Below are 72,089 nucleotides of genomic sequence, written 5' to 3' on the forward strand. Positions count from 1 at the left end.
TTTCCAAAGGGGCCAACAAAGGCTGACTTATAAGTGTGCTTTGTTAAACTAAAAGTATGTTTTATTTGCCTTATATGAAAACATTCATCGTCGTTCTGCAGTTATCCTTATGATGTAGACATTACCTGGATAAATCAACAATCATCTATCAGGATTCACAATCTCAAAAGCCTACATGGTCAGGCATGAATTATGAATAAGTTAAATAATTCAGGTATAATAAAATAGGGTACAGTGGAGAATGTGACAAACGGGATAGTGAACTTCCCATCCCTTTAAAGCCATACCTCCACATAGCACCAGCTGATTCATTCAAGGCCGAATTTGCCAGATCTTCCGATGTACATAAGGAACTCATAACCCAGATTTCTAGTAAGATAACTCAATTTTAAATGTTAGTGTCACCTTCATAAATTTAGAATTGGTATAGGCCAGAAAACATCACTTCTAAGTGAAGGTGGCCAACTGGTTGGCAATGAGAAATTTCTGCTCTAGACAATTCAATTGATTAACAATAGCAAATGTTTTATTGTTGGCTGTAAATACATGTTAAAAGCCTGACATATCATAAGTGCTCTTAAAATATAAGCTAATTTAATTTGATGTTTCAGAGAATAAATTCTTCTTCTTCAAGATCTTCCTCTTTTATTAAACCTCTTTCCTCTTTTAGGTCTTTATACCTAAAGGACCTTCTTATGACATTTTTATACATCTAATTACTTTTAGTATAATAACACAATCCTTATATCTTATTTTGTAGATAAAACCAGAGCTATCTTTTGGATAAGAAAGACTAATTTGTTCCAAGTGGGTATAGGATATTCTATAATCTGCATATTATATAATAAATGGGTTATAAAAGTTCCTTTTTTTCTATGTACCATGTCTGCTCAGACAGGGCTTCAATCTCCACAGTCATAATCAGCCCCTGGAAAGTGAGGAAAAGTTTTTTATTTTTTCATGTTCAAAGACAAAACGTGGTGTATCCAGGAGAAACTTGTACTCTACATGTTTTACATAGCCTTTGTTCTGCATTTATAGCTCCTGTCATATCTAATTAATCATTTAACTTCAAACTCTATTTATATATAATTGACCACTGGATTTCATGAGTGCAATAGACAGGATTTTGCCCATTCACAAATACTTTAGAGTACTGATAAACTTTGCTATGTTATTATTCTATGAAGCAAATACACATCAGACTTTAATCTGGCGGCTCTCTTGTGCTGAACTTGCGAGGGAAATCCATGCAGTCGTCGAACTCCTACATTTCAGGCTACAGTTGAGCCTTGAACCAAGTGGGGCAGGGATTAATCACATATAATTTATAGTCAGCCTTCCATCCATGTTTCCTACCTATCTGTGATTCAACCAACCACTGACCCACTAACCAGTATTAGTACTGTAGTATTTACTACTGAAGAAACCTGTGTATAAGTGGACCTGCACAGTTCACACCTGCTTTGTCCAAGGATCAACTGTATATTATTCTGTATTATCTGTCTTAAGTTCTCAAACTGCACATGCAGCTGCACTGGGGCACTGCAGTAAACTCACAAGGATGCCACAGGATATTTAAAATTGAAAAACTTTAAAAGTTTGAAAGAAGCACAGTGATCCTTGACACCTGTTGGAATTCTGTGAACTACAAGCCCAAGATAGTTCACAGTTTCTGCATTAGATGGTGCTAGTAGGTATGATGTCATCATATCTTAACGAAGCTGAGTTTTCAGTGGTTCCCACAATAAAAAGAAAGAACCATGTATAAATCAATGCAAAACAGGAAATGAGGGGGGTGGTGTCCAATCTGATTCCCACGTTTGAGAACTTGTGCAATGCTGGGCAGCTGCATGCATGCATCTCATTACTAAGTAGTTGTGGTTATTCAAGAATGAACTAACATATTATTTTTTCTTTAAATTTTTGTGTATTATTTATATGTACTAAGTTTTTAGAACAAAAGTACTCATTCCTTTGTTTGGACTTCACTACTTACTAAATGGAATGTTAGGTATCTTTGTCTAGGAGCACCGTGAGGAAACTTCTTTAGAAAAGAAGAGGTCCATGAACAGAGAAAATCTGGAAATTTCTGTGATGGTGATTTCCACTAATCTGTAAGCTCCAGATGGTTAGGGACCAAGCCCACCTTGTTTACTGTTCCATTCCCAGCACCTACTGTAGTGTCTGGCATATCACTACCACTCAAATATACAAGTTGAGTTCTTTTATTCAGTAATCAAATGACGTAAATGGTCTTGATGAGTAAGCCGACTGCTACTGCAGGCATGGAAAGTAAGAGAAACTAAGTGTTCCAAGAAAAGATATGTTTCTTAGTAAAAATTGAAGGTTTGGATAAATTTTGAGTAGAAAGTCAATTTTGTCCAAGGCTTGCATCTATTAGGAGAATGATTCCACATTTTGATTTTTTTTCAGAAACAAGAGAAAGCAAGTTTTGAAATCATATTTGTGAGTATTTCTGCCAGTGCTAAAATGCTCATCAAATGAGAAGTGAAACTATTTGAAAATCAAAAAGGCATGGGTAAGTTCTTGCTTATGCATGTGGGTGCATAAGCTCCCACTTAAAATTACTCTTAAAATACTTAAAAATTACTTAAATTTAAAATTTAAAAATTAAAATTTACTTAAATAAAAAATACTTAAAATTTAAAAAAATTATTATTATTATTATTTATTATTATTTATTATTATTTTATTTAAGTAAAATTTATTTACTTAAATAAAAAATACTTAAAATTTAAAAATTACTTAAATAAAAAATACTTAAAAAATACTTAAAAAATTACTCTTAAAATACTCTTAAAATTATGATTCAAGCAAAATTCACCCCTCTGTACTTAACCTTTTCATGAAGTAACAGGTGGCAAATGTTTGAGTCAAGGCAACAAACCCATTTTTCCAGTGAATAAATATTCCAGTTATCTATTGCTGTACCATAAAGCACCCCAAAATTCAGTGGCTTAAAATAACAATTTACTCTTGTCACAATTCTGTGGGTTGACTGGACTCAGCTGGTCAATTCTTTCAGTTTTTCAGGAGATTGCAGTTAAGTGTTGGTTCAGTCAGGTAGCTAGATGACTAGGATGTCTTCTTTTTTATATCTGGTACTTAGGTTAGCTGGAAGAGTTAGGGATTGGCTGGGGATTTGGCTCTCTACAAGTCTTGTATTTATTATCCATTGTAGCATAACAAATTACCAAAGACCTGCAGCTAAAAACAACACAATTTATTATCTCACAGTTTCCACAGGTCAGGAGTTTGGCACACCTTAGTGGCATCCTCTGGCATCTCACAAACCTGCAATCAAGGTACTGGCCAGGGATAGGTTCTCACCTGGGGCTTCACTAGGGAAGGGATCCATTTCCATGGTCACTTAGGTTGTTGGCAGAGCTCATTTTCTTATGATTGTAAGACTGAGGCATTCAGCTTCTTGCTGGCTGTCAGCTGGATGCTGCCCACAGTTCTTTGCTATGTGGGCTTCCTCAAAATAGCTGCTTACCTCATCAAGCCAGTAAGAAGCATCTCCTAGCCTGTCTGCTACCAAAATAGACATCTTAGGTAATGTAACAAAATCATAGGAGTGGCAATCTATGATCTTTTCCATATTTTGTTGGTTAAAAGCAAGTCACAGGTCCTACCCACACCCAAGCAAGGAGGATTACACAACGGTATAGACGAGGAGGTGGGGATCATGGGGTAAGGGTGCCACAATTTTTAAGTTCCACCTGTACTGGATTACCAAAGGTTCTGTACTGTTTTATATGTTATGTTTGTGTATACTCTTTATTTGGATTATCATTTCTATCCCTATTGCTAGGCAAAATCTCATTTATCCTGCAAAATAAAGCTTTCTTACTTTTTTGGGTAGATCTTGCTGAAAATTCCCCTGAAAAAAAAAGACATATAACAATCCTTCTCTTCCCTTTTGTACCTTTTATCTTTTTCTTATTATTTATAATGTATTATAAAAATTTGCTCAATTGTCTGCCTCTCTTACCTTTATGATATTCTAAAAAGATTGGAATCATATCCTAATTATATTTGCATTTTCAATATTTCACACAGAGTTTAACACTTAATAACACTTGATTATATCATGGTCTCAACAACATATATTCTCCAATTGTTCAAAAAAAAGACAAAATTTATGACAAGGAACAATAATATCCATAATGGTTCGAACTTATTTTCTTCAAGATTAATATTTTATTGTCAATCAAGAGAAACCATAATAAAAGTGCATGCTACTAGGAGATACAAAGTATTTGTTTTAATAGTTTCATTATTATTTTTCTATTGTAATGATTACAATTATATGTAATCTAATTATTACATTATTATGGAGGATATTAGGATTTTCTTTGGGATTTTTTTCTGTGCTTTGCTTTTATAAGATCTAGAAGAAATGTGTAGAGTATTAACTCAGCTAGACACAGCAAAGATTTGGGGTTGATATTTATGTTAGATAGGAAAAAAGATCATAGGTGAATTTTATTTTCTTTTTTATGTTTAATTTTAATTTAGTGACATTGATTTATTTGAGAGTAGTTCTCATTGGGTGATGGGTTATTTTCTATAGCATGTACCTCTGTAATATTGAATTTGTATGACTTTATAATTTCTTTATATTTAGAAAAAATTATTTTAAGAAGAAACAACAAAAATAAAATATGATTTTTGAAAGACTAATTATAAACAATAAGATAAAATTCATGTTATTCAAAATATAATTTAAATACTGGAACTGCTAACTTTAATAAAGATTAGAGAAAGTCAGGAGAAACTAAGAAGTAAGTTTTTATTAACAAAATATATTTTTATATTACTCTTTTCATAACATAAACATCATAAACATCTTTCTATGTTAATAAATATACTTTTATAACATCAGTTGTAATGGGTTCACGGTAAAGAAATAATACAATTTATTTTACCAGTTGCTTTTTAAAATATTTCTAATTTTTTATTTGTAAAAATACCATTATGATGAATTGTTTTGTTCATAAATCCGTTTTCTGGTGGGACAAATTTCTAAATAAACAATCCTTAAATTAAAAAATTGTATTGTTTTTTCTTTAAGCTTTTAGCAAATATTTTGCTAATTTGCCCTCTAGAATAGTTGTGTCCAGTCACACTCCTATTTTCATATGTATGAGAGTTCCCACTTCTGTGTGTATATATCAGCTTCTATATGAGAATATGTGTTTGCTGATTTCATATAAAAAGTTTCTTACTTTCAAAATAAATGGTTGATTAATACATGAGTTAAATATTTTTTGTATGTTTGTTAATTTTTTGTTAGTTGTATCATCATATTATTACCCACTTTTTCTGAGAGTTTTGACTTTTTCTATTTTAACAGTAAGGGCTCTTTATATATTTTTGGGAGCAACCCCTTGTCTGTCAATCTTGCCATAAATAATTTTCACAGTTTATATTTGCTTTTTAAATCTATACATGGTATATTTGGAAATGCAGATGTTTAAAAATTATATAATAACATCTATTTATATATTATTAATTTTATGTTTACATGGCTTTGCTATATAATTATTAAGAATTTTACATTTTATTTTAGGCCTTTTGTGATTATTGCCTCAATCTTTCTTTTTGTGTTTAAATTTTTAAACTTTTTATTTTGAAATGATTAGATTCTCAGAGAAAGTTGAAAGCATAGTACAGAGGTCCTCATAAACCTTTCAACAAATTTCCGTCAATGGTAACATTTTATATAATACAATATCAAAACCAGAAAATTGACATTGACACAATATTGCTAACTAGACTATAGACTTTCAGATTTCAGCAGTTTTTATATGCACTCATGTGTGTGCATGTGAGTGTAGCTCTACAATATTCTATTGCATGTACAGATTCATGTAACCACCACCACAATCAAGGCACAGGACTGTTCCATTACCACAAAGGGACCCTCCTATGTTACGTCAATCCCCATCTCTCCATTCCTGGCGCCTGCCAACCACTACTCTCTTATCCATCTATAATTTTGTCATTTAGAGGATTTTTTTATCAAGGGAACCATGCAAAATATAACATTTTTTTGATTGGATTTTTTCACTCTGCCTAATACCTGGGTTTATTAAATGCATATATTTCTTTTTTTGGTTTTGTTTTGATACCTCCACTTCTCCATTTATTTTGTTTGATTTTATTATTTTGTTTGATTTTATTTTTTAACTTATTTTTTGATTTTGATTTGATTTGATTATTTAACTTATTTTTTTAAATTAATTTACGGTGTTAACCATTGTGATTGAGTGGTGGGAGGTGGTATAGAAGTCTCCACCTCCCTCCCCATCCAGATGAGGCGTTGTTAGGACTACTTCATGCCGCCTTACAGCTATCTCCTGGCCTTTGGCTTCACTGGTGGATCATCAAGCTCTTCTAACCCTTACTCTTCAAGTAATCCTTTGTTTAGGACACACAAGAGACCTGTAACTTAACTGTCCCTAAGGCTAAAATCTCTGTGCAGTGCTATTGAAGACTCATGATCCTTATATAAGGCCTCTAAAACTCACAGTCTCTGATATTGATGACAATGATATAATACTAGCTGCAGTTTATTGAGTACTTGGTATATACATTGAATAGTTTTCAGTTGATGTCTAATTTAAGCCTTACAACCACTGTACTAAATAGGTATTATAGCTCCATTTTACCAATGAAGAAACTAAAGCAAGTTAATATCAAAAATTTTAACTACTAAGTCCACAGTGAGGATTCTAAGGAAAGTCTGTGGAACATTACAGCCTGTGTAATAAACCATTCTATTATTAATATCACCAAAATTTGAACAAACTGTAATAAAAAATCCAAATGATCAGGAGATAGTATCTAAGAGATATACTTGTGGAAAAGATCTCTATTTTCTGCCCTTAACTATAGTGATGAATTAGGTGATACTAAACTTTCTGATGGATTGATACAACCACGGGCTTCTTCCTAGGAAAATAGTGACTCATACCACTGCTTTAACATTGGCCTAATTTTAATATACTGATTTCCCAGTTGGTTTAGACTTCTACATGAAAATCAACAGAAGATCCTCTCAGTGAGCAGTCTATGTTGGTCCACTGACATTAGATAGTTAGGGATTAGTTGACTACAGTAAAAGCTGTTGAATAATGCTTTTTTGAAAAGAGTGTCAACTTATCCTGACATTGTCCTGACATCTGTTAATATTTTGTATTCTTTATTTGATGATCTAGGCTTACCTAGTTAATCAGAACATAACAAGAAAGAGAAAGCCATCTCAACTCCAGAAAATGACATTGATCCCATCTGGAAAAGTGCTCAGGTAATATAATTCATTTGATACTGGTCTTTGCTGATCTTTTTCTTGTCCCCTCCAAGAAACAGAAGAACATTACCTACAACTTCCTGACTGAAAAGTTGGGAGAGCTCTACTCAATGTTTGAATCCACTCTTCTTAGTGATAACCCTTGAGAAAACTATACCAATCATCCCTTATCTACTGTAAGCGGCCTGGCTCAGAAAACCCATGGACTTCTCTTTTTCTAAGAACTAGTTAGACATACTCTACCTTTGGGCAGTTGAGGTTAGTCTATAGGTTATAGGAGCAGTGCCTTATCATAAACCATATATAAACTATAGGTTGAAATTTTCTCTCTCTTTTTTCTTTTTCTAATGAGTTGAACAATTCTTTCAATGTACCTTTCAATCTCTAAGATTAATTTCTTGGACATTTCCCCAGTGAGCTCCTAAGTGATTCTGATAAGGGTCCACTTTTTGTGTAAGCTTAATATTGCACATTCAAAAGAGATTTAAATTTCCAAATCATTTAATGTATGCATAGGGTGTCAGGGGAAGAAAGGGTAATTACACCAGTTATGGTCAACTTTAGGGATTCTTAAGTACATATTTTCTCCTATATTATTTTCTACCCACTTTTCTCATTCCCCTATTAAAAAAATAGTTAAGTTGATCATTTATCATTTGGGGATCTCAATGCTGAGAGTATCAATGGCTCCAATGGTGTCCTCTTTGGAGAGCTGAGGAACGTGAGAATTATTTTCTTATGGGCCATTCTTCTAGTCTGAGTCAATATTAATTTAAATTCTATAACTTTATGTAAAGAATGGGAGTGTTGAAAGATGGTAAAATGTATGATTTTGAGCAAGCACACAAAACTGTACTTCTCTCTCATCTGTGTTCAGAAACAACTAAAAAATAATGCTAGTGGGTCTGCAGATTGGAGCATTAAAATGATTTTTTGATTATTGATAAAAGTTGAAATGAACACTGTGGCTTAGGACAAATACCAAAAGGCACTAACTATCTGTTTTCTCTGGGTCTAGAAGTTAAAAAATCTGCCATTTGAGCAGATGCCTACCCAAAAAAGAGAAGGAGTAAGAGATTAAATTCCTCAAGTCAGAATTTTTGATAGATTAAATCTATTCAACTGAGAAGTTGGAATCAATGGCTGGCTATCATTGACCAAAAAGATAACCAGGGAAGTTAAAAGGAAAAAGAAATTATCTTCAGGGAAAGAAGGAAGGGTAGAGAAACATTTCTCCTTCTAACAGTAGGAAAGCTCTGGAGAAAATTTATCCATATATCTTACCACATTGTTCATTGCTTACACTTTCTTTAGCTCCTCTCTGAGGTGCATTTATCATCTAGGTCTGCCTTGCTAGCCACAAGACATGGGAAAACTACTCAACCGCTCTAATTTAGGGATCAATTTTTTATATGCCAAATGGTCATTATAATAGGACCTACTTCATAGGTTTGTTGTAAGGATTAAATGATGTAACTCATGACCAATCCTCATCATAGTGTCTGACACATGACAAGCATCAATAAATAATAGAGCAAAGCAATGTCTGTACCATATGAAATCTGATCTCACAGGTACCAGAAACTGAGTAATGTTTGATCACTTCCATGCCAAATTTAGCTCTTGGCCTAACTATGTCTAAATTTACTTATATGTAAGGTTGGCCTAGGATGATAAAGGATTGAGAAGAATTAGGTTAACTGCATCGTTGACACTGGTATTTATGGCTTTTAGTTTCTAGCGGGGGAGGAAAAAAAATCTAATTCTTGGCCCAAGGGAAAATTACTGTAAGAATATGGAGTCACATAGAATTTCAAAGGAATGCTGAAGAAACAGACAACTGATGAAGTTTCAGAAGCAAGAACTGATCTTTAGTTGAAATGAAGGAGAAATGTAAGCCAATTTTAAAAATCTTGTATTCCTCAGCCTTGGAGAGAGAAAAACCATTTGCTTGTATTGAAGACATGTTCTTGCCTCTTGGCTGTACAGATGGTAACAGAAAGGCTCTAAAAGAAGTTTTCAAAAACCAGACTTCCCTAGAGAGAGGACTCAGCAACTTGATATAGCAACTTCCCAAAATGGCACAGAACAGAGAAAAGGTGATACCACATATGGAAACTGTGGGTGTTAGAAAGGGCACATTGGTTCCAGGTAGCCTAAAAGCAATATGTAGCTACTCTGGTGACCTTTTGCTGGTCAAAGACCATTTAAAATTTCAGATCAGATGATCAATGGAGAGATTCTCTTCTGAACTTCAACAACATATTGCTCTCAGGATAAGTAACACTTTCAATAAAAAGATTCAGTTTATTTTTTTCAAGATAAAATTTTCCACTGAACAATATATTGGATCCTTTATAGTTTATATTATTGGAATAAAAACTTCTATCCTGACAGCCTAGATTTAGTCAACTTCTAGGAACTTCAGTAGAAGGACTTAATTTCCATTTCTGGGACAATGTTGCAAAATTGATTTTTATGCCTATTTCTGCACTGCTATATAGTCCCTCCCTCCCTCTCTTCCTTCCTTCCTTCCTTCCTTCCTTCCTTCCTTCCTTCCTTCCTTCCTCCCTCCCTCCCTCCGTTCCTTCCTTCCTTTCTTTCTTTTTTTGTTAGCTAGTTTGTTAGGTATTGGAAATATTGTGCCCATCAGAGTAACAAGGGAGTTCTCACGGGCTTTGAGGACTGGATACAATTGAGAACTACCTTATTATTCTAAGTCCTACCTCTGTCTGGCTATGTTATTTCTTGGAATATATTTGACCTCAAGATAATTCTTTGCTTTGCTTTACTGGTCTTTGTTTTGTTTTTTAATTTTGTAAAGTGTTTTAAAACAGTAGTGTATTTTACACTTTCCTAAAGTATTCTTAATTAATTTGGCTAATACAACTAGAGTGATATTGAAGAAACAAGCTATACATTTTCTAATATTAAGTAGGTAACACATTTTAGTTTTTATTGCAGTGGCTTTTTATGTACAGTGCATTTGGAATATAGCAACATTATTTTCCAAAATGTTACTTTAGGGAGTCATTCTTATACTAAGAGAAAAAGAAATAATATATAAGAATAACATATATTTTTAGTTAGATTGCTACAGATATTTTATGTTCTAGAATTTATTCTAGTTTTACACTTACACTGCCAAAAGTTAATATTTTTACTCAGACAAACCTTTAGGGCACTTTAAAATCTCTTTATCACACTCAGCTCAATTAAAAACTATGTCCCAAATGTCAGAATCTTTATCAAATGCTAAATAGCATACAGGGAAGGAATTTCTAAGTATCTAAAAGCCAGTCAAGAATTAAATTGCTCCCAAGCATCAGTTAGTATGTGGAACAAAATACCTTTGTTATAATTCTATTTTCTTACCATTTCAGTTTTTAGAAGTTGGTTTACCTTTCCACTTACCGTGGATATTCTTGTTTAAATCTCCAATGAAATAAAAAACATTTATTGAAATAAATGTTTACCTTTAAAATTTTTTGTCTTTACATTAACTCAGGTTGAGACAAAATTGCTGTATTCTAAATGTCCACAAAAATGCTTAAAAATGAAATGGATTAAAATGTAAATATTTTCTTTGGTACTTGTGATGCAAAAATATGAGTCTTTGAATTGCCCCACTGTTCATGGCAAAGCAATGTCTGTACCACGTCCAATATGATCTCACATGTACTAGAAACTGGAGAGTTTAAAAGCCCTTCTATTCTTTCCCTTTCAGTAACTGCCTTCACCCTTTGGGGCCACTTTCATGTGCCAGACCCAGTGGAGCTGTGTTAACATTAACACAATCCCCCTGACAGAAAATCAGATCAATTGTAAGCCAGTTCTTTACTGAGGTAAACAGCTTTAAGGGCTGACTGGAAACCCACTTGACAAAATAAATATATATTTGTTACCCCAGCCTTGTTTATCTCTCATATCTGCTTTTTTTTATTACATAAAGGAAACCTAGTCTTAATATAATAGTGAATGTCATTTTTAATAAAGTTCTCTTTCACTTCACAGAATTAAGTCTACCTAGGATTGGTTCTCTTTAAAGAGAAGGGAAGTAACATTTGCTATGTGTGTGCTTCTCCTGTCATGTATTGGGCAACTGTGTGGTGACAATACTCTGTCATTCCCAGTTCATTGATTAGTCATTCCTGTAAGGATTACACAGATATGTATTCCTGTAAACAACACTCAGAAAACCACACTGTATCTGTTTTGACTTCTTTATTCTCCACAGCAACCCTGAGAATACAGTATTGGTCCATTTCACAGAGGGGGCAACTGAGTCATAGAGATGTTCAGGAATGTAGTTTGGGATAAGCAACTACTTAATTAACTTGGGCCCATTTAACTGCAAAGTTGGTACCTTTCTCTTTTTGTTTTTTTGTTGTTTTTTTTTTTTGGTTGGTTTGCTTTGCTTTGCTTTTTGGCCACGCCGCATGGCATATATGGGATCTTAGTTCCCTCACCAGGGATCAAACCCCGGCCCGCTGCAGTGGAAGCACAGAGTCCTAACCACTGGACCTCCAGGGAAGTCCCAGTACCTTTCCATTTCTCTGCCTCATGAATTGGATGTTTCTACTACAAGTGTGTGTGTGTGTGTGTGTGTGTGTGTGTGTGTGTGTGCGTGTGTGTTTGTGTGTTCTGACAAAAATCAATGATGTTTCCAGTACTAGTTAAGAAGAGCGCATTTCCCCAGTCTGAACAGTTTCTGATTTGAAAATGAAATCTAATTTCTCTCATCAGATGAACAAAAACATGTTTACAAGAACTTACTATACAGTTGAACAATAAATAACAATAACACCCTACATTTTATACAACTTTACAGCTTGCAAAGCAGTTTCATATCTAATCATCTCATTTTGTTTTTCAAACAACACTGGGTATAATTATTATATGAATTTTCAAATCAAATTTATGCCAATAAGACTGGGAAGCTTAAAGAGGTGGTACAGGGCCAAGGGTTGAAAAAAAAATCAAAATTGTGTTATATAGTCCAAAGCAAATGAGAAGCAGTATCACAGTAAACAAACAAAAAAGCACTGCATTTGCAGTTCCAAAACCTGGTTGCTATTTTCCAGCTGGACAAGAATGCAGCACAGGAAGAATTTAGTACTCACCTCTCAAAGCCCCAATTCCTTCATCTTTAAATTAAGGGATTAAATTAGAGATAAATACTGAGGCTCCTCATTCAATCTATTTTAACATAGATATCTCCTGGTCTAGATAAGGTTTCCCAAAGTCTAAATCTATCCCCCAAATTTCTGCAATGTCATCCCTGTTCCCAGCTTGTATTCCCCTGGGTACCAGGTACCCCTGGGCTCCTCTTTGTGTGTGCTGTCCCTGGTTTGCATTATGTCTACCCAGGTGTGAAATTCTGCCCCTTCCTTGGCTGCTAGGAACAAAACAAAAGGTAAACAATGAGCATACATAATTGTAGCAGATTCTACTAAAGTTATGGTCATAAGGTGGAATCCCATGGTTCATATGCACAAAAACCCTCTCAATTCCGCATAAGACGTTCCTTCTCATAAAGTCATGTTGGGTACCCTGCCAACAGCAATTTTTCTTTCATCCACCTATACCTAGCCTTCCTTCAATGTATTAGTCTGCTCAGGTTGCCATAAGATAGCATAGACTGGGTGGCTTAAATGACATAAATTTACTTTCTCAGTTCTGGAGATTAGGAGCCCAAGATCAAGGTGCCAGAAGGGTTGGTTTCTGATAGATTTCTCTAACTGGTTTGCAGACAGCTGCCTTCTTCTTGCTGTGTCCTTACCCTGTTTTTCCTCTGTGCAGAGAGAGAGAAGAGAAAAATAGAAAGAAAGAGAAAGCGAAACAGAAAGAGAAAGAGAGGAAAAGAGAGAAAGAGAAGGCAAAAAACAAAGAGAAAGAGAGAGAGAGAGAGGGAGAAAGAGAGCGCCAGCGAGCACTGCCTAGAGTCTCTTCCTCCTTTTACAAGGGCACCAGTCCTATTGGATTAGGGTCCCACCCTTATAATGTCATTTAACCTTAATCACATCCTTAAAGACCCTATCTCCAAAGAGAGTCACATTAGAGACTCAATGTATGAATATTTGGGGGAGGAGCCTAATTCAATCCAGAACATTCCATTATTCCAAGTTCTCTCTCTACTTCCTTTTTCTTTCTTGCTCTCACTCTCACTCTTCTAGTGCTCTGAAACATCCAAATTCTTCGCTTCTCAAACACCTTCTGGGTCTTAATTCTAAACTTGCATTCCAAGTGCTCAATTTGGAGGATGGGAAGAGGAAAGAAAGGGAAGGAAACAGAAGGAAAAGAAAGACAGTCTTCTATTGCTACATCTCTCCTTTAAACATTTGTAATATATAAATGGTATGTGTTGCACTGGCTCTTCAAAGTACAAGAAAGCAATATACCTAGATTTACCAATTTACATATAAAAATATGATTGCCAGAACCTCCTCATTTTATAAGGTTTTAATGACACAATGAGAAAAGTGTACAAAGCACTGTGAATTCTCAGGAAAGAACAGTGCTATAAATATACAAGCACAGAAATCCAGACTTCACCGATACAGTGACCAAATAGTCTGTTTTAAAACTTGGCAAAAATATTAATGCACATGTTTCAGTTAACCAGACAGAAATTTTGCGACTTGGAGGACATCATAATTTTGCAGTTATGATACCTATCCCAGTGCCCAGGACAGGGGTATAGGCACATAGATGGTATTTAACCAATATTTGTGAAATGAATGAGCTAGTTTTATCACTTAAAGCCTGCTTCTATGTCCTAAAGTTACTAGTTTTATTTTGGTAAATTGTATTTTAAAAAATTGAGGTTAAAAATGTATATACATAAACACATGGCAGCTGTAGCCTGTTGTCTTACCTTCAATCAGGCCTTGTGGTAAAGCACATGTTAATGCTTTGTTGACAGGCTGCAGTATAAATTAGAGGCATTATGGTTCAAAGGAGAGGAATTTACCTTCGCTTTCCTTTGTGGAAGTTCTGCACTGATGCATGGGTGTCCACATCCATTCGTGCCCACCTGGGCCTAACTTCAAATATGAGTTGATGCTTTTCTTTTCTTTCTGAATTGCATCCAGGCTGAGTAGATGGCAAATGCTCAGTTCTCTCTAAAGCAAGTTGGGATTTAGTAAAGCAGTTGGGTTACCCTCCTGGCACAAAGAGCAGCAACACAGCTGAGGAGGATTGATGATTTTTAACAGCAAGAGAATATTTGAGCCTTCCTTCCATGAGATGCCAGTGGAAGAAGCTAGAAAATAGTGAGTTCAGGTTTCTTTACTCTTGACATGATTTAAGTTTTCCGACTGTGCAAAAAACTTTAAAGACATATTTTAAAACTTTCAAGCAGCTATTGGAACATCAAAACGTTCTTGCTCAGAAGTGACTGGATGGGGCTTCCCTGGTGGCGCAGTGGTTGAGAGACTGCCTGCCGATGCAGGGGACACGGGTTCGTGCCCCGGTCCAGGAGGATCCCGCGTGCCGTGGAGCGGCTCGGCCCGTGAGCCATGGCCGCTGAGCCTGCGCGTCCAGAGCCTGTGCTTCGCAACGGGAGAGGCCACAGCAGTGATAGGCCCACGTACCGCAAAAAAAAAAAAAAAAAAAAAAGTAACTGGATGATTTAATTATAAATTGTTCTGAATATTTTGAAACATTTTCCTTCAAAGTAATATATTTCAATGAATATGAATGTAATTGGTACATTCACTGTACCTCCAAATGCAAAATGTGCCTATGTTTGCATATGTTTTCATCTAATTACACAACCTAATTTTAAGAGGCTATGCCTTCATAGGCTTGAAGACGAGGTACTGAGTTTTTGTTTTTTTTAATTAATTTCTATTGGAGTATAGTTGCTTTACAATGTTGTGTTAGTTTCTGCTGTACAGCAAAGTGAATCAGTTATACACATATCCCCTCTTTTTAAAATTTCCTTCCCATTTTGGTCACCACAGAGCATTTAGTAGAGTTCTCTGTGCTATATAGTAGGTTCTCATTAGTTATCTGTTTTATACATAGTAGTGTATATATGTCAATTCCAATCTCCCAATTCATCCCACCCCCCTTCCTCCCTTGGTGTCCATAAGTTTGCTCTCTACAGTTGTGCCTCTATTTCTGCTTGCAAATAAATTCAACTGTACCATTTTTCTAGATTCCACATATGAGCGATATTATATGATATTTGTTTTTCTCTGTCTGACTTACTTCACTTTGCATGGTACTGAGTTTTTACGATTAAGGATTCACTCTGTCTTTTCTCCTGTGAATGAGAAACAAAAAAGTTAAGTAGAAGCTTCAATATTCTGTCTGTCATTGATGAACAGCTTGAATCCAAATCTTGGCATCACTAGATATCTTTAGCCTTGTAACCAGAAACTCCCAAGGATTTTATCGGGACAACATCCTTCTTCATAGGAAAATGCCTTAATCCTGTAGTTTATTTGTTCAGCTTCTAGGAATATCTTGCGCTTGTCCAAATAGAGTTCTGTGAAGGTTGGGGGTTTAAGTGGAGGATGGAGGTTGTATCTGGAGGCATCAGCACCGACAGATGTCAGAGACCAGTCACAGACATTGATATTTCCAGTTGCAAATTGCAGCTGTGATACTGACTGACTGACTAGAGTAGCTGGCTAGAGACGTTCCTAGGCTGTCAGCATAGTTAGGGGCACAGGCCCTGGCATCCAACTCAGGCTCAAATCCTACTGGCTCTTCTACTCATTAGCTGGTCATCTTTGGATGAGTTATTTCACCTATTAAGCCTCAGTTTCCTCATTTATAAAATGGGGTAAAATGGGGCTAATAACACCTAATCCGTGGCAAGCTGCCATGATTACATAATTTAGGTAATTGGTGCCAAGTGCAGTGCCTGTACTGCGTGCTCTCTAAATGTGAGTAGGGTTATAATTAGAGGCATGGCCTGGATTTGGTGACATCTTAGAGCCATAGGTCACAGCCCTGCCTGCACATTAGAATCACCTGCAGAACTTTTAAGAAATGCCAATGCCCAGGCCCACCCTGGAGATTAATTCAATTTAAAGCTCCCCAGGTGATTCTAATGTGCACAAAGGTTGTGCACTGCCATAGACATGCCAGTTTTCAAATCTATAAGGGCTTTTAGCAATCAGTGAAACCGATGGCCTCCTTTTCCAGATGGGGATGAGAACCAGTATAGTTCAATGATTTGTCTATAGGACCATTTTTAGTAAGTGGCAGGGGATGCAACCTTCCTGATTTCTAGCCCAGAATACTTTCTCCTTTATAGAATATATTAAAACCTGACATACTTCCCCTGATAGTTTTAGGGATTTTGTCATTTATTAAGTTAACTGGTAATGAGATTTTGTACTATGGTGGCTGAACCTGGTTAATATACCATGCTCCTTTGATAGGATAGTATTCCTGAAGCTTTGTTGTGAAGGTGTAGCATATAAGGGAATATAAGTTTTCCTTAGAATAAGGAGTTGTACCTGTTGGCCATTTGTATGTCTTCTTTGGAAATATATCTATTCAGTTCCTCGGCCCATTTTTTTTTTTTTTTTTTTTTTTTTGGTACGCGGGCCTCTCACTGTCGTGCCCTCTCCCGTTGCGGAGCACAGGCTCCGGACGCGCAGGCTCAGCGGCCATGGCTCACGGGCCCAGCCGCTCCGCGGCATGTGGGATCTTCCCGGACCAGGGCACAAACGCGTGTCCCCTGCATCGGCAGGCGGACTCTCAACACTGAGCCACCAGGGAAGCCCTCAGCCCCTTTTTAACTGGATTTTTTGTTTTTTAATTGAGCTGTGTGAATTCTTTATATATTTTGGATATTAATCCCTTATCAGATATTTGGTTTGCAAATATTCTCTCTCATGTACGACAACATAGATGAAACTGGAGGGCATTATGCTAAGTGAAATAAGTCAGACAAAGACAAATATTGTATGATATCACTTATACGTGGAATCTAAAAAAGCCAAATGCATAGAAACTGAGAGTAGAATGGCGGTTATCAGGGGCTTTGAGGGTGAGGGAAATGGGGAGATGCTGGTCAAATAGACCACAGACTTCCAGTTAGAAGAAGAATATGTTCTGGGATTTAGTGCACAGCATGGTGACTGGAGTAACAGTAATATATTATATGCTTGGAAGTTGTTAAGAAAGTAAAGCTTATATGTCCTCACCATAAAAAAGAAATAGTAATTATGTGACCTATTGGAGGTGTTCACCAAGGCCATGTTGGTAATCATTTTGCGAAATAACCGCATATCAAATCAACACTTTGTACATCTTAAACTTACTTAATGTCATGTGTCAACTGTATCTCAATAACGCTGAAAAGAAAAAAAGGAGCTGTGTGCATGATCTCCAAAGTTGTATTCTTTTGGGTTTATCCTTAGGACAAAGAAGCAAAGCGTTTCTCCTTTGTGCCTGAGTGTCTCAGGTATGCAGTACAAGTACCTGACTGGCACAAACTGATCACAGTGCTGGAGGCTGGGGAGCAGCTTCAGTGACCCCTGCTTCCAGGACTGTTGCTTTTCTCCCCCTAGTTGCCCCAGTTACACAGCTGCTGGAGCGGCACCGTTAATTAGGTGATGTGTCTCGTTCCCCACCATCTGGATGACACTGCCCGCCCAGTCCCATCCCAAGTCTCCCTTCTGGCGCATTGTACACCATGCCCCTCCCCCTTAAGAAGCACTTGGGGACTCAGCCCCTCACTTGAGCTCCATGTGGGGTGTAGTGGTGTGTCGGGTACCACAAGGGAAAGTGCCAGGGACAGTTCAAGCAAGAGACCCTGCAGTGTAAAGTAACCAAGAAAAGAAGACTGAAGTTGAAGTAAACCTTGTGTGACTGAATTGGGATATCTTCTCAGGAAGCAGTAACAATTCAAGTGTTTTACCATATTCTCAAATCAAAATGTCTGAAGCTTGCAAACATACTTGTGCAATAGAGAATTTATACATTAGGAGATGCCTTACTGTATATATACATATATGTTACATATAAATTGTAAAATGCTTCACTCTACTTTCCTTACATTTTCTATGATAAAAAATGAGTTGCACTTGGTGTTGGGTAAAAAGAAAGACCCCAGTAAATACGTTAGAACATCATTTTCAAGCATTTCTGAATCTTTTCTTTTTACATCCAAATTTCTTGATGGAGAGTCTTCAATAAGATAAAACTATTCTAAGAATATTATATATGTGTGTGTGTGTGTGTTTGTATATACAATATGCAGTATTCTACAGTTGATTATTTCAAGAAAATTCGCGGTTATATAGGAGTGCCTGGTAGGAATTGAAACCACATTGAATTTTTGTAAGTGATACAAAATTAGGTTTGTTTAATAATTTGTACAAACCATTACTCTTAAAGAAATTGAACTGCACCCAGACTAAAATTCCCAGATTCATCCTCCTGCCAAATGTTATTAGCAGCAAGTTAAAAGTGCGCCTGCTGTCACTGTGACCTCAGCTGACCTCTTAATTTCTTGAGTTCAAGTCCAATTAACCTCTAGGAAGAGGCACAACTGTTCTAACCAGACAAGTCAATAGAATCCAATAGTAATCATTTCATTTTCTGCCTTGTCAAAGGGTGGCCCTCCCACCTAACCCATTTCACACAAAGGTGGTCATTTATCACCGCTTAGAGAACTGTACTGAGCCATGTCCAAGCCCTGCCTGAAGTACATTCATCAACTGCACAGACAGGGGCTGGGGTGTGCTGTGCTTTGGGAGGGCTTAGCAGAAGGTGCTGCTGGAAAACCTGCCTTGTCTCTGCAACCTGTTGGTGTGCTTTGCATAACAGCACCCAGCGTGTGGACCCAGACTGAAAGTGGTAAATGGGTAATGTATTTCCTTCAAGGAAAGCTATCCCCTTCCTGAAGAAAATATAAAGTCTTTCTTTCCAGGGCAGCCAGACATTGCTATAATCATTTTTAAAAGACTCACTTGGAAAGTAAATGGTGAAAAAAAATCATTAAAAAGAACTAGATATGTACAACCAAACCTCTTTCCTATCTAGGCTGCTCCTAGAAAATGAGGGAAGACCATTACCTGTGTAGTTCACGTAAAATAAAGTTTACTTTAAACCAATTTTCTAGATGACTATTCACAAATAATCTAAGATGTTCATGGTAACACATGCATTTCCAGAAGTAGTTCTCTGAAATAAGAATTTTTTCTGAAAATGACATTTTATTTACTCTAATATTAATATGACTTATGAACTGATTTATTAGAAACTGAATTCTAGAAAGGATCTAAAAATGAATTAAGGTAAAATATTTTCAGTGCTTCCAATTACATAAAATATCAGTATGGAAAGTTGATATTATTTTATTTATATTCCTATGACAGAGCTATGGATATTTACATATATATGCCCATTTTCTTATGCTTTGATTGTTATCATCTCAATAAATATGAAAAATTATAAATAAGAAACTGATTATTGAGAAAATATATAATGTGTCTGCTCTGGCAGCCACTTAAAACTAACAAACAAAACTTCTCAATATAGTATTTACTTTTATATTGGGTCTTTTGGGCTCTGTGGATTTAATATTTTTTTCTTAAAAAAACAAATTTCTGAACTAAGGGTCAATGTCCTTTGGCGTCACTAAGATTGTAACCTCATATCTTGCCTTTCATTTATGTTCCTCTATTTCTTTTTTATGTTCCATTTCTACTCTTTTCACCAAAGAACAATAACTATAAGGTACAGAAAAGGATACTAAATGGGCAGAATTAACAATGCCAGTTCCAGACTAAGTTCCTCTCCAAAAGTGAGGCCACTTTTGTAATGGACCCTAAGGTATAAGGAATTGGTCCCCCGCTTTCTAGAATAACACTGTCCAATAGAACTTTCTATGAAGATGGAAATGTTCTGTAACCTTGCGTTCCAACAGAGTAACCAATACAGCCACATGTGCCTATGGAGCCCTTGCAATAGGGCTACTGCTGCTGAGGGACTGATAGCGCAGTATCTAGAATTTTCTCAGTTTTCACTGGTTGGGACTTAGCAGGTAGACTCTGCCCTTGAAAATTAACAAACAACCTCATACTCTCAAAGGTACAATTGACCTTCACCTTTGTTTCTGCCTTTACATTCTCACTGAGTCTGTGGCTTTTAGCTGTGTGTCTAATAACACGTGCATGGGCAGGATATGCTGATCTTAATCTCACACAAACAGGCCCAGAGTCTCAGTATGGATAGTAACAGACCTATGTGGGAATTAGAGTTATTTTCAATAGGAATTAAAACATAAAACTTTATGACATCTCACAGACTTCTAGGAGGATAGTCTCAACATGATCTGAGTTTGGTATACATGGATTAATTGGTAAATGTGAAGGACTTAGGCTACTTTTGACAAAAGAAATGATTGCTCCTTATATCGTATGCATATATTCCTTAAAGTTACAGAATGTCTCTTGCAAATAGGTTGACATTGGATGTGAATATTTTAAGATCAATACAGAGATTGACATAAGGAAACATTTAGGCAGCTTTGGATTATTATTATAAAGATATAAAATATTGTTTCTGTGAATTAGCAAACTGTCCTCCAATGACTATTCACATGTATGAGACAAAAAACAGCAGTGAAAAAAAATTCTCTCTAATTTAGTTGTTCGGTTTCCTACTGTCTTGTATTAAAAGCTACCTAATAGAATTTATAGTTGGAGAAACCTTTTAGGCAGCACTCTTTGTATTTTTTATTAAGTCCAAACTCAGAGAATCTACTTAATGTCAATTCTGTACAATGGTTATACTGCAGAGCATATTTTATTTTAAATCTGCAGGACATGATGATAAATTGATAATTGACCCCAAGGCCATTATAAATAAAGAGGCCCTGTTTTTCATTAGTACAGTATTACCTAGTCATAAGGGAAAGAAGATCAATGCTAATTTTGCCCTGAGAAGTGAGCAATCAAGAACTCATGGTTTTAAAAACACACGTTTAAAGAAAGCAAATTTCTAGTTGTGAACAGTAGAAGAAAATGCAATTATAGGAACATATGATTAGAAACATGCCAAAAACAGTTTGTGTTGTGTGCTGATAAATAGAACATTCTTAACTGTGTTTACTTAAAAAAAAATCTAGCTGAGAAATAAACTAAAAAATATCAGGTAATATAATTCCTGTTGGCATTCTTGTTTAGGGTATCCAGGTATAATTGTCTCATGTTGACATTCCCACCCTGGGAGGGAGCAGTTTCCTTAAAAGTTTATTCACGTGAAGGTCATTTTAAACATGCTCCTCAAACCCACATACAGTTACACCATATGTAGACCACCTGTCTCAGCTCTATTGGCCCTTGTTTCTTTAATAAATGAACAAAATGTGTTTGGGGACTCTTGCTACAAGCAAAGGTATCATGGAACATACAAGTTCTAGAAAACACAGTCAGTGATCTTGAAGATCCAAATGGAGAGAGAATGGAGACTTCCTGAAGGTAATATTTTATAAATATAATAGCAGATATTAACCAACCACTATGCCCATGCAAAAAAATAAAGAGATATTATGAATTTAAGAGCACTAAAAAAGACTATCAAGAAATATACTGAGTTTAAAAATAGTCTTGAAGAATGAGCAGAATTTTAATTGATAAGCTACAGGGGAAGTTTGAGCTTCAAGCATACCACTAAGAACATGAAAAGACAACCTATGGAATGGGAGAAGATATGAACAATTCACATATCTAATAATGAACTAGGATCTCTAAAGAAGATATACAAATGGCCAACAAGCACACGAAAAGATGCTCACCGTCTTAGTCATTTGGGAAATGCAAATCAAAGCCACAATGAGACATCACTTCTTACCCACTAGGATGGCCAAATAAAGAAAGATAAACAATAAAAAGTGTTAGCGAGGATACACAGAAATTGCCAGTGGACTACAACATAGGGTAGCCACTTTGGCAAACAGCTTGTCAGCTCCTCAGAAAGCTAAAACTAGAGTTAACATGTAACCCAGCATTCTACTCCTAAGTATACATCCAAGAGGATTGAAAATATATGTTTACACAAAAACTTGTACATAATGTTTATATTAGCATTATTCACAAAAGCAAAAAAGTGGAAACAACCCAAATGTCCATTAAGTGATGAATGTATAAACAAAATGTGGTATATCCATACAACAGAATATTATTCAGCCATACCCAGGAATGAAATACTGATACATGCTACAACATGGATAAACTTCAAAAACACACTGAGTGAAATAAACCAGACACAAAGGCCATGTACTGTATGATTCCATTCATATGAAATGTCCAGATAGGCAAATCCATAGGAAAAGAAAGTAGATTTTTGGTTTCTAGGGAGGAGGGGGAGGAGGGTGTAGGGAGTGACTGGGAATGGGTACAGGGTTTCTTTTTGAGTTGATAAAAATATTCTGGAATTAGATAGCAGTATGATTGTGCAGCTTCATGAATATACTAAAAAACACTGAACTGTATATTTAAAAGGGTGAATTTTACAGTGTATGGTTCATATCTCGATTATTTAAAAACAAGGATGCAAGAGACTCTCTGGATAAAGTGAGTGCGTGGTATAAACAAAGAAGAGAAAAGGTGAGAAGGAACAAGAAATATCTGGAAGAGGATAAATGATCTTGTCAATAGTAGTTATAGGATGGAGACGAATATCCTTTGTAGTTATATATAGTAGGGAGGTGAAGTTGAAATGGTTGGATGAAGGAAAGATGAGGGACGGTTTCAAAGGGTAGGCTAAGGAGTTTGGCACTTATTTGTTGATATTAAGGAGTCGAATTAATTTGGCAGTAGTATTATTTTATCTAATTTGGAAGGAGAAAAAGCTGGAAGGGGCAGATCAGCTACCCAAAATGCATATTGGTTTCCCTGAAAAATAGGAAAATATCATATCTGGTAGCTGAGGTGATGTGGAGAGAGAGTCATGGGGTGTGGGCTGAAGATCAGAAGCAACTGAGAGGTAGTTTCCTGGAATCAAGAATTTCCCTCTGACCAGAAGAGAATGTCGCCTGTTTTCTACCATGTACCAAGTAAAATGAAATCTGTATCTTTAAAAGTACGAGAAGAATTTCATATTTTACTTTAGATGTGTTATTAAACAGCAACTATGATCTCTTCTGAAATGTTGCTAATAATTTTAACAAAGCCTTTTTATTCTTTACGGAAAAACAGAGTGACTCATCAACAGGGAGAAAGTTAATCAGGGTTAGGAATTTAGTTAAACTGTAAAGGAACTAGAGGCTAGGATAAATCTGGGAGGAAGGGCTGGAAGAAATGTTTGCCTACAAGGCAAATGCACAGTTCTCTGCCTGGTGACAAATAAAATGGTAGCAACATTAGCAAAGAAAGGGAAGTTTAGAAAGGAGATACTGATATCATGGAGTCATTGATTCAATGAGCACCTGCTGATTTTCTTCTATATCGCACATGGTCTCCACTGTTCAGGTGCTCAGAACCTCTGGGAGATTCTCTTTCCTCGTAAACAATTACAATAAAATGTGACAGCATAAAGCTGGGCAGAAGGAAAAGTTGGTGGAGGATGAACCAGAGAAATTGTGACAGAGAACTGTCTATTTGAGGTATGTACTAAAAATTAATAGAAGCTCCCCAGGCCAGAAAATCAGCAAAAGACTTCAAAGGTCAGAGAGCAGTGTTTGCACTCCTAGGGAAACCAAGACTAGGGAGCATTCTGAGTGTTGATGAGAAATGTGGTGAGGTTGGATCCTCAGATACTGGAAAGGGAGAAGATGCTAGAAGATATTGGTGATGATATAGATTTCAGCTTTCATTCCATTGATAATGGGGAATCAGTGAAGTTTGTAAAGCAGAAAAAAACAGGATTATATTTACATTCTGGAATTATTAATATTGTGGTGGGATTTGAGGGTTGAAGGGGTGAGCAGGCTGGCTAGGATTTTGTTCTCTTCTCAATAAGAGACAATGAAGACCTCCTCTGGGGCTGGTAGAGGACACGGAGAAAAAGGAACAGATTCAGGAGCTATTTAGAAGGATGTTAACGGAAATAAGTGATGTGATAGAGGGAGAAGGTGCGAGGGAGGGGAATCAAGGAAGACTGCAAGGTTTCTGGTTTGTGTGACATAAAACGGATGTGTCGTTTACTGAGATACGGAAGACTGGAAGGGAAGCAGGTCTCAAGAGGAGGAGAGGCAGACAATAAATTCATGTTGGTGTATGCTGAAATACACACTGGGAAAAAAATTCAAAGACGGGGTCTCTCTTCCTCTTTACCTTGATGGGAAAAAGGTGATTAGCCTATACGTTTCCTTGCATCCATGATGAGAATATGATTCATTTTCTTCTCACCAGGGTTATCAGTGCAATTTAATTGTTTTAGAGGCTTTCATTTTTTTATTTAGGTAAGGACTGTTTGGATTCCCAAACCAGCCTTGCACATTTTTGTACTATGATTTATGCTTTTTTTTTTTTTTTGCTGCTTTTGTTGGAACCAAGCCTGTTATTTACTGTTCTCTGTTGAAATAGCCCACGAGCAGGAGAAATGAGTTGAGCATTTGACATTCAGTATCTGGTTAATGATGTCTGCTCACTGGGTCTAACAATATTTACAGATAAGCAACTCCAAAGAACGGGACTCTTATTACTGGCCCTATGTATTCAGGAAATAGAGCTTCTCTGATGATCCAATAGCCATAATCCAAATTAAACATCTGGGTTTTCCAATGTGTATTTCCTAACATTATGTGTCATTTCTTTGTAAGCACATCAAGTAGTTCACTATCAATGTGGTGAGATTTCATCCAGAAGATTTTCTTCCTCTCCCTTTATAAGTCTTAATACATGACTACTTTTATTGAAAGTATGAAATTATTTTAAGTGATAGACTTTTACTATGTAATACAAGGATACAGTCCTGGCTCTGCAAAACATTGATTTAAATTTACTTTATGAGTTATTTGATTGAGAAGGTGGAGAGAGAAAGTCCTCAGGCACTGGCTAACTAAGGGGATAGGAGGTCAAGGAGAGATCATTGGAGTAAGAATCAAACTGTGACCTCCCAAATATAAGCTTTTTTCTATTTCACCATTTCCAGTATCTCTTAGCCTAGGTCCCCAGAATTTGTACATGTGTTTACGTATGAAGAGTTTAGGAAAAATAAAGAAGTGCAGAGTTACTGGGAAAAGGTCAAGACTGGGAGTCTGAAAATCCTGTTTCTGAAATTAAGCACTGGAACTGTTCCAGCCTGAATGCTTGCTCTTTGGTGATTCTCTAACTGGAAAGAATAGTGAACAGTTAACCCAAAGGAAACCACTGCGAGTGATAATGATGGGGATGGTGATAAATATCACTTGGGTGGATGTGTAAAATACAAATCTGTGGCATGTTTTAAAATATCTACATGTGCCTTTTGAGGAGTACAAGTACATAAAGAATAGGGTGGCTTTCTTGGTATTGAATTTTTAAAATCAATTATGTAATTGGATTTTAAAAATAATCTATATTACAGACCCTGATACCTTACCAATAATCTTTGGACAGAAAAAGAAAAAAAGAAAGAAGAAAAGAAATGAAGGGAAGTAGGGAAGAAAAGGAAGGAAGAAAAAAAGGAAGAAGGAAGAAAAACTAAAAAGTAAAATAAATTTTATAAAGGGGATTTTTGTATTCTTTTGAGATCAAGGAGCCTGTAAGCAACTCATTAAATAGGTGATAGTAAACAGTAATTAAATTAAAAATATTGATTTGTATTAAGTAGCTCGTTAGTGAGGCTATCTACCATATTCATTTCTATCTTGTCTCGACTAAGCTGTTGTCACCGAAATAAGTGTGAAATAAGCAAATACATGCACATTTACTATAGCAAACAGGCCTCCCAGATCTAATTAGACAAAGCTCTGCCCATCTGCTCTGCATTATCATGGGGCCTGCTCAGATGGACGCTGTTTCATTACTAAGAGGCAGAGAGATGCAAATTGAATTGAACTGGACTTCCTCTCAGACAGAGACCAGGGCATGAAGTCAAACCCTTGCTGTGAACCAACAAAGGACCACTGGGAAAAAGTGGGTTGAGAGGGGATTTCTTTTTCTAAGGCCACATGTCTAGTACTTAGCAGAGGCCATAAGGGAGTGTTCATCCCATTGTTTGGTACAAGGCAACATGAGTCGCCACAATATAAACCTTGTTCACTATGCAAATTGTTGATTTTGGTACTTAGTCCCTTGTGACAGATGCCCTTTTATTAGCTGTATGTCACGGCATGTTGAATTGCATTTCACATGAGGGAGACAAAACAGCAGTCCTGACATGTGAGTTATTTCAAAAAGTTAGTAATTTGCATTTAGTACTCAGTTATATATGAAGATGAATTAAAATACTTCGATAAAACTGTTCTTCAATGTAGTGTCTCTGGTATGCAAAAATGGGTAAAGCCTCTTTTTAATGTGCTGTTCCTGCCCAGGCAGTTTTAATAGTTTCTCTATTAATAGGGATAATTAATTGCCAATGTTTGCAACAAGACTGTGAAAACCCTTTGGCTTGAAAAAGTTGTAGATTCAGAGCAGCTAAAAAGCTAATATATTGTATGAAAAGTTCCACATTTTGATCTTGGAAAGAGGCTTTGAAATGACATTTTTCTCCACATGACGAATTTGTGCCATTTTCTTCAGTAAAAGCTATTTTCCCTCACAAATGGATGCATTTTATCCTGGATTCCATTCATGCTTACTTTTAAAAATGTTTATCTCTTTGTAGAAATGCACTCTAATAAGGATCCAGTCTTCCAAGCGTCAAAAGGAGCAAAAGAATTAGGTTTTACGTTAAATTTAAAGGTTTTTCCTGTAAGTACTTTTCCTAATAAAAGGTTATACTATATCAAAAGAGAACTACATACAACTGGTAAAATCTTAAAAACTGGAGACCTATAGAGACAGATTCAATGTTTCTTCTTGTACATCCAGCAACAGGTAAACTTGAAGTAAGGGGAAAGAAGTTCTGGGCCCAGGCCTTCCCTGTCTGTGCTTTATTCTCCACCCAAAGGAGATTCCCAGATTCCCAGGTTGTTTCTGGATATAGACCTTCTCAGCCATTAAAAACCACCCCTAGGCTCCTAGAGAAGATCAGATAAACAGCTCTACCCTGCAAGAATAATTAATGAGGTTTAAAGTGTTGTTTCTGTCATTCACACTTCTCCTAAAAAACTAAAATTTTATTTTCTATAGACTGCTGTCATTACTTCCAAATGGGAAGAAAATACCTTTTAGTGTTGGGACAGCAGGCACTTGTGTCTCATGACACAGTCCAACACTTATGGTAGACATCAGTGATTGATCATAAAAGCCTTGTTAACCTAGTGCTTGATGTGTTCATTGCTATCCTACCTTTTGATAAGATGAAGACTCTTTGCTATCCTTGCTCCTGAAGACCAACCTGAACCTCAAATGGAAGTGGTTGTCTGAGCCCTGGATGGAGTAAATCCTTTGGGTTGGCCTGAAAAATCCAGAAAAGGAACTTCAGTGAATGTGGTGGTGCCTTTCCTGTTTAGTTGGGTTGAATGAAGCACACACCAAATACTGTTCAGATCCAACAATTCGTTTTGCTTACACAGCTTCCTTGGAGCTACCTCCACCTTTTGTAAATCTCTGTATTGTGTCATCTGTGACCTGAACACCTGGGGTCCATCCTGCCTTTTGGATGTCCCATTTGGCTTGTTCCTTGCCATTCATACAATGACAGTCAGTCTGGACCCTATGCCTTTAACTCTCCCCTCAATTACTACTCTCACTAGTCCCCTTTCTTTGTTGTCACAGGTGCACACCACTCTACTTGCTTGTTCTAACATCCTGGGTGTTTTTTTTTTTTTTTGGCCGTAGGTCGTTGTCGTTTGCCTTTTTTTTCTTTGTTGTTGAATATATAAACCTGTATCCATGTATCTAGTTACCTTGCTTATACCTTGCTCTGCCTACTCATCTGCCCAGACTTGTCTGCATATGGATTGCTGGGTTTCTTTGCTAACTCTGTGCCCAGATCACCACCACCTTCTGAGTCTTTTTGCTGACTCTGCCTACTGTTGATCATTCTAATAGCCTATTACACACTTAACTTCTGGCATGACAAAAAAGCTGTTCCTTCATGAAATGAAGTTTTATTTGTTGTCATTTAGGTACCAAATGATGCTGCAAATGAGCATTTCAGTGGAAATAGCACCTTCCCACTTTTCCTGACATTGTAGTATATAAGTAACAGCGTATGTTCCTGAGATCAGCCCTTGCCACAAGGAAGAAAAGACTGCAGTGATGAACTTTTAGATGATATACCAAACAATTTAACCTGATCCAGAGACATTGCCTAGCTGATTCTATATCTTGACACCAAACGAATTATGCAGATAAAATCATTAACAACAAATGGTTGATTAAGAAAGCAGTTCTGATTCATGGAACTTTTAAATTACCTAAATTTAAATTTTGTTTCTAATGTGTATTCAATGAACTTATAGATAATACCTTCAATTCATTCTAATTATAAAATAAGATGTGATCGGACTTATGATGATACTGTGAACAGACATATTTCTTCAGACCTGGGGATATTTGAACAAGAATTGGGATAGGAGAAGAGATAGGAAACGTTACACGAGGTGGATGACTGAGAGGGAGACATACATCCAGAGTCAGGCATAATTCATTCCATCTTTTGTGAAAGAATTTGTCTAAAAGACAAAGATCTAAAACTCAGGTATCTCAGGGGGCCAGGCCTGTGACATAAATGTGTACTATCAGCTGAAATGTGTACAATCAGCTGGGTATTAGAAAGTGTGGGAACTGTTGAAATCTTTAGAGTACATGGCCTGCTATTCAGCTCCACCTATTTGTGGCCATCTTTTAATATTTCAAAAGAAGCCAGGAATCCAGATTATTATGTGAAATTTGTCAATTTATGAATTCCAATTCAAATATCAAAAAACCCCACGCACCCCCCAAATGTCTGCAGTTCTCATCATAGCCTGTGGGCTGCCAGTTTACAATCTTAGGTATATGTTTATTAAACTTATTTTATGTCTAACCAAACCATAATTCTTGCAGAGAAAAATCTTCCTCCTTAAGGGGTTGGTGTATGGTAGTTTAGGTCTCATTGAGACTAGTAATTAATAACCTCTCAATACATATTTGCTGAATGAATGCTGATAATTGCCTATTAAAGTAAAATCACACATACTCTGTCTACTCTTATAGTACATCAAGCTAATGTGGCAGATTATTATAGAGGGATTATAGACATACCCACTCTACAAACCATACTGAAATTAGCTTAAGTCTGATTCTGAAATATAAACAGAAATTAAATTGGCTACTGCAGTATGTTGATGGTTGGAAGCTCTCAGCTTCATGACATTGATAATTTTTATTTTTATCAAAAAATTTTAATGATGATTAAATACTCTAAGATCAGCGATTTTTAGTTGGTCTACATTATTCTTTTTATAAAAGTAAACCAGGTCCATCAACAGATGAATGGATAAAGAAGGTGTGGTATAGATAAACAATGGAATAGTACTCGGCCATGAAAAAGAAGGAAATTTTGCCATTTGCAGAAACATGGATGAATTGCATGGATTCACTTATATGTGGAATCTAAAAAATACAACAAACTAGTGGATAAAACGAAAAAGAAGCAGATATAGATATATATATATACAGATATAGAGAACAAACTAGTGGTTACCAGCAGGGAGAGGGAAGCAGGGAGGGGCAAGATAGCAGTAGGGGGAAGAAAAGGGTTACTATGTGATTGTATAAAATCACATGTGTGAAACTTTTGAAAATTGTAAAGCACTATAGAACTGAAAGAATCCCTTATTCAATTAAAAAATGCAAAACAATAAAACCGGTTTGTGCATTTATTTTGCACCAGAAGTTAGTTCTTTCATTTGGCAGAGTGGAATAATGCAGAGGCACTTGTGGTATAGCCTACTTGGATCAAGATGTCTTGGAGCAATAATACAATATCTGCTTTAGGGCCTGTAGTATTCTTCAAGGTCTGTGTTCAGTAGTATCCTTGAGTTGATTTTAAATTATTTTGAATGAAGCGTTCAAATTTGCATTTATTAGCAATAAATTATTTAAATACTTAGGTGTAACGAGTGTAATCCATTATAACATGGTGTTTTGGTTGCTGTTTGTTTCATATATCGAAGGGAAAGAGTTTGTGCAATAATTATCAGTGTTAAATTTGCTGTGGAAGTATAAATCAGAGGGAATGGCTTAAATGTCAGGTTTTTTGATTTGTATTTGTAATGGGCTATTTTAACGTCTGGATTTGATTGGTTCTTCTTTCAGATGCCTGCACACAAAATGGCCTGAGACCATTCTCCAATGACTGATTAGGCACCACAAACACCCATGTATCATCATGTGAAAACAGATACTAGTACGGGCAAAACCTGCCGGTAATGTCAAACAGATCTTTAAGCACTGGGTATAAGTGCCTGTCCCTGAAGTGGATAGAGGCTGAATCTGGATTTCGGGAGTTCGTTGACTTTTCAGGTAGTTCCCTGCGAGAGAAAGAACACTTGAGAAATAGCTTAGTCTTCCCAACTTAGCTGGGATAGTTTGATGATGTACAGATTATGACAACTAAGTTTGGAGGGTGCTACTGCCACTGTACTCTTGGTTGCTGTTTACCCCTCTGTTATAAAGCCATATTTTATGATGGAGGCAGTAGATAGCCTTAACTATCACTAAATACTGCCTCTCTATAGGCTATTCTGTCAGCCAGCCATATTGTTTTATATTTGTGCATGAGATTTTGATCAGTGTGTACAAGTTGTGGTAGAACAACTTTAGCATTAACTGAAAGTAAGTAAGAAATGTCAGTGCAAGAAGGGTGGACTGAAACCATGGTCAAAGTTTGGGTGAATATGAGGAATGTATTGGCTATATGTGGTTTTAGTGCTATAGTTGAAATTAGGGACAGTGAATGAGAATGGCAAAAAGTGAGACTAAGAAAATGGGCAGAAAATGAGAGGAGTTATCAAACTGCCCAATCTTAAAGTCTAAAAGCAGCAGGAGGCCTTCTGATAGTCAAAACGTTTATACATCTGTGAGTGTTGTCGAAAAAACAAAGCGGGGGAGTTTTTAGGTGGATACTTATTAGGGAACAATTTTTACATTGCGTAAAATAATGTCAGATATTTAACAGTAAGTTTTCCTGCCATACTGACTATGACAGCAAGACATATTCGCCAGAAAAAAAAAATAGGATGGAAAAAAAATAAGAGTGAGTTGTTTTCATGGAAATACCCACTCTCAGATTAAGGAGTACATTTAAGAAAGTAACCTCTATTTCTGCCCTTCAAAGTCTGTTTATGTTAATTTAAGGCCACGAGTATTTCCTCAAACATGCTTAACTAAAATATAGATATGTATATGTATATATTTTGGTTACCATTTCTATAAGAATGTTTTTTTTTAAGATAATACATAGTGCTAACTTCTTTTCACTGAAATAATTCAATACCCTAGTTACAGCAAGTTTACAAGAAATGCAAAACTTCTAAAACCAAATTATAACTGTATATCATAAGTAAAAGCAACAGATTATTTAACAGTTATAAAATTTATTTTCTGAAAATGGGCTTGTGTTCATAATTAAGAAAAATGATTTTTTTTCATCAAAATGAAAATTTTGATTTTCAATCAAAAATGATTTTTGATTTTCAATCAAAATTTTTGATTTTCATCAAAAATGATTTTTTTTCATTCAGCCCTTTGAGCATGTTTGTGAAGTTAGAATTATGATGCCTACTTGACTGGCTGGTCATGAACAGGAAATGTGACAATACGTGTAAAATACGACCAACGTGTCTAAAAAACAATCTACTTGATCGATAGATAGATGATTATTTCTCTACCCTACCTCCACTATGGCACCTTCCCTCCACCTTTCTATTCCAATCTGCCTCTTATTTGGACCATTTGTGGCCAGTATTCACAGCACATATTACTTGGTGAGCTTCAAAGATCTTTAGTTATTTTCTATCTTTAATTGCCTCAAGTGTTTCTCTTTGAGCAAGGTTGTAAAGTTGTATTTATTTTATATCAAGAACTATTCTTAGGCAAGTCCTATATCCCAAATTTCCCTGGGCCATTCTGAACCACAGCAGATCACACATAGTTCTCCAAATATCACATAACCCTTGCAAATTTTGTGCTTCTGATCATTCTCTAGAATCCCATTAATAGCTTTATTGTCTTGGTATCCAAAGCATTTGAAGACACCTTATTTTTGATAGTACATTGAATTCACTAGTATTCTCTGACTTAAAAAATGACATTTTTTAGAATAAGGATCTTGCATCCTTTCAAGTTGTTATTTCTGGTGCTTAACATAGAGTCTGGCCTATGTCGGGTATGCAATAAGCAATTGTTGAGTAAATTAGACCATTACATATTAACCAAATATAGAAATCAGGAGTGAAGCTGTGCTCCAGCAAGGCAGGATGCAACCTTTGATTGATGTCCTGATGAATGGAGGATGGAATGTAGGTACTCAACACACACCAAGGCTATAACCCAGGATGCGGTACAATTTGCAAGGAACTAAACTCAATTCCTCCCTTCCCCCAATCAGGAAACATATCAGAATGAGATTGAGTGAGAGCATGATATTTAGGGACAACCATGGATTTATTAAAAAATAAAACCAAGGAAATCATTTACAAATTTTTCTACGATTTGTTCAGAAGCATGCTTCTAAAAGGAAATGATTATGAAGGAAATGTTCTCTGTAAAGGTTAAATACATTACTATTTTTATAGAAAACATTATTTTTTGTTTAAATACAAGTCAGAAAGAGAGAACATTTCATAGAAATTTTTAAGCCTTTGACTTTACCAGTAGTTCTATATTCCATTTTGGGAAATCTGCAATGGTTATTGAAGTATCTGAAAAGTCCTGCAGTAGAAGTATAGCTTGGTATATAGCTAACAAGCATTTGTATTAGCTATGTCCTAATTATAATCATCTCTTATCGAACTTAATCCTAAAGTTTAACTTATCTATATTTTCAGTTAAATCTCTGATTTTCTAAAACTGATCTGGGATACCATGTTCTAGAATATTCTCAAACCTACTGAAAAAATAAGACTGTTGCTTAATTACAGAAGGGTCCAGCTTTTGCCTACATGTGAGGTAGAATGGAGAACCAATTACCTCTTCCAAATTAGGAAAACATTTTGAGAATTTGAGGTAATTTTAGTGCCTAAGTGTATACTCCCACAATATATGTTGTCTATGTGGGCATTGTATTTTTTTCTTGTCCTAGAAGGGGAGAGTTAAACAGAATATATGATTTACCATATAACGTATCATCTATTCCACACTACTAAATTCAATTCCTTTTAACGGTATTAGGATAAGCTATGTAAAGCTAGCAAACAAATCCCAAATTTCAGCAGCCTATGACAATAAAGGTCTATTCCTTGATCACCCTACATATCTGTTGTGGTGAACTAGGGACATCCTTCTGCTTTGATTTCACTAAATGACTGAGGCTGACAGAGAAGCCACAATCTGGAAATTCTTACTTTTGGAGATTCTATGTTTCTGCTCAGAAGTGACATATGTCACTTCCACACTCGTTTTTGTGTTAAAGTGAGTCACACCCACATAAACATCAAGGAAACAGGGGAACACAATTCCCTCTTTGACACAGAAGTTGAGAAGAGCTACATATGACTGCATAGTAGTAATGTCACCATATTAGTATTTATGAGACTAAGAAACAAATTCAAAAGAATTACTTAAAATAAAATAATGGATTTATTTAAAAATAAATAAATAAAACCGAAAAAGGGGAAAAGAAGACTGAAGATTGCAGCTAGCCTGTCTTGTGGCTGCTAGGAAGAATGTCATTCAAACCCCAGAATGACAGCAGTAATAATGACAGCAGTATTACACATCACCAGAACATTTTACAACAAAAATGTAATATTATAGCATAACAAAATATTCCTGTAAACTTTCTCTCCAAGATAAGGTGTTCTGATTGCTTTTGTCTTCCCTCATAGAATCTATTTTTTAAATGTCCCACTGAGAAACACTTCCGCTATTTTATACGAGCCTTTTCAAAACCTTAAACTCTAAATTCCTTAACAGGTGGAATGGAGATGGTAGAGAGTCAGATATAGTCCACAGAATCATTTAAACTTTCTGCCTTAAAAATATTGCAAACGTAATGACATTTTACAGGCTCTCATTTACTCTATGGAAAGTGTCATAAATAGATCTCTGGCAAAGAGCAGTTTCTAATATATAGTACATGAGTTATTTTAAGAAGGACGATAGAGATGTTACATGAATACAGCTATCCTTATCTTAGTAATGACAAGAAAAAAATAATATAAAGGCCAAAGAATTACTAATGTAGTTTGATGAAGCAAAGTAGAGTCACTAAAATTTAGTCCTCTAAGAGTGTAGAATGCATTCTAATATATAAGCGGAAGTTTGCTCTTTTGTTGGAGTTTTGAACTATTAGAAACAATACCTTGGTGTTAATTTAGGCAAGCAGCACATCCCAAGCCTGAACTGGGACCCTGGTTTGACACATATTCTGAGGGAAGATTGCCATCTACTGGATTGTCAACACTACTCCCTCAGGTCTTATAGTATATGTAAATATGTTTCCTTTAAAATTACAGACTTTAAAACTAAAATCCCAGTTTGTCTACAAAACTTTCCCACATTTATTTCAAGAGAAGCTCCTAGATATGAAATTATTTTAGTCATCCTCCAGAGAGAGCTGAATGTGAGCTGCTTCGACCCTTGGCTGCCACTGCTCCTGGTTCTGGGGTCACTCTTACAAGCTGTTTGGGGTGCAATAGAGGAGACTGAGGTTTTCTCAATGTCAACTGGGCATCAGCTGGATTTCCCTTTTTGTTTTTCTTTTCTTTTCTTTCTTTCTTTCTTTCTTTTTTTTTGCTGTACACGGGCCTCTCACTGTTGTGGCCTCTCCCGTTGTGGAGCACAGGCTCGGGACGCGCAGGCTCAGCGGCCATGGCTCACGGACCCAGCCGCTCCGCGGCATGTGGGATCTTCCCGGACTGGGGCGCGAACTCGTGTCCCCTGCATCAGCAGGCGGACTCTCAACAACTGCGCCACCAGGGAAGCCCTGGATTTCCCACCTTAATCAAATACAACTTTCACATTGGATTTGCAGCAGATAATGATTCTAAAAAGAAAAAAAAACCGCTATATTTTTAAACACGTATCTGACTTCTTGAAGCAGTTCTAATCTTTATAAAGTTTTCATCTTTAAATTTTTGTGGGCCACATATTACAGGTACATGGATAAGAATAATAACAATGCAATTTAAGATGTATTTATTTGAGCAGCAAAACTGTTGGTGATTTCTCTGGACAAATGGCATACAACTGAAATTATACCCTCCCTTCAGTTGTTATGGTATGGCCTTTTGTAACATAAGCAAGAGATTTCAGCACTATCTTTTGACTATTGGTGAAAGAAGGGTGATTTTGAGACTACTTACAAAGCTGCTGTCAGTTTTAAAGGTAAAAGTGTTTTAACTATTAGTGAGTTAATATAACTTGATGGTATTTTAGCTGATCAGTATAAGAAAAGACAAAGAGAAGATTTAAGCCTACCAAGCCCTGGCAGAATGAGGAAGGCTGCCAACGAGAGGAGTAGATCTAGAATAAGAGTTCAATGAAGGAGGAGAAAAAATGGAAGTAAAGGATTTAGGATAATGATTAGGAATGAGAGTAAAAAGGTGAGATGCTAGAAATAATAGTGGAGAGGTGTCTATGCAGAGAAATGTCTATGCAGGAGACAATGTGGTGTAGAAATAACAAAAGAGCAAAATCAAAACTTTGGACTTACACAGACTTGGGTTCATTAACACTGTGACTTGGGGAAGGGTCTTTAACTTTGCTGAGGACCAGTTTCAAGTCCTACAAACTGGGAATAGCAGTTTCCCCATTATTTTTAAAATTAAATTAGATAATGCACATAAAATGCTTAAGCTCCTAAAACACTCAATAAGTACCTTCTCATTTCACCATTCCTTTGAAGAGGTTAAAAAAGAAGTAGAAAATTAATGAAGACCTTTGGCTATGGTAGACACACAGACACACAAAGGAGGAGAGGCAATAAAAAATAATTTAGGAAAGGGGAGCTGAAAATAAAACAAGAATGAAATGGCAAAAGCAGCAGGAAACACAGACCTTGATCAGAAAATTGTTGCTGTAATAAGAAGAGGACTGACTCAATGTCATACTCACCTTCTCAAAATAAAGTAACATATGCACAGAAACAACGTTTGTGTTGGCCAAACCACAGCAAATAACCAATTTAGCTATTCCTATGACTTCTTCTCTGTATGAATGTCAATTCTAATTTTAATCTGTAAATTTTCCCTTCACCCTTCTTTGAGCTACATTTCCACTTTTCGACAACTTTCTGGACATTTCTGTTTGAAACCTTACCCACGTCTCCAAATCAATATTTCCATAATGGAAGCTTATTATCTTCATTATCAAACTTGATCTTCTCCCAATGACTTTTTTTTTTCCTGATTAATAACATCACTAGTCTCCCAGGACAGAGGTTACTTAGCTCAGTACTTCAATTTTTTTCTCTGTCTTTGTTACCATCCCCTCCAGTGTCATGTGGTATTTGTGGTAGTGATGGTGGCGATAACAATGAAAATCAGAATGTATATAATTTCTTAGAATTTATATAGTGCTTTCCTATACATATCATTACTTAATCTTTACCTAAAGATTCTTCTGCTAATCTATCTCCTTATTTCAACTATTACCACTATTATCTTAGCAAATATCTTTCCCATTTCTTGCCTGGATTATAGTGTTCAAAAGAAAATGATTATTTTTTTCCTGAAAATATAGTGTATACTCGTTAATAGAACATTTAAGACATTCCATGATATTGCAAATTCGGTTTTTAGCCTAATTTTCTTTTATATATTCTAGGACACTCCCTTCCTGACTGCTTATCTTCCAAGATGACTCTGTACATGTCTATTCTCTGCCCATCAATAGCCCGTGTATATTTCAAGACCCTGATCTAATGAGAGTTTCTCTATGATCCTTCACCCAATGAAAGACTGGCTGACCCAAAGGTGCCAGGTCCCAGTCTCTCAGGGTACCGGAACATCACTAGAATAAACTGGAGCTATTTCTGACCAAAAAAGGATGCACTTATACATATATCTTCAATTGAACATAGTGATTCAAACTTAGTATCTTTGAGAAGGTCATTCAGTTACGACTTTGAGACCAAATACTCATAGTTTAGCTCTGCTTATCTGACATTAGTGGTCTATCATCAAAAATTTCAACCTTTCTCAAGGAGTTGTCTAATTCAGGATAAGAATTTTAAAAGTAAGAAATAAAGAGATAACAGGAGCCATAGAGAATTGGTAAACTGTTTTCTTGTTTATCCTCCCTCTAGAATAGTGACTCTTCACTGGTCAGTGGAAGATATTGGTAAGTGAATTTATTTCTCTATATAATATTTATTACCAGAAAAAAATTTTGCCCACATCCACTACATAAATACTGAATAAATAATAAAATATCTTTTGGAAGACCCCAAATTTATTAACTTTCTCAGGCCTTCAAATGCTTACATTTCTCCATATTTATGTTCCTTATCATCTTTATTGTCTTGTTTCATAGAATTGAGTACAGGTTTGTCTTCTTCTCAAAGTCCCAGGAAGACAGACTTTTATCTTAGACAACATTGTGCAAGAACAGAAATATGAACAGTTTTGAGGATTGGAAGTTAAGAGCCGTACCCTCCATGTTAGCTCCTGGGCACAGGGCCTAGTAACGATTGGCACGTTGTCTTATGCTTTACATAGGTGATGTAGCGGAAATGAGTTATGAAGCCTTAAAAAAACAACTATCTTGAATTTCAGGTTAATACATTATAACTAATGGCATGAAATGACCAGGATTTCATGCACACACACACATCCATACACCCACTAAATATCAGATTTAAAGGTAAAAATAATCTGTTTACCCAGTAAGGACTACTGTGTTCATATTCATAAATAAATACAAGCATTAAAAAGCAAATGCACTTACAAAGCAGCTGTGCAAGTTTTTTTAGTTTTTTTCCCCTGAATTTTAGATTTATAAAAACCATGTCTCAGCTGCTACCTTTCAACAATTTTACTCTGAGGCAATAAATAATTCAATGTGCTAATTTGACAGATGACTCTCCAGGAGCCTCCTACCATTACTAGCATCATTAGGCCATAATATGCGTGACGAGGATGGGCCATTCAGCAAATGTCCTTCACTTGTTTACCCCTAAAGAGCTGTACTCTGCACAATTAACTAATGAAGCATTATGAACCTTTTTTTTTTTCTTCCCTCCTATTTCAATACATCAATGCAGTGAGTCTGAGGGAAAATATATTCTGTTTCCTTTCACTAAATAAGTATTTATGGGATGGTTAAGACTTCACTGTAGCTCCCAAATGAATAAAGGGAAAATAATAAGATGGTCAAAATGGATTATCATCATCATTATTATTATTACTTCCTTTCTCTTCCATGGTTTGTAAGGAAAACGTAAAAGCAATTCGGTGTTGAATTGCCAAAAAAAAGTCAGTGTGCAAATCATCAGCTTTAATATTTGCTGGTTATCAAGAACTTGTACACTGTCTCCATCGAGCTCGGAAATTTTATCCTTATCTAAAAACTTGATCACATGTGAATGTTCTCAGACTCTTGAGTTTAAAATTTAATTTCAGTTTAAAAAAAATACTTAAAGAGTACTGTGCATATTCTAATTGGGTTTTTGTGTGTGTATGAATATACCCTTACTGTCCAGATCAACAAAGCATGTATCTATAGATGTTCAGATGAAGTTACTAAGTCCACATCTAAATAGTTCCATCCCACAGAATTGAATTAAACAAAGAAACATCAGCTGACTTGCCTGTTGTTATTGTTTCACTAAACATTTGACTGCCAAAACATTTTGTTGTTGGGAAAATAAAAGATGACCTATGGTGCGAATGATGTTAGGGATCTCTTTCTTACATTTGTAGTGTATGTGTTATAGGTTCTTAGTTAAGAAATTATTGCATCCTTTACCAACCCTGGCATTATTTTGTGGTTTAGAATGTAGAAAGCAAACATTGCCCAAAGCATGTCATTTGGAAGAGAAGTGGGAGGGTACTAGAACTAAAGCAGTTACATTTTTCTCTTTCCAACCTTCATCCAGACCCACGTTGATGTTGACATTATTTCCCAAGAGTAATAGTCACAGCTATTCTTCCTAGATGTAAAACTATTTTTCCCCAGTTGACAACACATGTCCAAAGACAATTATAATGCTCCTCTTTGCACAAATAAAATAATAATCAACATTATGATATGAATAATAATAAAATGGCTATGATTTATTAAGAGCCAATTCAGTCTAAGGCCTTAATGCTTATTGCATGTATGAAGCAAATATGAAACACTGATGTGAAGAGCATGTTGGTTCCTCTATGAACCTCAAGGTTACAGAAAATATTCACATTAAAAGAGAAAGAGAACGACTAAATTTCAAGAGTTCTGAAGATAAATTCTGGTAGATTATCAATATGACATCACATTTATAGGGTTTCAAAACTATCTGATACTATAAGTCATATTCCTCCACATACTACCCCACTTGAACAATTTATTTAATTTTACTTTCAGTAGAATAAATTTTAAAGATGCTAATGCAATAATGAGTAAATTTAGTGGAAAAATAATTCACTTTTCTCAATGTAAATGTTCCCAGTGGCCTTACTATAGCCGTTTGGTAATTATAGATTCAGTGAAAATCTGACATATTTCTGATATTTTGTATATAATAAGTTGGATACTGTTTAACTTTAAAATATTCTCTTTTCTATCCACATATAAATGGAGCATGTAAAACTTATTTTTCAAAATGTGGTTAGAATAGAAAAGACTACTTGAATGCCAAAGAAAACTGTAATTTTCTTGCCTTTGTATCAGGGAGAAGGTTATGTATCATTTTTAGGAAACATATCCCATCCATGAAAATCTGAGGAACATTAGTAAAATGTAGGAACATTTCCAGTCAATAACAATGGAGGAATTACACAACACTGAATATATTTGGTGCAAAATTTCTTTAGAAAGCCAAAAAAAAAATTACATTTCTATACAAATGCCCTTCCTTTCCATATAAATCCTTCCATACAAGGTTTGTTAAATGTGATGGAAAATTGTTTCATTACTTAAAATATGTACTGAATATTGTCTGTTACATGCAGAATCTATAATTTAACCCAGATATTCTATTAAATGGAAAAGAGTCCAAAATGTGGAACACCTTATAGAATAATTAAATGCTTCATAAACATGGAAGAGGCAAACTTCATTTTAAATGGTTGATCATTTATCCACAAGAGCTATCTAGAGAAAATAGTACAGGTAATAATATTACAGCTTATAATTAATAAAATTACCTCTACAATTTTAGGTTGTTGGCATTTGAAATGTTCCAAATATCACTAATGAGTACTGAAAGTTACTAGCAAATATTACATACTAACATTTATTTTAAAATATTGTTTCCATACTAAAAAAAGCTGAAAATTAATAGTCAGTCACTGAGATTAAAAAATTACTCAAACAAGTACATATCGTTTCCATATGAATTTATCTATAATCAACAGAATTTAACCAAAATTATCTCAAATTTTATTTAAGATGTCTAATGAAATAAGTATTCTTGCTTTTTGTAACAAAAAAAAGCTACATATGGTGTTTTTCTAGATCTTTGTTCACTCTGATGTAGTAATTTCTTCTTTTTAGTGTGACTTTGCTAAAAATTCAATAATGTACCATTAAAAAAATAATAGCTATGCTAAATACATCCCAGAGGCACACTCCCATAGATATGTCACTTAACTGCAGGCTCACAGTTCATCGAAGACATTTCTGTTTATTTTGATATCTTTTGTTAAAGAAATCCACAGTAACAATGATGACCGGACAAAGAGAGGGAAAAAAAGCCATTCATCTATTCATGGGTAATTGAATTCCCTCATATTTCATAAACAGACTGCCTATCTGTGGGGTTGTTTTATTTGAATAACTTTCTTTAAAATGATTTTCCTTATAAGATGGGGAATTAATATTTAAGAACTCAAGTTCAAAACATTTTTAAGTTAGTTTATTCGATGGATGCATTGCCGTAAGAGAAGGCACCCCTCCCTCTTTCTCTCCCCTTTCTCCCACAAATTGCCTTTAGACTGGATGTTTATTGCCCAACGTAAAGAACAAAAAAGGGAGGTAATTAAGCCCAGAATTGCCTGCTGGTGCTTATGACAGTCAAGCCACCGACCTAGGACTAGGAGTCCTCCCAAATCCGCAAAGAAGGAGTCTTGGTTTAGGAACAAAGCTAAGCAGCAAGACGTCATTACTGTTAATTACCTGATAAACAAAGAAGACTTGGTGTCGGTGGCAAAACACCAAACTCAGGGCTGCAGCTGATGCTGTAAAAGACAGTTGGGCTGACTTTGTCCTGTTGAGCATTGTGCTGTGAGATGATCCACCTCTATAAAGAGCTCAAGTAATTAGACTCCAACTACTGTGTTTATCCGTGCTGTACCCTGTATGGTGCCCTAATAACAACAAACAACCTGTCCTCTGGAGACAGGTGGCATCTGCTAAACATCAAATAGGAAAAATAAGGCATGCTTTCAAATAGTAGTTCATTAATTTATAAGCCAAGGACAAAGGTGAGAAATATGAAGACGGGTGAGAAATATGAAAGCGCACTGAAGTTTATAGCTCCCTTAATAAGTAAATGAGTTAAATAAAACATGAGCTCTATTTCACAAAATAATCATTGGTCTTTGTGATCTACCTTGGGATATAATAGCATGCAAGAAGTATTTTAACAAGTATATATATATATATATATATATAGTGTATACATACATTTATATGTACATATAGGTATTATTGTGTATTTGTTTTGTTTTGATCTTTCTCATTCCCATTGTCACTGATTATGTATGAAAGTCAACAAAGAAAATAGTTAAATAAGATGGCAGCCAAGATAAAATCAAGCTCAGACAAGACTGTACTGTAGAAGACCTATGTCTGTAAAACCACAGAACATGGAGTTGATTGAATGGATTTGAGTGTAATACAGAAGGTGATGTAGAACTAATGGCATCCTCAGATAGACCTAAGTTTGCTCCTTGTCATCTGGCTAGGCTTAGGTGAGTTAGACTTCTCAAATTTGTTTTATTCAAATGGAAATAAATTTAATAAGTTAATAGCACATTTTTCTCAGCATTGTTTTGAGGACTAACAGACATAATGCATACACAGGCTTAGCATAGTGCCTGATACATTGCAGGCTCTCAGGCAATAGCAGTTCCAATAGCTGACTTGGAGTAAATTACTTTTGAGGCAACTGGTTATTTAAGAAACACAGAGTGGGTTGAATTGTAGCTGATTTGGTAAATATGTGCAAGCAACTCATAACATTCTCCTCTAGTAGAACCCTATCAGCTAAGGGAAGAGTACAAAAAAGCTCTGAATCTCAGAACCTTCACTACTCTAGACATTCCTCACATATTTTATAGGATAATGGGATGGTTAAAAGCAATGAATTTGAAATCAGAATGACCTAGGTTCAAATCCATGCTTTGTGCTTGCTCATTCTGTGTTCTTGGTAAGTAACTTAAACTTAATTCATGTCCTCATCTGAAAAATGAGATGTATAGGGCTAACCACTTCAGAACATGAACTACCTAAGTCTGAATCACAATTCCACTATTTGCTTAGTTACTTATCATAGCTTTGACTTAGTAGTCTCTTCTATAAAATGGGGATATAGGGTTGTCATGTGGATTAAATGAGTCATTCTATATATAGCCCTTAGAATAGTGACTGTGTTATAATTTGCTCTTGCTACTTAGGGACGTTTGAGACCCTTTCAAATTGAGGCCTTACCCACCTGTGATATTAAATATTATTTTTAACAATCACTACCTGCACACGACACCACCATCATGCACCAAATGCGCCCCATCTCCCCATGATTTTCTGAAAGACTTTAAATGTACCTTCACATTTGCTTATAAGACAATCAGTCACCAGTATGACCACCGCAATTGCCACATGACACTCTCTCCATGTATTTTCTTAGAGTAATAGAGTAAACCTTCTTAGGTTTACTCTATTTCACATAAAGTAATAGCAAAGCTACTTGAAAGGGACTCTCTACTGCCACTGCTATTATAAGATCCCAAGTGTTTGTCATTCAGTGTCACTAAAGTTGTAGTGGATTCCCTGCAGACATGGCTGGAAAGGACACTTTTACAACTCTCAGTCACACTTTGTCACCTGGACCCAGAACACACCTCATGACCCAAGGCTCATTAAGGGCCTCATGAAATTACTTTCTAACTCCTGTTTCCCTAGGCCTCCAACTCAGCCCACAGTCTGAAGGAAATCAAACCAAGGTCATCCTTTTCTTTGTCATTGTCTCCTAATGCATGCCAGAGTGGTAATGATATCATGTTTAAGTAGCTGGTTGAAAATGAATAATGCAAATTATGTATCCCTTCAGGTAGATCCACAGAATCTATTTCTTTAATTTTATAGATATTAATCAAACTGAATTTGCATACCTGAAGCCTCTGAGACTGATTATTTCTGAATGACCAGAGACCACTGACTGTAAAATGCTGCTCCTTTGTTAAAAAGACAAATTTCTGGCTTGCCTTCCATGATAAAAAGATTAGTCTCACACAGCACTTTATTCACTACTGTATTCTTTTTTTTTTTAAATAATGGAGGTTTTTTCAAAATAAATTTATTTATTTTATTTTTGGCCGCGTTGGGTCTTCCTTGCTGTGCACAGGCTTTCTCTAGTTGTGTCGACTGGGGGCTGCTCTTCGTTGTGGTGTGCGGGCTTCTCATTGCAGTGGTTTCTCTTGTTGTGGAACATGGGCTCTAGTCACACGGGCTTCAGTAGTTGTGGCTCGCAGGCTCTAGAACGCAGGCTCAGTAGTTGTGGTGCATGGGCTTAGTTGCTTAGAAGGACACTACATAATGACCAAGGGATCAAACCAAGAATAAGATATAACAATTACAAATATATATGCACCTAACATAGGAACTCCTCAATAGATAAGGCAAAAGCTAACATCTATAAAAGAGGAAATCAACAGTAACACAATAATAGCAGGGGACTTTAACACCTCACTAACACTGGTAGACAGACCATCCAGACAGAAAATTAATAAGGAAACAGAAGCTTTAAATGACACAATAGACAAGATAGATTTAATTGATATTTATCGGATATTCCACCTGATAACAGAAGATTACACTTTCTTCTCTAGAGCACATGGAACATTTTCCAGGGTAGATCACATCTTGGGTCACAAATCAAGCCTCAGTAAATTTAAGAAAATTGAAATCATATCAAGCATCTTTTCCAACCACAACACTATGAGATTAGAAATCAATTACAGAGAAAAAAATGTAAAAAACACAAACACATGGAGGCTAAACAATATGTTACTAAATAACCAAGAGATCACTGAAGAAATCTAAGAGGAAATCAGAAAATATCTAGAGACAAATGACAACAAAAACTCGACGATCCCAAACCTATGGGATGCAGCAAAAGCAGTTCTAAGAGAGAAGTTTTTAACAATACAATCCTACCTCAAGAAACAAGAAAAATCTGAAATAAACAATCTAACCTTACACCTAAAGGAACTAGAGAAAGAAAAACCCAAAGTTAGTAGAAGGAAAGAAATCATAAAGACCAGAGCAGAAATAAATGAAATAGAAACAAAGAAAACAATAGCAAAGATTAATAAAACTAAAAGCTGGTTCTTTGAGAAAATAAACAAAATTGATAAACCATTAGCCAGACTCATCAAGAAAAAGAGGGAGAGAACTCAAATCAATAAAATTAGAAATGAAAAAGGAGAAATTAAAAAAGACATTGCAAAGTACAAAGCATCAGAAGAGACTACTATAAGTAACTCTATGCCAATAAAATGGACAACCTGGAAGATATGGACAAATTCTTAGAAAGGTATGACCTTCCAAGACTGAACCAGGAAGAAATAGAAAGTATGAATGGACCAATCACAAGTAATGAAATTTAAACTGTGATTAAAAATATTCCAACAGACAAAAGTCCAGGACCAGATGGCTTCACAGGTGAATTCTATCAAACATTTAGAGAAGAGCTAACACCCACTATTCTCAAACTCTTCCAAAAAATTGCAGAGGAAGGAACACTCCCAAACTCATTCTGCGAGGCCACCATCACCCTGATACCAAAACCAGGCAAGGATGTCACAAAGAAAGAAAACTACAGGTCAATATCACTGATGAACATAGATGCAAAAATCCTCAACAAAATACAAGCAAACAGAGTCCAACAAGACACTAAAAGGATCATACACCATGATCAAGTGGGATTTATCCCAGGAATGCAAGGATTCTTCAATATATGCAAATCAATCAATGTGATACACCATATCAGCAAATTGAAGAATAAAAACCATATGACCATCTCAATAGATGCAGAAAAAGCTTTTGACAAAATTCAACACCCATTTATGATAAAAACTCTCCAGAAAGTGGATATAGAGTGAACCTACCTCAATATCATGAAAGCCATATACAACAAACCTACAGCAAAAATCATTCTCAATGGTGAAAACCTGAAAGCATTTCCTCTAAGATCAGGAACAAAACAACGATGTCCACTCTAGCTGCTATTATTCAACATAGTTTTGGAGTCCAAGCAATGGCAATCAGAGAAGAAAAGAAATAAAAGGAATACAAATTGGAAAGGAAGAAGTAAACTGTCCCTGTTTGCAGATGACATGGTACTATAGATAGAGAATCCTAAAGATGCAACCAGAAAACTACTAGAGCCAATCAGTGAATTTGGTAAAGTTGCAGGATACAAAATTAATGCACAGAAATCTCTTGTATTCCTATACACTAACAACAAAAGATCAAAAATAGAAATTAAGGAAACAATCCCATTCACCATTGCAAAAAAAGAATAAAGTACCTAGGAATTGACCTACCTAAGTGGGTAAAAGACCTGTACTCAGAAAACTATAAGACACTGATGAAAGAAATCAAAGATGACACAGATAGAGAGATATACAATGTTCTTGGATTGGATGAATCAATATTGTGAAAATGACTATACTACCCAAGGCAATCTATAGATTCAATGCAATCCCTATCAAATTATCAATGGCATGTTTTACAGAACTAGAACAAAAAAATCTTAAAATTTGTATGGAGACACAAAAGACCCCGAATAGCCAAAGCAATCTTCAGGGAAGAAAAACAGAGCTGGAGGAATCAGACTCCCTGACTTCAGACTATAGTACAAAGCTATAGTAATGAAGACAATATGGTACTGGCACAAAAACAGAAATATAGATCAATGGAACAGGATAGAAAGCCCAGAGATCAACCCATGAACCTATGGTCAACTACTCTATGAGAAAGGAGGCAAGGATACACAATGGAGAAAAGACAGTCTCTTCGATAAGTGGTGCTGGGAAAACTGGACAGCTATATGTAAAAGAATGAAATTAAAATACTCCTTAACAACATACACAAAAATAAACTCCAATGGATTAAAGACCTACGTGTAAGACGAGACACTATAAAACCCTTAGAGGAAAACATAGGAAGAACACTCTTTGATATAAATCACAGCATATCTTTTTTTTTTTTGCGGTACGCAGGCCTCTCACTGTTGTGGCCTCTCCCGTTGTGGAGCACAGGCTCCGGACACGCAGGCTCAGCAGCCATGGCTCACGGGCCCAGCCGCTCCGTGGCATGTGGGATCTTCCAGGACCGGGGCACGAACCCATGTCCCCTGCATCGGCAGGCGGACTCTCAACCACTGTGCCACTAGGGAAGCCCAGCATAATCTTTTTTGACCCACCTCCTAAAATAATGGAAATAAAAATAAACAGATGGTACCTAACGAAACTTAAAAGCTTTTGCACAGCAAAGGAAACCATAAACAAGACGAAAAGACAACCCTCAGAATGGGAGAAAATATTTGCAAATGAATCAACGGACAAAGGATTAATCTCCAACATATATAAACAGCTCATGCAGCTCAATATTAAAAAAAAAAACAACCCTATCAAAAAATGGGCAGAAGACCTAAATAGACATTTCTACAAAGAAGACATACAGATGGCCAAGAGGCACATGAAAAGCTGCTCAACATCACTAACTATTAGAGAAATGGAAACCAAAACTACAGTAAGGTATCACCTCACACCAGTTAGAATGGGCATCATCAGAAAATCTACAAAAAACAAATGCTGAAGAGGGTGTGGAGAAAATGGAATCCTCCTGTACTGCTGGTGGGAATGTAAATTGATACAGCCACTATGGAGAACAGTATGGAGGTTCCTTAAAAAACTAAAAATAGAACTACCATGTGACTCAGCAATCCCACTACTGGGCATATACCCAGAGAAAACCATAATTCAAAAAGACACATGCACCCCAAAGTTCATTGCAGCACTATTTACAATAGCCAGGTCATGGAAGCAACCTAAATGCCCATGGATAGATGAATGGATAAAGCAGATGTGGTACATATATACAATGGAATATTACTCAGCCATAAAAAGGAATGAAACTGAGTCATTTGTAGAGTTGTGGATGGACCTAGGGACTGTCATACAGAGTGAACTAAGTCAGAAAGAGAAAAACAAATATCATATATTAATGCATATATGTGAAATCTAGAAAAATGGTACAGATGAACCAGTTTGTAAGGCAGAAATAAAGACACAGATGTAGAGAACAAACGTATAGACACCAAGGGGGGAAATCGGCTGTGGGGTGGTGGTGGTGGGATGAATTGGGAGATTGGGATTGACATATAAACACTAATATGTATAAAATAGATAACTAATAAGAACATGCTGTATAAAAAAATAAAATAAAATTCAAAAGAAAAAAAATGATGAGGAAACTAAGTTAAAAAAAAAAAAAGAAAAAATAAACTTCTCTCCGCTATTCAAAGAAAGACCTTTTTAATGTAGATTCAATCATTCTTTTATTTTTATCACGTTGATTAAAACCTTTGTCATAGAAAGACATGGTATTTCAAAAAAAATACCAAAGAATACTGATAAAACATTGCAAATATAGACAAAAAATGGTCATTATATTTGCATTTGTATATAGTGGTATGTTATATAAATGACCTAAATAAGCTGTCTCAAAATGGTAAAAGTAAATTGTTGTTCAAGTAATATGAGTATCTTTTCAAGTATTAATGAAGACTGAAAATGTTACTAAGGTGCAGAGACGCTTAAGATAAAGGCTTGAAATAGAACAATGGAATCTTGTAGGTCTTGCAAACCCAGGCTATAAGATTGAGGCATTTGTTTCTGAACGATTACAGTCAGCAAACCAACCTTCAGTCAATTTGAGGAATGCTCAGCAAGACAAAGATAATGAGTGCACACTCTTTAATTCCTCATGTTGCTTCCACAATATTTTCTTTTTCTTTTTTTTTGTAAATTTATTTATTTATTTTTGGCCATGTTGGGTCTTCATTGTTGTGCACAGGCTTTTCTCTAGTTGTGGTGACAGGGGTGTTACTCTTCATTGTGGTGTGCAGGCTTCTCATTTCGGTGGCTTCTCTTGTGGAGCATGGGCTCTAGGTGCGCAGGCTCAGTAATTGTGGCTCACGGACTTAGTTGCTCAGAGGCATGTGGGATCTTCCTGGACCAGGGATCTAACCCGTGTCCCCTGCATTGGCAGGCGGATTCTTAACCACTGCACCACCAGGGAAGTCCCCACAATATTTTTATCAATGAAATGGCAAAGTTATTGCCATTTTCTTCTTTGTTTCTCTTGCTATGCAATTTACTATCCTTCTCCAAAATTTACTTTCTTTAAAGGAAGTTTTATAGCTCTGAACTTGTGGAAGAGAAGCTGTATTCTTTATAAACAAATACTAAGCCTTATGCAGAAACTAGGGATAGATGCTTTCAGCAATCAAACTAAAGCTGTAGTTTACAGTGAATCAGTTGTAGGGATTATCATTCAAAATATAATTGTCCTAAATGTCAACAATTTTAATATTTTTGTTAACCTCATGCATGTATTCAAGAGGGTAGACTTTTTTGTGTGTTAATCAAGTTGTTGATGCTCAGTCATCAAATATTTACTGCTTGTTTTTTTATGTGCCCCATTCTATTTATGTTAAATGACCTTTAGTCTCTAGTCTAAAGCAATAAAGTGAATGCTTCCTGTTTTATCGATTAGGAAAAGCCTATTTTCACACTAATAAAATGAGAAGCCCAGTTTAATGAAATACTTTTTTCTACCAGTGGCCACAAGTGAACTGGAGACTTGAGCATGTTGGCAGAGGTCAACTGAGAGGACAGAGGTCAGATCTGTGGTAAATCAACTTCCAGGAACAAATCACCGGACACTATAAAAATCAAAAGTGGTCCTTTAAGAGACCAGCTTGACCCTCCTTAACCAGAAAATAACATCTGACCTGGCAGTGAAATTTATCACAACATTTCAATTAAAACTTGGCAGGCACGCTGGCAACACACTGTTCTTCCACAGTTGGCCTTGTTATAGGAAAAACAGAAAGGAGGGGAAGAATGGATATTCTTGCTTCATATTACATAACAGGTATGATCTGTACAATATCATTTTTCTCAGCCACGTGAAGTTTTCTGGAGACTTGATAAACATGCTAAGTGTGGATAACACACGACTTTTCATTAATTATTTTCTGTTCAGTTCTTTCAGATGTCTTCTTCCCTATGATATTAAAAAACAGCCTGCTAGTATTTTCAATTAAAGAATAACCTGTTTAGTGTTAGCAGATATTTGGAGTTTGGCAGGCCACACAAAAACATTCTTAGGTATCTTTATTTTTAATTTACTTTTTCAATCACTCATGTATATGTATTCTAAATTTCAAGTAATTCAGTTTGATCATATGGTTTTCCTCCCACCTCCATCAAAGAGAATTACACCAGAAATCAAGAGAAAAACTTAATTTATACATGTCCATCCTTTTGGATGTGATAACTGTGATCTTATACCTACTATAAAGTACAACATTTAAAGATGAGTTTTTAATCTAAGTGACATACATTGTCTCAGCAGCTTTCACAATGGAAGTAGCACTAGGAAAATGAGCACTCAAATGACATCACATTTTTGGCAACAAGGGGTCTTTATAGAGATAAAAAAAACTTGAGTCATATAAAAGTTTGTTAACTCCTTGAATCATTTCATTTCACATATGGTTCCTGTGTATAATAATAGAAACTTCTCCTTTGCTAATATTAACTGTGTGACCCATCAATGGTAAATTATTGTAAAATGAGACGGCAGAAATAGATACTTTTAAAGATTTCTTTTAGCTACTAATAGTTGTAATCTCTAAATATTTCAAATATAAAATATTAATGTAATCCAGATTAGTTGTAGACTCAGGATAAAGTTTAGGGTTTTCTGACTTTTAGGCTACAGAAACACTTGGATTTACAGGTCTTTGTGAGACTTCAGAAAGAATGCACTATGCACAAGTTGCCTTACTTAATGCAGGCAACAAATCCTAAAATCAAAAAGAAAGTGGGGCTTCCCTGGTGGCGCAGTGGTTGAGAGTCCGTCTGCCGATGCAGCGGGCCCGGGTTCATGTCCCGGACATGCCACAGAGCAGCTGGGCCCGTGAGCCATGGCCGCTGGGCCTGAGCGTCCGGAGCCTGTGCTCCACAACTGTAGAGGCCACAACAGTGAGAGGCCCGCGTACAGCAAAAAAAAAAAAAAAAAAAAAAAGAAGTGGTCCTATTCCAGCTGAGTTAATGAGGCAAGTAGGTATAGTCATAGTATCTTTACAATTAGATCAACAGAGAGATATATATCTATATATTTAAAATTATTTTATTTATCTAGTGTTGATATTAAAATTTAAAATATATAAATACTGATGATATTAAAATATATGAGTATTTTATTCAGCTAATGACCATATAACAGATGTCAGTGTTTGTGTTAACATTTATATTTTTCAATTAAATTGGGATTTATTACCTATTTATTCATATTACTGATTTAATCATCACAGGATCTTGTATAAAGATGGATTGTATACCTGAGGGAAAGACAAACAACTCACTCAACACATTGGGCAAATCAAAGCTTTGCAAGAAGTCAAATAGAAAAAAGTGATGGGGACATGAAAGCAGCATGTGACACACTGTAAAATAGTATGCCAAAATGAAAGGAAACTGCAAGGACAATATCCCCTTGCAAACAGTGATCAGGTTTCAGCAAAACTTTATCCATTGATGCATTAATGTTTTGCACTAGAATTTTATTAGAATTTTGACTTTGTTTTTAACTTGTAACTTCGTTTGTATAACAAAAGTTGATTAAGGAGGGGGGTTTCGCAAAGTTGGGGGGTCATATCAATGGTGGAAAGGCTGTGAAAGCATGCTTTCAAGGAAGATGCAGCTGCTTGATGAAGACTTGAGGAAGGATAGAACTTAGAGTATTCCTCAAAAAGAATGAGGTAGCTGGTCAGAGAGAAAAAGTAGTGTCTGAAAAGTGAGATGAAATTAAAGATATTGGCAATGTTTGTTTCAGGCCTTTATTGTGGTTTCCAATTACTCCAATACTGAGAATTTAAAATGAACTATTTACAACTTAACGTGTTAACAAGCAAATATGTTTGCCTTCTTAATTTAGATGTTGCTGAAAACATTCTTTTGGGATGAAGCAGCCATGAAGTTTCCTGCTCAGAACTCCCTTCAAAAGAACCTTCTGCAGGAAGCATAGTTGGCTGTCAGCCTTCAGCTGCCACCCTTTTTGATGAATCAAGGTGGTCAACCGTGGCCACGGTTACCTTGTGCTCTACCAACTCAATGACGAAACTCTCCCCAAATGGAGAGTTTAAGTGAAACTGTCACAAAAGTATTGTTGATAAGTGATTTTTAAATATAAATTAAACAAAAGACAAAGAACTTAATAGCATATGCTTTGCAGTAATTTTGAAAATTTAAAGACATTTAAAAATATTTAGTACTATATATCATACACATTTATGAGTAAAGGAATTTGGTGGAAGGGGACATAGGTCTTACCAAAAATTGTACCATAAAATTTTACAAAACAGAGGAAATCTTTGAGCTAGATGATCTATAGCTTTTTTAAAAATCCAAAATTACTAGGAAAGAAAATTGTCTCAATTTCTGTTATAAAATTTTGGTCTATTTTATTTAGAGATGGCTCACAAAGATTATTACAGATGCAATCACTTATGACATTTGTCTCTAGAAGTTAAGGATGGGGCATGAGGAATATTTCCATTTCTTACATTTTTTATAACAAACTTACATAACCTTTTTATTTAGAAAAAATGGAAATTATAACATCATGTTCTAAAATATCTGAGTTCTCGGCAAACATTTTTATACCATTGGTATATATGAATTCATATATGAAACATTTACATATAAGATATAAAATTTATAAATAAATGTAAACATTTAACATGAAATGAAACTAAGAATTAATACATTCAATTTTTCAAATCCCCTTAATTTTATAGATGAGGAAAGTAGCTCAGAAAATCAATTTAATTTCCCTAATTCATATACATACTTTGTGATAGAGCCACGGTAGACATGCTGTCTTTCTTACTCAATCAGTCTATTAGTCAGACAAAAACGTTTAAATGAATGTTTTCTATGAAACATCCTATGGTAGATGCTGAGGATACAACAGTAAGCAAGTCAGATACTGTCTTTGCCTTCACAGCCAATAATTAGAAGTCTTGAGCAATATGAATAATAGGTACTGAGTAATTCAGAAACATGTAACAAGGGTTCCTGATCTACTTGGAGAAATCAGGGAAGGCTTTCCTGCAGAAGTGTCATTTGGGCTAATACATAGAGAGTTTATTCTTAGAGATTTTTTTTTTAACTTAACTATTTTATCCTATGCCAGGTAGTAGTTTGTACTAACATGGTGGTTGCATGTTTCAAGCCATTATTCGCAGTCATTACTCATCAGGTACTCAAAATTCCCTTCATATCTAGTGTTTATTATTACATTTTGCAGAGAGTCATATCTACAAATGTGACTGACAAAATTTAAACTATGGTGCTTATTAACCAAAGCAATGCTTTCTTCTGAGTGCCCCTGCATTTTCACCTGATTAATTTCTGAAGCAAACTGCATCCTTTTTTATATGACATCTCTTTTATCTTTACATAGAAAATTAACAAATTAAAATTTAACAATTTAACAGAAAATTAATAAATTAACAAATACTTTCATCTCCTTCTGTTTGGAAGCGTAGCTTTCTGATTACAATCAGAAGATAATTTCTCCTATTTGGTCCCCTTGGGGACCCTTATTTTGCCTGCAGGAGGTATTTAATAATTGCATGGCTAAATTAATCAGAATTGTCAGTTAAAAGCATCAGAATCTACTCTGGCGTTTTGGCAAAAAAAAATAAATTTATTGAAGGGTACTAACAGAAAGTCCAGAGAAGCAGAAAAGGAAAGTATGCAGTCAAAAACAATGCCAATGCCAACTACAGAGACCCTTCTAGCAAGGACATCACTGCCTTCCCCACTCAGCTTCCATAACATTTAGGACTGCATGCTAGAAGCTCTACCATCTGCCATTCCATGATAACCAAAAGTCTCTACCACTGTGAAGGGAACTCCTCCACAAAGGGCTCCCACCACACATTGCTTGTTTCTAAAAACCAAGATTTCCATTGATGCCTTGATTAATAGAATCTGAGTCAGTTGTCTGCACACTTCCCTCAAGGGAATCTGTAGATTAACCTTTTCTAGGTTCTGCACTGGAAACGTGGGAAAGGACAAAAACAAGAGGAATATATTTAAAGACACTGGTTAGCTGTATATGACAGAATTCTACATTACCCAATATTGTGTAGGCTACAGAGTCAAAATATTCTGAGAACAGCTTTCTTAAGTGTCCCTGATCCTTTACATTTTAAATGAAGTCTAATCAAAAAGCAAAATCTGTAAATACATATATGTACATCTTTGGGTACAAACATTTATTTATATAGCCAATAGTCAGTGTCATGGGAACCAGTAAGAAGAATAATGAAGGGTTATGATGAAAGGCCCATGCTCTAAGAAAATTAAAATAATAGTATTAAAATATTTTAATTTTACAGTGGTAAAATTGGGAATATATGTTGAACAATTGTTAAATAAATTTAGTGCACTTTCCATTAATAGTGGTGTACTAGTTTTATACTGCTGCTGTGGTGGATTATTACGAATTTAATGACCTAAAAAACACAAATTTATTATTTTTCGGCTCTGTAGGTCAGAAATCCAACATCAGTTTCACTGGACTAAAATGAAAGTGTCTACAGGGCTGACTTTATTTCTAGAAATTCTGGAGGAGAATCCATTTCCTTGCCATTCCAAAATTCTAGAAGCTCCCCTCATTTCTTTGCTCATAGCCCCCTTCCTCCATCTACAAAGCCAGCAACTTTGCATCTCTCTAACAGTTCTTCAAGTCACATCTTCCTCTGACCACAACTGGGAAAAGTTCTCCCCTTTAAAGGACTTAAATTGATTATATTGGGCCAGATAATCCAGGCTAATCTCCCCATCTCAAGGTCTTTAATTTAATTGATTTAGTGACATCATTTTGACATTTAAGGTAGCATATTCATCAGTTATGGGAATTAGTACTAGGACATGGATACCTTGGTGGGGGAAATTATGTCTACCTCAGGTTACATAACTGCCTCACCTTTCATGTTCAGCTACCTGGTGAAGATAAAAAAAATTCAAAGATAGTAGAGAAAAAAATTTAGTTTAAACCTTAGTACACCCACTGTATTTCAAATCTTCCCTTTAAAAAAGTCTTTACTAAAAATGTATAAAACTTGTCACAGACCTCGTACAATAATACTTCAGTAAGCTCTGTAGGACATGATTTGCATATGGTTTCTCTATTATATTTTAAGTGACAGTGTGATGATTCAAAATATAACAGTAACTTATATGTCCTGGTAGCAGAAATAAAATGAATAATAAGCAATCATTTTACACAGTTTTGTATATAAATCACAAATTCATAAGCTTTTCAAATATAAAGTAAAAATATAATTCTAAATTGCATTTTCAAATGCTCTGATTTAGGGCTGACAATAATGGGTAGATCCTACTTTGAATATTGTCAAGATTGACAACATTTAATGTTAAGATTTTCCACCGTTGCTTCCTTATCAAATCATCATAAAGCAGTGCAGATAATATACACCAGACATAACTATAAGGACACAGATGAGGTCCCCTGATACTTCCTTTGTTCTTCATCTACTAAAGCCTGAAATTAAGTGGTCAGTGCAGCCCAGTGGAATAAAGAACTCTCCAGGTCAGAAAGAAAAGAATCACTCTTTGACATAAATTATAGCAATATACTATGGATCCATCTCCTACAGTAATGGAAATAAAAACAAAAATAAACAAATGGGACCTAATTAAACTTAAAAGCTTTTGTACAGCAAAGGGAACCATAAACAAAACAAAAAGACAACCTACATATAGAATGGGAGAAAATATTCGCAAACGATGTGACCGACAAGGAATTAATCTCCAAAATATACAAAGAGCTCATATAGCTCAATATCAAACAAACAAACAACTCAATCAAAAAATGGGCAGAAGATCTAAATAGACATTTATCCAAAGAAGACATACAGATGGCCAGAGGCACATGAAAAGATCCTCAACATAGCTAATTATCAGAGAAATGCAAATCAAAACTACAATGAGGTATCACCTTAATTCTTAATTCTGTCAGAATGACCATCTTCAAAAAGTCTACAAATAATAAATGCTGGAGAGGATGTGGAGAAAAGGGAACCCTCCTACACTGTTGGTGGGAATGTAAGTTGGTACAACCACTATGGAGAACAGTATGGATGTTCCTTAAAAAAACTAAAAATAGAGTTATCATATGATCCTGCAATCCCACTCCTGGAGGTATATTCAGAGAAAACCATAATTTGAAAAGATACAAAAAAATGTGCTGTGTTCATCGCAGCACTATTTACAATAGCCAAGACATGGAAACCACCTAAGTGTCCATCAACAGATGAATGGATAAAGAAGATGTGTTATATATACACAATGGAATATTACTCAGCCATAAAAAAGAATGCAATAATGCCATTTGCAGCAACATGGATGGACTTAGAGATTATCATACTAAGTGAAGTAAGCCAGACCAAGACAAATAACATATGATATCACTTATATGTGGGATTGAAAAAAAGATACAAATGAACTTACATATAAAACAGAAATAGAGCCACAGATCTATAAAACAAACTTATGGTTACCAAAGGGGAAGGGGGGCTGGAATAAATTATGAATTTGGGATTAAAATATACACACTATTATATATAAAATAGATAACTAACAAGTACCTACTGTATAGCACAGGGAATTATACCCAATATTTTGTAATAACCTATAAGGGAAAAGACTCTGAAAAAAAAATATATATGTATGTATAACTGAATCACTTTGCTGTACACCTGAAACTAACACAACATTGTAAATCAATAATATTTCAGTAAAAAAAATAATAAAAAGAATCTTTCCCCTTGTACCACTGGGTTGGGGAAGGAACAACATCAGCACTCAAGAGTGTTCCTACTATCATGTAAGGTAACTTTTTATATCATCTATAAGTCCTTCTATGTTTGATTTCTCACTGTACCATTGGACCTTCAGAGGGCCTGCCATGAGCTACCATAGTTTCAACATACATTTAAATATTTTTTTCAACTTTAAAACAGCTTTTAGTTATCTAAAGGGCACAATATATTTTTTTGAATGCTTAAATATATTCTAACAAAAACTTTCTTTCTGGAAATAGTAAATCTGACTTCCAAAGAAACACTTTTTCAAAAGGAACAAGTTCCAACATTTTTAATCACAGACTCAATTTCAGTGCTTGTGATTGGTCGGTTTATATTTTCTATTTCTTCCTGGTTCAGTCTCAGAAGGTTGTGCTTTTCTAAGAATTTGTCCATTTCTTCCAGGTTGTCCATTTTATTGGCATATAGCTGCTTGTAGTAATCTCTCATGATCCTTTGTATTTCTGCACTGTCAGTTGTTACTCCTCCTTTTTCACTTTTTAAATCTGTTCGTTTGAGTCTCCTTTTTTTCTTGATGAGTCTGGCTAATGGTTTATCAATTTTGTTTACCTTGTCAAAGAACCAGCTTTAATTTTATTGATCTTTGCTGTCATTTCCTTCATTTCTTTTTCATTTATTTCTGATATGATCCTTATGATTTCTTTCCTTCTGCTAACTTTGGGGTTTTTTTTTTGTTTTTCTTTCTCTAATTACTTTAGGTGTAAGGTTAGGTTGTTTATTTGAGATGTTTCTTGTTTCTTGAGGTAGGATTGTATTGTTATAAACTTCCCTCTTAGAACTACTTTTGCTGCATCCCATAGGTTTTGGGTCATAATGATTTCATTGTCATTTGTTTCTAGGTATTTTTTTATTTCCTCTTTGATTTCTTCAGTGATCTCTTGGTTATTTAGTAGCATATTGTTTAGACTCCATGTGTTTGTATTTTTTACAGATTTTTTCATGTACTTGATATGTAGTCTCATAGCGTTGTGGTTGGAAAAGATACTGGATACAATTTCAATTTTCTTAAATTTACCAAGGCTTGATTTGTGACTCAAAATATGATCTACCCTGGAGAATGTTCCATGAGCACTTCAGAAGAAAGTGTATTCTGTTGTTTTTGGATGGAATGTCCTATAAATATCAACTAAGCCCGTCTTGTTTAATGTATCATTTAAAGCTTGTGTTTCCTTATTTATTTTCATTTTGGATGACCTGTCCATTGGTGAAAGTGGGGTGTTAAAGTCCCTTACTATGATTGTGTTACTGTCAATTTCCCCTTTTATAGCTGTTAGCATTTGCCTTATGTATTGAGGTGCTCCTATGTTGGGTGCATAAATATTTACAATTATTATATCTTCTTCTTGGATTGATCCCTTGATCATTATGTAGTGTCCTTCTTTGTCTCTTGTAATAGTCTTTGTTATAAAGTCTATTTTGTCTGATATGAGAATTGCTACTCCAGCTTTCCTTTGATTTACATTTGCATGGAATATCTTTTTCCTTCCCATCACTTTCAGTCTGTATGTGTCCCTAGGTTGAAGTCAGTCTCTTGTAGACAGCATATATATGGGTCTTCTTTCTGTATCCATTCAGCCAGTCTATGTCTTTTGGTTGGAGCAATTAATCCATTTACATTTAAGATAATTATCGACATGTATGTTCCTATTACCATTTTCTTAATTGTTTTGGGTTTGTTATTGTAGGTCTATTCCTTCTCTTGTGTTTCCTGCCTAGAGCAGTTCCTTTAGCATTTGTTGTAAAGCTGGTTTGGTGGTGCTGAATTCTCTTAGATTTGCTTGTTTGTAAAGGTTTTAATTTCTCTGTCAAATCTGAATGAGATCCTTGCTGAGTAGAGTAATCTTGGTTGTAGATTTTTCTATTTTATCACTTTAAATATGTCCTGCCACTCCCTTCTGGCTTGCAGAGTTTCTGCTGAAAGATCTGCTGCTAACCTTATGGGGATTCCCTTGTATGTTATTTTTCCCTTGCTGCTTTTAATATTTTTTCTTTGTATTTAATTTTTGATAGTTTGATTACTATGTGTCTTGGTGTGTTTCTCTTTGGATTTATCCTGTATGGGACTCTCTGCACTTCCTGGACTTGATTAACTATTTCCTTTCCCATATTAGGGAAGTTTTCAACTATAATCTCTTCAAATATTTTCTCAGTCCCTTTCTTTTTCTCTTCTTCTTCTGGGACCCCTATAATTCGAATGTTGGTGTGTTTAATGTTGTCCCAGAGGTCTCAGAGACTGTCCTCAATTCTTTTCATTCTTTTCCTTTATTCTGTTCTGCAGTAGTTATTTCCACTATTTTATCTTCCAGGTCACTTATCCGTTCTTCTGCCTCAGTTATTCTGCTATTGATTCCTTCTAGAGAATTTTTAATGTAATTTATTGTGTTGTTCATCATTGTTTGTTTGCTCTTTAGTTCTTCTAGGTCCTTGTTATACGTTTCTTGTATTTTCTCCATTCTATTTCCAATATTTGGTATCATCTTTACTATCATTACTCTGATTTCATTCTCAGAAAGACTGCCTATTTCCTCTTTGTTTGGTCTGATGGGTTTTTACCATGCTCCTTCATCTGCTGTGTGTTTCTCTGTCTTCTCATTTTGCTTAACTTACTGTATTTGGGGTCTCCTTTTCACAGGCTGCAGGTTCATATTTCCCTGTTGTTTTTGTTGCCTGCCCCCAATGGCTAAGATTGGTTCAGTGGGTTGTGTAGGCTTCCTGGTGGAGGGGACTAGTGCCTGTGTTCTGGTGGATGAGGCTGGATCTTGTCTTTCTGGTGGTCAGAACTGCGTCCGGTGGTGTGTTTTGGGGTGTCTGTGACCTTATATGAATTTAGGCAGCCTCTCTGCTAATGGGTGAGTTTGTGTTCCTCTCTTGCTAGTTGTTTGGCATAGGGTGTCCAGCACCGTAGCTTGCTGTTCGTTGAGTGGAGGTGGGTCTTAGCGTTGAGATGGAGATTTCTGGGAAACCTTTCACCGTTTGATATTACGTGGAGCTGGGAGGTCTCTGGCAGACTAATGTCCTAACTTGGCTCTCCCACCTCAGAGGCACAGGCCTGACACCTGGCCGGAGCACCAAGACCCTGTCAGCCACACAGCTCAGAAGAAAAGGGAGAAAAAAAGAAAGAAAGAAAAAATCAAATAAAGTTATTAAAATAAAAAATAATTATTAAAAATTAGGGCTTCCCTGGTGGCGCAGTGGTTGAGAGGCTGCCTGCCGATGCAGGGGACACAGGTCCGTGCCCCAGTCCGGGAAGATCTCACATGCTGCAGAGTGGCTAGGCCCATGAGCCACGGCCACTGAGCCTGCATGTCCGGAGCCTCTGCTCTGCAACGGGAGAGGCCACAAAAGTGAGAGGCCCACATACTGCAAAAAAATTAAAAAATTTAAAAAAATTAAAAAAAATTAAAGAGCAATAATAAAAAAAGAAAAAAATAAGAAAGAAGAGAGCAACCAAACCAGAAAACAAATCCACTTATGATAACAAGCACTAAAAACTATACTAAAAAAAAAACAAAAAAAAAACGGACAGACAGAACCCTAGGACAAATGGTAAAAGCAAAGCTATACAGACAAAATCACACAAAGAAGCATACAAATACACAGTCACAAAAAGAGAAAAAGGACAGTATATATATATATATATATATATATATATATATATATATATATATATATATAATCATTGCTCCCGAAGTCCACTGCCACAATTTTGGGATGATTTGTTGTCTATTTAGGTATTCCACAGATGCACGGTACATCAAGTTGATTGTGGAGATTTAATCCTCTGCTGAGGCTGCTGCGAGAGATTTCCCTTTCTCTTCTTTGTTTGCACATTTCCTGGGGTTCAGCTTTGGATTTGGCCCTGTGTCTTCATGAAGGTTGCCTAAGGGCATTTGTTCTTTGCTCTGACAGGTCGGGGTTAAAGGAGCAGCTGATTTGGGGGCTCTGGCTCACTCAGGCCGGGGTGGGGGAGGGGTATAGATGCGGGGTGAGCCTGTGGCAGCAGAGGCCAGCGTGACTTTGCACCAGCCTGAGGCGTGCCACGTGTTCTTCCGGGGAAGTTGTCCCTGGATCATGGGACCCTGGCAGTGGCGGGCTGCACAGGCTCCCTGGGAGGGGAGGTGTGAAGAGTGACCTGTGCTTGCACACAGACTTCTTGGTGGTGGCAGCAGCAGCCGTAGCATCTCATGCCCATCTCTGGTGTCCGTGCTGGTAGCCACAGCTCGCACCCAACTCTGGAGCTCGTTTAGGTGGTGCTCTGAATCCCCCCCTCCTCGTGCACCCCGAAACAATGGTCTCTTGCCTCTTAGGCAGCTCCAGACCTTTTCCAGGACTCCCTCCCGGCTAGCTGTGGCGCACTAGCCCCCTTCAGGCTGTGTTCACGCCGCCAACCCCAGTCCTCTCCCTGGGATCCGACCGAAGCCCGAGCCTCAGCTTCCAGCCCCCGCCCGCCCCGGCCGTTGAGCAGACAAGCGTCTTGGACTGGTGAGTGCTGGTCGACACTGATCCTCTGTGCAGGAATCTCTCCGCTTTGCCTTCTGCACCCATATTGCTGTGCTCTCCTCCGTGGCTCCGAAGCTTCCCCCCTCTGCCACCCACAGTCTCTGCCCACGAAGGGGCTTCCTAGTGTGTGGAAACCTTTCCTCCTTCACAGCTCCCTCCCACTGGTGCAGGTCCCATCCCTATTCTTCTGTTTTTTCTTTTTTCTTTTGCCCTACCCAGGTACGTGGGAAGTTTCTTGCCTTTTGGGGGGTCAGAGGTCTTCTGCCAGCATTCAGTAGGTGTTCTGTAGCAGTTGTTCCACATGTAGATGTATTTCTGATGTATTTGTAGAGAAGAAGGTGACCTTTTGCCATCTTGAAGGTCTCATCTTGGCAACTTTCAAATACACAATACAGTATTATTAACTATAGTCACCATGTTGTGCATTACATTCCCAGGACTTATTTATTTAATTCACATGCTGATATTTCAGGTATATAACTTAAATAATGTGCTCTTCACGCAGGAATTATAGTCTTTCTACTAACACTCGTATATTTATGGAAATTGAGTATATAATATAAGCTACAAGGACAATCAAATAGCAAAATTTATGATACTTGTTTGGGCATCTGTAACATAAGATTAAGAATTAGTAAAAAGACATAAACAAAAGTGCCAAGTTACATAAATTAAAAAGGAAAGCTTCAGGAGTTCCCTGCTAGCCTAGTTAGTGGTTAGGATTCCTGGCTTTCACTGCTGTGGCCCAGGTTCAATCCCTGACCGGTGAACTGAGATCTCACAAGCCACAAAGTGACATGAAAAAAAAAAAGAAAGAAAGCTTTTAGAGGGTTTTCTTCAAATATAAAATACATAGAATAACTAATAAGACAATATAACAAAATCTATAAGGTAGATAAAAGAATATCTTTTTTTTTTTGGATTCCAGCTTTTTTATTTTTCCCCTTTTACACAAAAAAAGTAGAAGAAATAACACAGGATTAAAATCGCAAAAGTAGTTAATTGGTAGAACACACATAAACACAAAAATCCAGATAGGAAGACAAGCTTATTTACAATGAGGAAACACATGTAAATTATGGTAGCTTGTATACGAAATATTAAAAAAGAAAAGTCAAACATATGCTACATGGTGCCACTGTTACAGCAATACTGAAGGGGAGAAAACAATTTTTCTTTAGGAACAGATATACCACAAGGTCCAGGTTTTATAGCATCAGTGCAATAAATTCACAAAACTATATTATAGCTAGTTAATCAGTTTAAAAATTGTTCCCAAATATGTCACATTTCCAGCCCTCAGAGGTTCATTCCTACAGATTTCAACTACTCCATCTATGGGGACCAAAAGCAGCCAGTATTACCATAAAATGAGAAACTTGAGGCTTACCTTTAAAGGCTTATTCTGGTCTTGAAGAACTAGTAGGATTTTCTACTGAAATGAATCTTGACTAAACACAGGATGAGTTTTGTTCTTTATTGGCTGGTCTTGGAATGAAGGTCATAGACATGACTCAACCTATTATGTACTTTAGTTTCAGTTAGCTGAAAATCTGAAATTAAAAGTATGCTAAAAATCCTAAATACCATCTTGTGTAAGCTTGCTACTAAAAAGCCTTTAAGGATGTACTAACTTTAAGTGCAAGGGAACAAGAGTTCTAAGCCTGTCAGATTCCCCATTTGGGAGGAAGGATCAATGTTTCCAACAAGTTGCTAAATTCTGCACAAGGGAGAAGCCAACACATACTAGGCCATGGAATTAGGTTCATTTTATTCCACAAGGATTCTTCTCCCACAGTATAGAAACAGAATGAGGAATGAATCTTAATTGGTCTCTTCATCATAAGTGGTAAACTTGGTTTCTATATTCATGAAACCAGACTGTTGTTTAAGCAGACTGTGGAAGCAGACAGTAGAACCAGCTTCCTGTAGTCACAGACCATGATTTTGTATCCAGCTAAAGCAAAAATCAACTTGAACAGTTATCCCAAGCCACTGTTAACTGTACTAAAGGATGAAGTTCACCACTATATTATTTTAAAAGTAAGAGTTCAATTAACCCTGGGTGAGAAAAACCAAAACAAGTGGTAATGATGAATGAGTTGTCCATATAAGGCCAGCTGATGAGAACACACCCATGAAGACACTGGGCATAAAGCCTTACTTGGCAAGTCGGAATTTCCACTAAGGGCAGAATGAGGGACAGCAAAGAGCTACATCTGTAACATTTTTGTATCCAGACAGCATAACAGACACTATCCCCAAGGACAATGTATACACCATTAATCACACCGAATAAAGCAGATGCATTATTCATTATTCTTTTCTTTTTGTTTGAGAAGCTTGTTTATCTCTCTTTTGGCCATTCCAATGTACTTCGAAATGATTCCATGTTGGTTTCGTCCAGGAAGCAAGAGTAAGAAAGTCACTATCAGGTAGGAGAGAAGGAGGTTGTGGACTTGCTGTCCCACCCAAACAACCACAGCAAGAGAAATGATCATGGTCATGAAGTACAGTTTAGGCTTTTCTTTCTTTAGCATAAGGAGGTGTTTCTACCAGCCCACAGCTCTGTGTCGAGTTTTTACTAGATTGCTTCAAATTTCGAGGACTCACTGCTGTTACTCAGTGGTCCATTTATTGGAGCCAAAAATTCTAGGTGCTAGAATGGGAACAAGGTAGTCAGCCAAGCACAGAAACAACAAAACAGGAAACACCGGACAGAATGGATGGATCTAGATAGTAGATAGTCAGAAACACCAAAGAAACCATACCCATGATGGCAGGTGGAAACCAAGCTCTTCCCCATTGGAAGACTTCATCTGCCATCAGCATAACTTCTCCCCATCTTTGCAGCTACTCTTCCAGACTTGCAGTCTCTGCAGCCAGCAGGCTGGTGCTGCGAGAATCTCCTTCCACCATCGTTCCCAAGGTGCCCCCTCAGCTAGAGCAAGACGCCCCCAAAACTGGCCTTCCTCAGAGCCACTCATGACAACCCTCATAAAAGGATATCTTAATTAAAATAAAATTATTAAATAAATGTACTACTGTACACTAAAGTAGTGACAATATAATCAACCAGAACAACAAAAAAATAGAAAGCTCAGACACATACATACAAATATGTAAATGTTTTATAAATAAAATTATTCTAATTTTAAATCAATGATATCTTTTTAGTTACTGATTTGTTGAAAGAAAAAAAATAATGGTTAAAATGAAAGGAAATAGGGGCTTCCCTGGTGGCACAGTGGTTAAGAATCCACCTGCCAATGCAGGGGACAGGGGTTCGAGCCCTGGTCTAGGAAGATCCCACATGCTTCAGAGCAACTAAGCCCATGCGCCACAACTACTGAGCCTGTGTTCTAGAGCCCGAGAGCCACAACTACTGAGCCCATGCACCTAGAGCCTGTGCTCCACAACAAGAGAAGGCACCGTGATGAGAAGCCTGTCACCGCAAGGAAGAGTAACCCCCGCTCACTGCAACTAGAGAAAGCCCGTGCACAGCAATGAAGACCCAACGCAGCCCAAAACAAATAAATTTATTAAAAAAACAAAAAACTTAAAGGAAACAAAAACCCAAAAATACCCTAAAAACATACAGGTAAACATTTATATAATTTTAAAATATGATCAACTCTTTTTGAAAAAAGCATAGGTAGTGTATAAGAATTGATTGGTAGATAGCATTTTATACACAGAGTACTTAGAAACAAATAAAACATGAGTACCTCAGGACAAATGGAGCAAAAGATATAAACCAGTGAGTCACAGAGTTTGAAACACTTATGACTAGTTAAACTATAAAAAAATTTAAATCTCTGTATTAATAAAATTTTAATTAAATGTAATACCATTATTTTATAAATCAAAGAGATTTTTGATATTGAGTTAAACACATGAGAGTCGAATTGTATATTATAATTAGACTTAAATCTCAGCTTCACTTTACTAATTTGGTGATTTTGAGTAAATTATTTTAATTTTCTATGCCTTTTTCCTCATTTGGAAAATTCAGTTTTGTGCCCCTACTTCACCGGTTTGTTGCAAGAATCAAATGAGCTTGCTCTGTAAAACTCTTGGTCCGATGCATGGCACATAGAAGACACTAAAAACTATTAGATTTAATCGAACCCTCAAACATAGAGGATATATTATATAAACTAACTCACTTTTGTAATGGAATACTGTGCAAATTTAAAAAAATCATGTTGGCATGGAAAAATGTTCATTACCTATTGACAAGTGGAAAAATGCTCAAACCATAAATACAGACTTTTTTTTTTGGCTATAACAGTAGCTAGTACTAGACTAGCTTTCCCAATAAAGACTATAACTGATGAAACAGTTTCATCAGATATTTAAACAATATTTGTTTCCAGATATTGCAACAACAGAACAAAACTATATTTCTCAAAGAAAGAGAAACTTATGATTTGATCCTATGATCACCCAGACCTCACCAGGGAACAATTTCTTGACCATAAGCACAAAAACCTAGGGTCCACACAGAGCCCTACAAAGTTAGGAGTAGCTGAAGCACCGGACAGACCTCTAGATGGCAGAGATCTATGCAGACAGAGACATGAGGAAATTGTGCGAGGCTTTTCTGTGAATCCTTGGCTAAGGGCAGGCAACACTACATAAGACATAGCAAAGAGTGGCTGTGGTAGGCTTGTAACAGAATAGCACAGAGGCAATATAGATTAAATAGTGCTGGGGACAAGGCAGGTCAGGCACATGCAAAGTGGAGACATTTTTAATATCCTAGCAAACTGAAAAATCTGGGCACCAGCATAGAAGTCAGAAAGTCTATGAATTAACAGTAAGGGCCATGCCCTAAAGTAAAGCCTATTCTGCTCCTTCTCTAACAGAGTCTAAATTTGAATCCTGGCAAGATCTTCTGGGAAGACAGATTTGGAAGGTCGAGTTCCTCAAAATAAGAGGGGTTTGAGAAAATTCAGATTTCTGCAGAACTGCTCATAAAACAAGATCAAGATGATCAGCCAGTTATTAGAAATAACCACAGGAACAAAAATCAAAATCCTTCAGAGGAAGAAAATAGAACTAGAATCTCTATATCATCTACAAAATACAAGGCAAATCAATAACTATATGCAAAGAAATAGAAAGATGTGACCTAGAGTCAAGAAAAAATATTCCAGAGTAATTTAAAAATGGTCCAAATGTTGGATTTAGAGGAAACCTTTTTAAAAAGCTATTATAAATATGTTTAAAAAATAAGGGAAAATATGGTCAGAGAATTAGTGAGGGAACAGGTAGGCAATACCAGCAGAGAAATGCAAACCATAAAACAAGAGTCGAAAGGAAACTTTAAAACTGAAAACTATTATAAAAGAGATGAAATAAATTCACTGAAAGTGCTTGACAGGTGATTGGAGAGGCATATTAAAGAGTCTCTGAACTCTACAAAAGATCAACAGAAATAATGCAATCTAAAAAAGAAAAGAAATTGAGGAAAAATGAACAGGTAATTCAGGTACAAAAACAAATGATTAAAATACATGTTTTTTTTGTTTTTTTTTTAAATACATGTTTTTAAAAAGCCTCAGAAGAAAAAAGTGAAGAAATGAAGAAAACAGTGTTCCAATAAATAATGGCCAAAATTTTCCCAAATTTGATGAAAAATTGACTTAGAGATTCAAGCCCTCAGCAAACCTCAAAAAGGTTAAGTACAAAGAAAACCATACTTGGGCAATTCTTATTAAAACTGCTGAAAACCAATGCTAAAAAAGTCACATTAAAAAAAATTTCGATAGCTCGACAATCTACAGATTCAATGCAATCCCTATCAAACTACCAATGGCATTTTTCACAGAACTACAACAAAAAATTTTACAATTTGTACAGAAACACAAGAGACCCCAAATAGCCTAAGCAATCTTGAGAAAGAAAAATGGAGCTGGAGGAATCAGGCTCCCTGATTCAGACTATACTACAAAGCTACAGTAATCAAGACAATATGGTACTGGCACTAAAACAGAAGTATAAATCAATGGAACAGATAGAAAGCCCAGAGATAAACCCATGCACATATGGTCACCTTATCTTTGACAAAGGAGGCAAGGATATACAATGGAGAAAAGACAGCCTCTTCAATAAGTGGTTCTGGGAAACTGGACAGCTACATGTAAAATAATGAAACTGGAACACTCCCTAACACCATACACAAAAATAAACTCAAAATGGATGAAAGACCTAAATTTAAGGCCAGACACTATAAAACTCTTAAAGGAAAACATAGGCAGAACACCCTATGACATAAATCACAGCAAGATCCTTTTTGACCCACCTCCTAGAGAAATGGAAAGAAAAACAAAAATAAACAAATGGACCTAATGAAACTTAAAAGCTTTTGCACAGCAAAGGAAACCATAAACAAGATGAAAAGACAACCTTCAGAATGGGAGAAAATATTTGCAAACAAAGCAACTGACAAAGGATTAATTTCTAAAATATACAAGGAGCTCATGCAGCTCAATATCAAAAAAACAAAAAACCCAATCCAAACATAGGCAGAAGACATAAATAGACATTTCTCCAAAGAAGATATACAGATTGCCAACAAACACATGAAAGGATGCTCAGCATCACTAATCATTAGAGAAATGCAAATCAAAACCACAATGAGGTATCATCTCACACAGGTCAGAATGGCCATCATCAAAAAATCTACAAACAATAAATGCTGGACAGGGGGTGAGAAAAGGGAACCCTCTTGCACTGTTGGTGGGAATGTAAATTGATACAGCCACTATAGAGAACAGTATTGAGGTTCCTTAAAAACTAAAAATAGAACTACCATACGACCCAGAAATCCCACTACTGGGTATATACCCTGAGAAAACCATAATTCAAAAAGAGTCATGTACCACAATATTCATTGCAGCTTTATTTACAATAGCCAGGACATGGAAGCAACCAAGTGTCCATTGACAGATGAATGGATAAAGAAGATGTGGCTCACATATACAATGGAATATTACTCAGCCATAAAAAGAAATGAAACTGAGTTATTTGCAGTGAGGTGGATGGACATAGAGTCTGTCATACATAGTGAAGTAAGTCAGAAAGAGAAAAACAAATACCGTATGTTAACACATATATATGGAATCTAAAAAAAAAAAAAAAAAAAGGTCCTGATGAACCTAGGGGCAGGACAGGCATAGACACAGAGGTAGAGAATGGACTTGACACAGGAACAGGGAAGGGTAAGCTGGGACGAAGTGAAAGAGTAGCATTGACATATATACACTACCAAATGTAAAATAGATAGCTAGTGGGAAGCAGCCACATAGCACAAGGAGATCAGCTCAGTGCTTTGTGACCACCTAGAGGCGTGGGATAGGGAGGGTGGGAGGGAGAGGCAAGAGGGAGGGGATATGGTGATATACGTATACATATAGTTGATTCACTTTGTTATACAGCAGAAACTAATATACCATTGTAAAGCAATTATACTCCAATAAAGATGTTAAAAAAATTCTATAGCTTGAGAAAATACCCTTCAAAAAATGAGAATGTAATAAAAACATTTTTATTTTTATAATCAAATTCTGGTTGAGATTGATTTTATTCTACACATCAAATTGTGGAAAATGTACATTTTAACAATTTTGAGTTTTTCCAACTCATCATAATATATCCCTCAAATTATTTAGATCTTCTTTATTTCTAGCAATACTTTCTACTTTCAAATGTTGATATTTGCATATATATTTTTATACTAATTCCTAATTATTTTTAATGGGTCTTAAAACTGTTGTTACTTTTCAATTTCATTTTCTAATTGTTCTTTGGTAGATACAGAAATACAATTAAATTTTATATATTGAGCTTATATCCTGTGACTTTGCTAAATATTCATTAATTTCAGTCATTTTTTTAAATGGTAGAAATGTAAATGGTACAGTGCTACGAAAACCTGTATGGAAGTTCTTCAAAAAACTAATTATAGAATTATCATATGATCCAGCAATCCTGCTTCTGGGTAATATCCAGAAGAACTGAAATCAGAATCTTGAAGAGATATGCACTCCCATGTTCACTGCAGTAATAATATAATAATAATACAATAGCCAAGATATGGAAATAACCTAAATGTCCATTGATGGAAAGAAAATGTGTTATATACACATGATGGAATACTATTCAGCCTTAAAAAGAAGGAAATATTGCCATATGAGACAATATGGATGATTCTGGAATACATGCTAAGTGAAATAAGCCAGACACAAAAGCACAAATATTGCATGATTCCATTTATGTGAAGTATCTAAAATAGTCAAACTCATAAAAACAGACATCAGAATGGTGTTTACCAGAGATTGGGGTGGGGGGGCAAGGAAGGAAATGGGGAGTTGCCGTTTGAAGGGTATAAAGTTTCAGTTATTCAAGATATGAATATGTTTTAGAGATCTTCTGTACAACACTGTACCTATAGTTAACAATATTGTATTTTGTACTTAAAATTTTGTTAGGAGAGTAGAGCTCATGTTAAGTGTTCTTATCACAATAAAAAAAAATTTAGAAAATATCATGATAAGTGAAATAAGTCAGACATAAAACAGTTTATATTATATGATTCCATTTATACAAAATGCTAAGAAAAACAAATTTATATTACAGTAACAAAAATTAGTGGTTGTCTTGGGTGAAATCCGGGAGGGGGGTTAGCTCAAAATTGACAGGAGGGATTGTTCTGGGATTATGTAAGTATTCTATATTTTGACTGAGATGACGATTACATGAGTGTATAAACTATCATTACTCATCAGCCTGTGTGATACTGTGATTTATAAGAAATATATGTTTGGTCATTCAGATGACTGAAATATATTCCTCATATATATTTGGTCTTCATCCATGGTTCCTGGCTCACAGTTCCCAAAACTCTTGAAATTTTCTGAATGATAGGAACAATGCGAGCACCTTTTATTATAATATTTGGTCTCTTGTCCTCAGTTCCTGAAATAGATTCAGAGGCATAAAGGTGAAATGGGTGCCTGTCATTCATAACAAGCCCCTGTCACCACAACTGGATTTATGCTAATAAGGTCATTTTTTAAAGGCACCTAAGGATGGGGTCTGGCTGCCAGTGGAGCCAACCAAGTGATTTTAGTATTGGAACTTTCGATCCCCTGGCCTGGCCCCCACCAACTTACTAGAGGAAAGAAGGGCTGAAGGTTGAGTTTAATCACCTATGGCCAATGATTTAATCAATTATGCCTACATAATAAAGTCTCCATAAAAAAACCAAAATGATGAGGTTGGGAATTCACTGGTGGTCCAGTGGTTAGGACTCTGCGCTTTTACTGCGAAGGGCCCGGGTTCCATCCCTGCTCAGGGAACTAAGATCCCGCCAGCCAAGTGGTGTGGCCACAAAAAACATGATGAGATTCAGAGAACCCCCAGGATGGTGAACACACGGAGATTTGGAGAGAGTGGTCCACTCAAAGAGGGCCAGAAGCTCCAAGCCCTTTCCGCATACATTGTCCTATGCATCGCTTCCATCTGGTTGTTCCTGAGTTATATCCTTTCATAATAAACCAGGAATCTAGTAAATAAAATGGTTCTCTGAGTTTTGCGAGCTCCCCTTGCAAATTAATTGAACCCCAGGGTGGGACTGTTGGAACCTTCGATCTATAGCCAGTTAGTCAAAAGCACAGTGACAACCCGGACTTGTGACTGGCATCTGAAGTGTGTGTGTGTGGGGCGAGGCCTTGTAGGACTGAGCCCTTAACCTGTGGGACCTGACACTAGTGTCAGAATTGACTTAAATTGTAGGAAATTTAATGTAGCAACGCATTGCTTGGTGGTATGACGAGCTGTCCCCCCTACTCCCCCGTCAGCATACACAATGTAATTGGGTAAAGAATTCTTAACCTGTTTATTTAAAATGGATGCATTTCATTTTATGTAAATGATACCTTAAATTTAGTATGTATATCATGATCTCTGTTTTTGTAAGTGTAAAATTAAATTGAGAATTGATTCATTAAAAATGAACAGAGGTCATAATTTACAGTTGTATTATGGATAATTTTTTGGTTTCCTAGCTTTTGGGGGGATTTCCTTTTCAATTTTCTCCACTGAACTGTATACAAATTAATATTAGCTGGAAAAGAACTGTTATTAATAAATTAATAGAATATATTAATATATTTAAAGAAAAACTAATATATTTCAGAGAATTTAGCTAAGTATAAAGTGAAGGCAAATTTCAATTGCTTGTTGGACTTTTTACATTGCATATTACAAAAAATATGTTCAGGAAATCATTTGGCATTTCTGAAGACACTAAGTCAGGGTTTTGCTTGCAGCTCAGTGAAGTAATTTATCAATGAAGTTTGAAAAGGATGTTTACTTCAAAACTGAACAGGTAAAAGAATATAAAAGTAAATTCACAGAAATCAATAGCAGTTCTTGA

The 72,089-nt window shown here is 36.0% G+C and overlaps 1 long non-coding RNA gene and 1 pseudogene across 1 annotated transcript; one reads left to right on the forward strand and one right to left on the reverse strand.

Moving 5' to 3' along the window:
- Nucleotides 1–3,577: 3,577 nt before the first annotated feature.
- LOC132518050 (uncharacterized) lies at nucleotides 3,578–52,438 on the forward strand. The gene is made up of 4 exons (XR_009539858.1): nucleotides 3,578–3,717; nucleotides 7,251–7,339; nucleotides 37,808–37,842; nucleotides 52,159–52,438. It is a non-coding gene; the product is annotated as an uncharacterized LOC132518050 (long non-coding RNA).
- Nucleotides 52,439–63,931: 11,493 nt separating this feature from the next.
- Nucleotides 63,932–64,561, reverse strand: LOC132518051 (ADP-ribosylation factor-like protein 6-interacting protein 1; annotated as a pseudogene).
- Nucleotides 64,562–72,089: the final 7,528 nt, after the last annotated feature.

The sequence above is a fragment of the Lagenorhynchus albirostris genome, chromosome 3 (assembly GCF_949774975.1).
Source record: "Lagenorhynchus albirostris chromosome 3, mLagAlb1.1, whole genome shotgun sequence".
In the NCBI taxonomy this organism is placed as follows: Eukaryota; Metazoa; Chordata; class Mammalia; order Artiodactyla; family Delphinidae; genus Lagenorhynchus; species Lagenorhynchus albirostris.